This window comes from Nuphar pumila, chromosome 4 (genome assembly GCF_984573655.1).
Source record: "Nuphar pumila chromosome 4, dmNupPumi1.hap1.1, whole genome shotgun sequence".
NCBI lineage: Eukaryota > Viridiplantae > Streptophyta > Magnoliopsida > Nymphaeales > Nymphaeaceae > Nuphar > Nuphar pumila.
In genome coordinates this window covers 122,064,790-122,130,701 of record NC_143252.1, presented here as the reverse complement: position 1 = coordinate 122,130,701, position 65,912 = coordinate 122,064,790, and the positions used below count along the sequence as shown (strand labels likewise).

Below are 65,912 nucleotides of genomic sequence, written 5' to 3'. Positions count from 1 at the left end.
ACCAACAAATCAGTTTTTTTTTTTGAAATATATCAATTAGCTTTGGATGCATGTATGACAAGGTATCATGACCCAAGTTAAAATCGACAACCATGATTTTTATTAAATATCACATATTCTGACCTTGAAACAAGTCAATAGAAAAGTTCATACTAAAAAATGATCCGCTGGACCACCTGCATCTTAGATTTAGTTATACTTAAGACCGGGCGCAAATAAAGACCATTATGTATTTGACAAAAGTATACAAATCGTTCACAAGTTTTGATAGGTCCAATAAGCACAGTATATACCTAAACAACTATACCTTTATCATTTGTTCATAACGATTCACACATTGAAATATGAAATCATAAGTAAACGAATCATACTTAGAAAGATAAATAAAATCTAAGGCATGTATGGATATTGAACACATACTATATATAACTCAGATTTATGTGATCAATATCAAGATTTAACTCTCATTGACAATTCATTAATTTAGATCAAATGCCCACCAATGTGGCGTGAGCTTTGATGATCCATTAATGAAATTGAACAACACCCTTTCGAGGTGGGTCGTTGCATATGTAGAGATGCGTCCAACATGCTCCTACATGCTGGTTCATTCAAGTATCCTACATCTAACTAATATTATCTAATATATATACTTTATTTTCTTTAGAGAAATCTAATTTAATCAACCATACCAAAATCATTCTTTGATAAAAAAGAACCATATGCATAAGTTAAGATCTATATGCAACTATTAATTTTTGTTTGTTTGTACAGGCTGACGTTAATTGCACTTTATGTATTTCTTAGCAATCTTTGGTAATCAAACTACTAATAGCAAACACGCTGATCTAGCATTTTGCGCATATATAGTTATTATTATTATATTTATTTATTTTCATATGATACATGTCTATTAGCATGATATGGCTACTTGAGTTATGACTACGATCTCTCTATTAAAGGCTGATCGACACCCCATGACATGAGATCCAATCATCGCATATGCAAGTCTATTATTCACGGTACCGATGATTGATTAGATCTTACATTCGTCATAGCTATTTCACACGGCTAGATGTATGCATTTTCATACACATATTCGAAGGGTGTGCAACATACATGTGCTACAGGGCACCAAACACACACATAGAGATACAAGGATCCTTACCTCTATTGACGAACTGAACTCTGAGTGAAACTGATAAAGTTGGTTCTGAGATATCATCCGGCCCGGTGTTTCCTTCAACTCTGACTGAGTGTTTTCGATATGGTCGAATCTTCCTCCTCCTTCACTATCAATGGAGCCTCTCCAAGGTGTGGGGAAAAGGATGGAAGAGATGAAGGTAAAAAGAAAGAGAGGGTTGCAAATCTTTTAGAGAGAGACATGCGTGTAATAGATACAACATAATTTTTTTGAATATTTCATAATTAATTATGTGTTTCTTTTATTAGATTTTGAATCACTCAAAAGCAAGAAACATGTGGGGCTACTTCCTACTTACTAAATTTTTTATTACTTTCCTTGTTTTCTTTCCTTATTACCCAAGCTTTCATTTTCCAGCTATGCTTACATGGCAGCTACTAAAAAAATGTCTAGGCTATCTCTTAGCATTAAAATAATTATACGTGAGTTTCCTAATTTTTATAAAAATTTTAGTGTGGTTTTGAATGTAAGCTACTTATTTGTCTAAATGAAAAGTAGTATAAAATATGGTGAGTCAATACTTACCTTAATGTGATTTTGAATTCCCTTTTTCCTTCTTTCCTCATTGATTCTCTCATTATGATTTTTTTCTTTTCTTGACTTAAAATCAACTAAGGAAAACATGTAGGTCATTAGCATAGACCAAAAATTGTCTTAATGGAGAGTAAAATCACCTAAACACATAAAACATGTGCTATAAGGAGAAAAATTTTCCTATTTCTAAAACTGAGTTTTTGAATGTTAGAAACCCTAATTGTGTTATTAAATTTGAGACTTTTGACTAGTCTATATCTTGCATAAATAAAATGTGTAAACTTACCATTAAATTCTAGATTTTTGTAAAAAAGGAATCACAGTACACCAAAATAAAAAGCTATGTGTATAAGGGATTTGAACTCAGGTTACTCCCGAAAGAGGCAACAAACCTCTCCACAATAATATTATTCATTTCATTGCAAATTGAGTCTCTGTTAATTTATTTATATACATATAGGCATTATAGGTTTTTGTCAAAAAGAAATATAGCACCTTCTTACCAAAATCATGTATGTGTGATAGGATTTGAGCTCATGTCAATCCCCAAAGAGGCAACAAACTTCTCCACAACACCACTTCATTTTTTGTTGCAAATATGTTTTCATTAATTTATTTATATACATATATGCATTATAGTTTTTTTGTCAAAAAAGGATGTAACACCTTCTTACCCAAAACCGTGTGCATGTGTGGTGGGATTTGAATTCACGTCAATTCCCAAAGAGGCAATGAACCTAACCACAATATCACTTCACATTTCATTGCAAAATTTATCTACATTAATTTATTTATATACATATGAATTTTCTAATGGATTTCGGATTCGGGTTGGATCTTCATAATACTTTGGATCTTCTGAAACTTTTCAACTGAATTTCGGATCTTGGTTGGGTCACACAATATTTTGGATCTATTAAAACTAAAATCAAACTCTAGCTGAGATTCGAATCCATTCAAGATCCAAACCCACTTGCTATATTTGAATCCACATATTGGATTCAATATGACTCTATTCGGATCCAAGATCGATTTGGATCCAATTCATTAGAAATATCATATTATTCTATCTATTCTGAAAAAAATCTTTTATTTATTTCTAAAAATTCAAAATTTTCCAGGTTTTACAGACTCAACTTAAGGAGCACCCAAGAGTATCTCAAGGTACGTACTCAACTTAAGGAATAACCAAGAGTTCAACTTAAAGGTGTGTGTATGAGCATGTTTATTAAGTAGGTACTCACTAGCACCCATGATTCCGTCAAACCTGACTCGCATTCAAGCCCCATGTATTTATGCTTCACATGACTTAAACATACCACATGCCACATACCACACTATATGATGCATGAGACTCATTTCAATTTGGCACGAACCATGAATTTTATAAAAATAATACATGCATGCTTATGCACACTACATGACCCAATCATCATGCCTAAATCTCATGTTGTAACATTCTGTCTCATATGTCATCATGCACCGATATTCAAGATGCTTGCATACAACATATTCATGAAACATCATATATCAACATATACATGATTATCATCTCATATCACAAGCAAGCATATGATTTTAGTAAAACAAGTTCACAAGCCAAAATATTATTTAAAGATCAAGAACTATATAAAATCATTTTTTATGCTATTCACGGGTCTGACAGTCCATCAAAATGAATAAATATATCTCCATAAAAATTCACAATAATATTAGAGGCTTTCAAATCCAAGTGATAGATCGCAGAAAAAAGATTTTGTTTGCTTGTAGAAATTTGCAAACTCGAGACTGTTTTCCTTTCCTAACAGAACCTACCAAAAACTTGCCCCCCCAAAGAAGCAGTCACCAGACCCAATCCGATAGGGATTTCGTCTTCACAAATTTTTTGGTCAAGCGTATGCTTGTTAGCTTTCAGAATCATCTGAGTTTGCCAAAAAAATCTATCATATAAATTTTTGACATTTTTTGAACCAGACCTTGTCTGTGATAGTTCAAGATCCAGATTTTTTTGCAGAATCTTGAGTTTCACATGATTTGTACGAGTCCTCAAGATTTACAAAAAACAAAACAGATTTTTCTTTTATTTTTTTCAGATCTATTCATATAATGTACATAACATATCAAAAAATTAGCCATAAACTTGAAACCATTGATTTATTAGAATCACTCTTCACACAGGACAATTTTTTTATCTTGGGTTGCAACAGCCATAATCCTCACTTTCGTACCACTAATAAGGCCCATTTTTTTTCTAAGACACCTCCCAGATGTCTGGAAGGTCTTCACAAAACAGTTTGGCCATTGGTGATCCGATTTGATAGTTATATTTATTTCACTATAATGAGTCGGTCAATAAAATCAAGACATCATGGAAAATATAATATAAATTATGATAAAAATAAGAAAACTCAAGCATAAATGTAGAATATTTATTTTTAATTATGCATCAACACATGGACAATATCTAAACATCATTTACAGTCATAAAGATACGTCATCTGATCATGATACATGCTTTAGAATATAAACTATTAAAATAAATCATGATTTTTGCACAGAATGACTAGCTTAAGATGCTAGTATGCAAAACACCATAAAACACATGAAATAAATTTGCAGGAACATGTTTCTTACTGTAAACACATACAAGAAAGCAAACATACATACAATCATGCTGGAAACAAATATATAACCTTCTAAAATTAGATAGGAACACGAAACTATATATTTTGCATTACCTAATTTCTCAGTTTAGCCGTACAGGCACAGATTTACCAAAAATGATTTTGTAAATCCGTTTTAAAATATAATATTGAATTAAAAATACTTTTAAAACTCTTTTCAAACCTATTCAAGATCTGATCCACCATGGATCAAGCCGTAGAATTGGTAAGATGCACAGTTTATGCATTTGTAATCGATTTATGCTACGAGTATAATTAATCCTACCTGAAACATGTTCTCAGATGTACCAACACCTTCGTCTCCCATCGTAGCACCTTAGATCAACTTCAATGACTACTAAAAAAGCTCTAAGAAAGAAAAAGAATAGGAATAGGAAAGAAGAAGGTAAGAGAGAGACTTCTCTCTCTCTTTTTATTTTTATATTAAAACTCCACCAAGAGGAGCATCCCCTCCTTAGAGTCCTAATCCAGTTAAAAAACAAACCTAAACTGATCCCTAAGTGTCCTATTAAAAAAATTCTTTAACTACTTAATTAAATAAATAAATAAATAATTTAATTAACTAATAGTTTATCTTAATTAACTAACTAATTAACTTAATTGTTATGGGGTCCACTAGGCGGTGTCCCACCCTCTCTAGAGTCATCTAGAGTTTTAAAGACCCTCCTAGTGATGTCTCTAGAACTTGTAGTAGATCCCACTTGGGTTCATATCTAAAATGATTCAGATTCAAAAAACTTGATCCCGATCCAAAAGTCTGATCCAGATCCAGTCTTCATTTGAGTTGGATCTAAGAACTAAATAAAGAAATATAAATTCAAAATCAATTTAAATATCCATATCTAAACATGCAATCCAAATTCATATTGGATCCGAACCTAACTCATCCAAGATCTAATTAACCCTGAGTCACCCCTGAACCCCTGTGGGCTACCCTAACCACACCTAACACCCCACTGAGTTGAGCGTGACCCCTCTTAGCCTCTTCTGGAACCTGGTTTGAGTCCAAAACACAACTCGATCAACTTAGACTCTTGAATTTTGCGTAAGTATAAAAACTGGTTTTAACCAAAATTTAAAAGTTAAACTAAAACAAAATCTCAGGTGTTACACCAACCACTCGTTGGGGGGATCGCCAGCGTCATGGGGACATCCTCCCTATAGTCTTGTTCGGAGAGGACCAATGAGGAACCATGGATGCAGGGGTGCAATGACTTGTGGTGCAGGTTATAGTAGACCCCGCTATGGCCACAATGGGGCAGAACCGAGCAGCGCTATACCTGCCAATAGTGGTGGAAGGAGTCAGGAGCAGCAAAGAACAACCTATCACAAGGATGTTAGGATGATAATAGTGTGATAAAGCAGGAGCAAAAAAAGAAGGGAGTATTTAGAGAGGTAGAGTTCTACCTTTGGTAGAACTCCACTCTCTATGAGAGGCTATCTAGAGAAGACGTCACCCTCTAGATACGAAGATAATTAAAGAAGTAAATAAATAAAAGATAAAATAATAAGAGGATAACCTCTAGAAGAGATAGGTAGAACTCTACTCTCTAAAGGAGAGTCATCTAGAGGAGACGCCACCCTCTAGAGAGACCGCTTAAGATGAAATTTAAATTAAATAAAAATAAAGAAAAAAAAACAAAGAAATAACATTATAAAAGAGGAGGCTAAACGCCTCTCTCTCTCAAATCTTATTCTAGAGAGAGACCAACTCATGGGAGAGAGAGAAGAAAAGGAGAAGAAAGAAGAAAAAGAAAGAGAGGGAAAAGGAAGAAAAGAAAAGAAGAAGAAGAAAAAGAAGAAGAAAAAGAAGAAGAAGAAGAAGAAGAAGAAGAAGAAGAAGAAGAGGAAGGAGATAAAGAATTCATCTTTCTCACTAATCATCCATCATTTTTCAATCTTTTTTCACATCCGAATTAAGGTATGGGTTCCTCTCTAGATTCATACGGAAAGAAATAGTTTTAAATCAGGTTCATGTAAAATTTTAGATGGGAAAAGGGAAATCTGATTAAAAAACATGAATAAAAAATGCCTTGATTCACAATTTCATAAATTTTGACTTGTTATGAGCATGTCATTTATCTTTCATGTTTAAGCATGTATTGAACATGAATTTATTCTAGGAATTACATATCATGAGAAAAACATGTTGTCGATTTCTTGATTTAACCCTTTTATATTGAATATATATATATATATATATATATATATATATATATATATATATATATATATATATATATAGCCCTATCAATTTTGGGCACATGCTAACTTTTGGGTTCATGTTCAAGCATATCAATATACTTTGTTTGAATCAGACTTGATCCAAATCAGGTCACTGATTTCATCATATGGGCATCCTGATTAGATCTGCCTATATGCTTTCATGGGCACTCTAATCAGACTTGGCAACGGGCATACATGTTTTTTATGGTTGAATTAGTTTTATTTTCATGTTTTGATGCAAACAACGTGTTGCTGATAAATTTCTTTCAATGTTATCAAATCTGTGTTGTGCTAATATGTTAATCAGATGTTGTCTTGTATTTGTTGTGCAACCTAATCAGTTTGCTTATGCATATGTGCATGAGCAATCTGATCAGGTCAACACTTTTGGGTGTGGGTGCAGTCTGATCAGAATGGCCTACATGTCATGGCAGTGCAGGCTGATCATAACTACTATGGATAAATTTTCTTTATGATGTTATCAAAACTAATTTTCCTACGTGTTATTTTGATGGACAATTATAAAAAAATATGTTTTCAAGTGGTTATGTTAGTTGTGATTAAATAAGATTTTACATTATGTTTTTCTTGTTGCGATTAAATCGAAATACATGTGTTACCTGTTATCATATTTAGCAACATATCAGTTTGATGGCTGCCATCAAATTCATGAATATGCTTAATTTGTGATTGTTATAAAATCTATTTTTTCTGCTATAGTATGGATTGATATCAGATTTGATTACCTGTACTTTTATGGATTGTTATCAAATCTATTTTGATGTCGTTATGTTGATTGAAATCAACATTGTTTTGATGTTATGTTGATTGACATCATCACTATTTTGATGTTGTTATGTTGACGGTTATCAAATATGAACCTATGTTGTTATGTTGATTGTTATCAGAACTGTATATTCGTGTTCTATTGGCTGTCAATAAGACTGATTATTTTGTTAAAAGTGTGGATTGTTATCGACTTCATATGAATGTATTTTTTTAGGTTGTTTAGGGCAGCATTGCTACACATATATGTGTAGTATTACCACACTGTCAACAGCATGCTGTTGTGCACATTTTTGAGCAGCAACAACATGATGTTGACAACATGTTGCTGCTCACATTAGTGCAACAACGACATATTGTTGACAACATGTCGCTGGGGCACAATTATGCAGTGAAAATAAGTTTTTGCTGAGTAGGATGTTGTGTGCGATCTAACAAGAATTGGGCATTGTTTGTGCATATAAAATCTGATCAAATTTGACACCGACTGCATATGTGCAATCTGATTAAATTTGATAGAGTGTGTGCTTGTGCCTTCCGATCAGATTGGCCAGGGTCTTTTGCTGGTACAATTTAATCAATTTTGATAGCTTTGATGCATGTTTAATCTGGTCAGGCTACCAATGGATGTTACTTGATTGTGCATGTTTATGTATTCAAGCACTATGTTGCAAATGTGCATATCATGCACATAAAAATTCTGAGGTTTATTTTGATATTTGCATAAATACGATCATATGCATGGTTGGGTGTTTATGTATGAAATTGATTATAATAATATGTGTTGCAAGCATTTGTTCGTATGCGTATGTAATTGGCTTTATGTGCATTCATGTTGTGTAATTGAATGTGCATTGTGAACATATTTTAAAACAAGATATTTGTTGAATGTTCACTAAAATTTTATAAAAAGATGCATAAATCATTTTGAGATGCCTTTGTAGTCAGATGTAAACCACTGCGGGTCGTGTGGGCCAGAAGCATGTGTTTCTCCAATGTTGTTGATCTTATTTATGCATTACAAAATTTATTTCTGGAAATTATTAGTTTTCTTAAGTTAATTGTGTTGTTAAAATGTGGCAGGTTAGAGCTCAAAGTTGGTTTTGCATGTGGATTTGCAAAATGGTTCTTGTGTAAAGAACTTGAAATGATTTAAAATGGTAAAATAGACAAAAAAATCTAATTAATCTCTTCTTTGATGTCCCTTTCACAGTGTGGGAGTCTTGGATAGTGGTCATGGAGGATCGTGAGAATACTAAAACTCCGTGTGCGATTATGCTCTAAACTCGATATGGTGGTTCACTTTTCGACCGTGGTTTTAAGAAGATTTTAGCTACTTTTTCTGGGGGTATTGTTGACATAGCTGTAGTTTTGGTATACCAAGAAAGTGTCGTCAATGGTTGAAGATTTTCATTGATATCCTAACATTAGGTGAGGATTCTTAATGTTTCGATGGAATGTATGAATTTATGATATCGCTCGAGAAACAAGTATGAAACCCAATAATAAGATATACATTGTGTATTAAGCTACAACAAGAAACCTAATTTGGACTTCAGGAATTTGTGCCCATTTTGAGTATCTACGGGTTTAAGGAAAAGTAAAAGCTAAAATTGTGTGCATTTAATAGGGACATGCATATAAAAGCAACTCTGATAAATAATTTAATAAGTTATTCGTGCATGTGTATTGAATCATGCATATTTACTGTTCTGCATTAGTTCATGCATTGATGCATTTTTCTATTTCACATGATATTTATTGTTGCATGATACTTGTTTAAATGCTAGAACTGTAAGTTGATTATAGTGAACTGTTATTGTGATATTCCTCTAAAATTCTGCATGAATTTGGTTTATGCTATTTCTTTACTGTTTAATTTTTTAGAGAAATTTATACAAAGGACTTTGGTTCTTACCCGTTTTCAAACACCATTTTACAGGTCTAGGTGCTCAGTGATGGATTGACTTACAAGCTGGAGACTGCGACTCTTGTATAAGTAGTTTTGGGTTCTTGACAGAGTGGCTCCTTGACATAGATGATTTTTTATTTCAACCTATTTGACATTTATTCAATTGATTAATAAAGTTAATTATCGTTCGTTGATTCAGTGCACTATCTGTTGTGGTTTGGTATATATTAAATCTGTGAGACCCCAGATCCTTAGGTTTTGTTTATGCAATTATTTTAAAAAAAAAATCACTATTTTTATAAGGATTAGTTGGAGTCATTACAGAATCATCGCTATCTGATTCTGCATTATGCCTGTCATCGTTGCTAGCACAAAACGATTAATCAGCTACACAAAGTAAATCAAAACTTGTTGTTTCTATAACTTTCTTTGCTTTCAAAAATGCAATATTCCTACATTCTCAACTTTCAAGATTAACAAAAAACATAACACCTCTGGTTCATGCATAAATTAGAAAGATTGTCAAACTTTACCTATATTTGTAATATAACATCATGCAATAAAGATCATCGGTACTTGTTTGTCTAAGTAGTTTCACATCGTTTGCAGTGATCCTCTCATTATTAACTGTTGGGAATAATGATCTCAATAGCTGGCGGCAGAGATAGATGCACATTATCTACAAGATTTTCATCATTTTATTCTTATATATCACTTAAGGCTGTCACTTGATGTTTAACTATGCATCATCTAACTTCTTGTTTAATTATGCAAACATTGTCAATTCATATAGCTTTACTAGTAACTAAGTAAATGTTTTCCTCATATAACATTGATTGTACATTATCGCCATCCAAGAGATTATCCATATATTTTCACCATCTAATTTTAGAGTGCACTTATACCGGAGGACCATTAACTCTTACATTTATTCAATTTTACAAGACATTAATGCTACAAATTTCTTATAGTTGTTTTCAGAAACCATTATAGATCTTCAAAGGGGTTACTCGGTGTCACAATAAACTACAATACCCCCACAACGAATCACTATTCAATGCTTGTGCACAATCAACCCTAACCAATCAAACAAAAATAAATATTGACAAGCAATAGTAAAAAAATAAGTAACTATATAAAAAATCTCTCAAGATCGTAAACCTTAAATGACAAAAGAAAAAAATAAAAAGATATTGCAACCTTAATAGCTAACCGAAGAAGTGGAGGAGCAGGATATCACAACCTTGCATAAGGTGGTGCAAAAAAACTTTCACAGAAATCACTGAAAGAGTTGGGATTCTAGAGGGGGGAGGATTGGGGTAAACACTCATTCTAGATACAAACAAGAAAAAGAAAAAAAATTAAATGCACGACAGAATTTTGCAAGAAAAAAAAATCGCAATATAGGTAAGATGTAAATAAAAAATTTTGCAATATCAGACTTTCGCAAATGTTTTAGAATTTTGCAATACCTCATGTGATACTTGTCAACAATTTTTGGACTTCCACAAATTTTATGATTTTTGCACGTGATTGCAGGAAACTAGTCATGAGCTTTGCAAATTGTTTAAAATTTTGCAATCTTTTTTTAAAAAACTGCAATCTCATATGTGATTTTATGAATGAGCTCCTTGGGTGTTTTATTTTAGCGTCATGACAAGTAAAAATCAGAAATTCACAATTGTAAAAAATAAAAGCATCAAGAAAAAATTGAGAACCTACAATATTATCCATTCGATTGGTAAATTGCAATGCATTTTTGGAAATACATCATTTTTTTGTACAGATCATTTTTCATAAAATATATTTGTTACTAGTTAATGAACTTATACGATTGTTGGCTTGCTGAGACTATTTCATAAGTTCTTTATGAGCCAAACACAACCAGAGTCTCGAGCAGCTCCTCCCATATTCCAGCTCTAATTGGAAAAATCATCTTATAGATGTCATTAATCAAACTGCGTTGAATGGGACAAATTCTAATAGAAACTTCAAAATACAAAAAAAATTGCAAATTCTAAAAATAAAATTGCAAAACCCCACCTCTTGGCATGAAACTTTTACTCTAGGAATATAATCAGATTCAACAAAGCATATAAAAAACAAATACAAAATCACTTTGGAATTCCGTGGGTGCTTTTAGGTTCCTATTTTCTAAGAGCCTTAGGCCCTAACGTCTAAAAATCCTTCTGAAGATCCAATTATTGGGTGAGAATTAATTTTGAACCAAATTGAACATATCAATGAGCATTTGCATGATTTCACCATCTGTTCATGCTCAATTTCACAAATGATGCCTGGCCCATAAATCTATCCTTGACCATTGCCCTGCGTAACACCAATTTGTATAGTTTGCCTTTTTCCTCGTGGATTCCTTATCACAGTAATGCAACAATTTCCTTAATGAGTGGGAGTTGAATAGCATGGAGAAAAAAATGAGAAAATATTAGCCTTTTGGCTATAATATCTATAGACTGCACAAATCTCGCTAATGTATAGAATAAAATTAGTCAATTCATTGTCTTTTTCCAGACTTTTTGTCCACGTTACATGAAAACCAAGAAGATATGCACACACTAACAAAAAGAAGCTACTGGAAAAAATGTGAAAAAGAAGAAAATGAAACCGGATGATCCAAAGCCATATTAGCTGAACGGATGACAATGAATCATTAAAACTTTAATTTAGTTCTCCATGTGTTTCCTATGACCTTTCTGGGCGAAGGATCATCGGGCCCCCTGTCACGCTGCCCCGATGTAAAATATAACCAACCATCCCAATACCCAACAAGCGTAGTCTTATCTCTAAATGGCATTCTCCCAATCACTGACCATTCCTGCATGCAGAGTCAATGGAAATTTAGCTCACATCTTGCATCAAGATTGAGTGGGTAATGATACTAAACTGGTAATAATCGAACTTGCTTCATTTAATTAAAATATTGCAAATAAATTCGAAAGCAATGAACCCACTGTAAGCAATACAAGTCCAGCATAAAAATGGTTGCTCATTGTAGAAGCTAATACAATGCTCCAAGGCTTATTACAGTGGAAGGCAAAGCCTACCAATCTCAACTACACGGTTACAGTGGTAGTAATCATGCAAAATTCAGGATAAGCAATAAGAAACTCTCTTGATCACGAGAACATAATTGCTAAAAATAAAGTGTAGCAGAAAACCAACAAGCAACAGTAGTATAATGTCATCAGAATCAATTTAACTTGCAGATTAACACCATAAGAGAATTGAAGAAAACTGAGCAGCAGAAATTGAAGAGCACAAATCACAGTCAAAAGATTAGGTAATGCAACCAACTTGGTGCTATTTTGTTGGAGCACATAAACCAGACTAGCTGTATGATACACAAAATAAGAAGATGCACATAAGAATCTAGAGTGTTGCCTGGTTGTTAGTCTCGTGACAGATGAGTAAAAATTCCAGGAGAAGCCCTAAATCCTAATACAGGTAAGCCAAATTGTACCCGACCCATGGCCAACAAACTCAACCTATAGAATGAAGCATGAAACAAGGCCAATTGAAGATAACTTGAATATCTGACCATTAGACAAGATCCCAGGTCTCCTACAAGGTCCAATGCACAGAACCCCATGCAAACCTGATGGTTTTCAGTGCCAAACTATTACACAAAAAACAATGACTGTTTGAGAGCCTTTGGGATAGATCTAACGGCATCTATATCATTTTCCCAATTCTGTAAAGTTAAAGATTGTAGTAGAAAAGAGGCATTAAAACTGATTTTCATTTTGTTCATCTTTAGATCAAAGTATTCAAGTTGGTAACCATGTAATTTACTGTAAGGATTTTCTGTACATCAACACTACACATGGGATGATTAACAATTGGAAGACCACATCCAAGTGTTCGTCAGTAAAAGAATTCTTCCAAGAAACAGACGCAAGTTCCCAAGTCTTTAACTTTACAATTTGAGGTGTGGACTAAATAACCTAACCTAGGCACAATTGAATGACTCACATATCTTTCAAACTCCCAAAAGTTGTGTAGAAAGATAAATTTTTTCCATCATTAAACCTTTGATTAATAAGAAGATTAAATCATACCAATGTATCCAAACGAAATCGGAAGATTTCCCCAACAAGCATCATCCGCTTTGTCACTAGATGCTTCTCTGTTGTGCCTCCCACAATTATGATAGAATTGTTCAAAATTATCCATGCACACTCTATATGAGAATCAGGCTTTGGCATGGGAGGCCACTGGTTCCAATTTTTACCATCATCTGTCATGTAAACATCACCATATACTACCTGGAAACAGATCATAAGATGAACAAGTCAGTGCAGGGACAATTATTGGAAACAATATCCCTTGGCACTTAAACACCTACAAATTCTTTCGAGGAAAAACAAAAAATCCATGCACAAGGAGCCCAAGTGAACCAACATTCCCTTATAACGAACATGTACTACCAGAATGGAACACAAGGAATAGATACCTCATGCCTGCGGGAGCATTTGAAAATAGGTGATCCTGGTTTGGCCTGAAAATCACCCTCTTGACCCCCAATTACAATCAGACGATCATCGACAACAATACATGCCCTAACATCAAGAATTAAAAGTAAAAAACTTAGAATAAAATATCTCAGGAAAATAACAGGTTCAACAGAATAACAATGTCCGAGTACAATAGAGTACTTCTAGAGTAAAGTTGAACAAACAAATTATATTTTACATGATGAAAATTTCTCATTACCGCAAGTATCAAAATCTCCAACTTATTGATTATAATTATAACTGCAATCACATAGCTCGGTCAATTAACCAATTGAGCTTCTTTCTATAGATGGCAATGCCCAGACTAGTTGTATGAAGATCAAGACACTCAATCAGTTCAGTAAGCATTGCCTACTATTCATGCATTTCCCCGTCTGTAAGCCATTTGTCAGTAGATGCTAAATTGCTAATGACAACGCAGAGAAAATGACATGCCATATGGCAAGAAATGAGTCTTATAATAGTTGATAGGTACAACTGTCAGCTAAGGTTCAACGACAGAATTCTTGCATACCCATGCTAGGTTAAACGAAAGCATGATAATATCCTAAAGACAATGAAACACAGTAAAAAGATGCCAATTTCCTTCATCAGCTATTGAGAAACTGAGCAAATAGGCAAAAGGTAATCAGAAATTGTTATTTTGATCGCATGGAATGAGGGGGAGAACTTACTGCAATCCACTAAATAAAAAGCCCAGCTCATCTAAGTAGCACAGCTTAACCTCTCTCTCTCTCTCTCTCTATATATATATATATATGAATAGTGTTAGAAACTAAAATATTACCAAATGAGAGATATATTTGCAAGCCACCACAATTAGGGACATCTAAGAAGACCATGTCTACAGCATGGTGGCAATATTTCTGAAAAGGACACACTCCTATTTCTATGATTGAAAAGAACCTCACCTAGACACTGTGTGCTGCACATTGACCATAAGCCAATTGATATTCAGCACTTTGACTACAAGAGAGGCAGCAGAGGGCTCAAATGAGATGGATGGTCTAGTTACATTATCATAACCAAGATGTCTCAGATTTGAAGTCCATGGGGGGTTTATCCCCCCCCCCCACACACACACACAGAGAGAGAGAGAGACTGACAATTTTTATTTTGTATCAAAAGGTTGTCTTCAATCCAAACGTCAAATTCGGTTAGTTCCCAAGAATGAAAGATTTGAAAGAAAAAGGAAGATATGTGTTAACATTGCCAAATTTAGATAGGAAAACGAGACTTGGTTCTTTATGAAAGGTATGTACAACAAAAAAGACCTTGCAAGAAAAGACATAAGTGTCTGGGACTATTTTACTGTCTTGTCCCTTCTTTGGGATGAGTTAGCACTTTTTGAACTTATACGAGTAGCCACCGCAAACGTGGAACTTAAGCGTGAGCAAATAGAAAAAAACACAACTTTCAATTTTTACCAGGAATTCGAACAAGTGAGGTTTTCCCTTCTCCACAGACCCTCTGCTATGCCTCTTGAAGAGGTGTTTGCCAAAATATGTCAAAAGGAAACTCGTCTTTGAATGACTATAAAAGGAGGAGATAAAGTATTAGTCGAGGCTAAGCCCGGTAACTATATGAAAACATTCAAACCTCAACATTTTGGAAGACAAAATTATAATGAAGGATCACGAAAAATCATTTGCCACTATTGTAATGAATCAGATCATATCAAACCGACATGTCCAAAATAAAAGGTGGCTTTCATTGGAGAATCCACATCCAAGAAGAATGAAAAGACAAACAGAAGAGATCTTAAAATTTTCATTAGTCAACTAACAAACACACTCCAATAATTCTTCAAGACATCTTCTTTAACTTCGGGTGCCACTATTGCTTCATTATCTCCTCCAGGTATGTGCTTTTGAATTCTTGATTCAGGGGCCTCCTTTCAGATGACTCTGCATGAAAGTGTTCTTTAAGATGTATGCACTAACCGAAAATTGACTTGCGTTTCAACCACCTATGGGACATCTCTAAAAATCAACAATATTGAAACTTTGAACTTTCAAAAATTCTTTGTTACAAAAATTAGAGCTCCTAAATTGCATTTCAATATTTTTTCTATTTCACAAATTTCTGACGATGGATGTGAAATCTTCTTCTCAACTAAAGGGTTCACAGTGCAGGATCTCCAATCAAGAATGTAGATGGCATAAAAGACTTGGACATCCAAGCTTATCTAAGACGTTTCTTTTTCCTTTTGCAGAAAATTTTTTGAATAAAAAATATATTGTTTGCAAATATAGCATTCTTGAAAAATAAAATCAATTCATTTTCCAAATAGAATCTTTATTTCTAAAAAACAACCTTTTGAGTTAGTGTGTTCAAATGTAAGGGGCCCATCCTCGGTCATGTTAAAAGGTGGCTATTCATATTATGTTACATTTATTGATGATTTCACTAGATATGTATGGGTTTACTTCCTTAACTTCAAATCGAATGTTCTCATGTTTTAAGAAATCTCACATGATTATTAAAAATCAATTTCAAAGCAATATTTTTATACTTAGGTCCGATTTGGGTGGAAAATATATATCAAAATATTTTCAAAATTATTTAAAACAAAATAATTTTTTTCATCAAAGATCTTGTCCTAGGACTCAACAAAATGGATTGGTGGAAAAAATAGATATATCATAGAAATCGCTAGAACCATACTTATTTCTAAAGATATTCCTAAAAGTTTTTGGGTTGAAGCCGTCTTGACTTCAATTTATTTAATAAATAGAATGCCTTCATCCTCTCTGCAAAATATTTCTCCATTCGAAAAATTATTTAACATAACACACGGTTTCAAGCGATTACGAATTTTTGGTTGCAAATATTTTGTTCTTACTCATAAAAATGCCAAATTGTCTCCAAAATCCTTTGAAAGTGTTTTTGTTGGGTATGGTAAAACTCACAAAGGGTATAGGTGTTTTGATCTTAAAAGTAATAAACTATATGTTTCTAAAGATGTAACTTTCTTGGAAAGTGAAAATGGTTTTGATAAAAAAGATAACAAAAAGGAAGTAGACTATAGTTTTTTTTTTATCTTTTGCCAAAATAAGAGCATGGTTTCTATGAATCAAATGATTGTGAGATAAATCATGATAGCAATTCTATTTGTGACAACTCTTTAGATTAGATAATGATGTTGATGATAGACATCATCATGTTGATGATAATTTAGAGTCATCTCATAATAATGATAATGTGGTTGAAAATTCCTCTAATGATATGCATGTCTATACCCAACGTGAGCAAAGAGATCAACCATGTACTTATGAAAAGCATTCATAAGGTGTACCCATAGAAGAGTCAACCCTTAAGAGATCCAACTAAGTCTTTAATCCACCAAATAGGTTTTTGTCATATGACTTATTTTCTCTAAACTATAGAGTTTGTTTAATGGCACTCCACTCTTACCATGAACCATCACATTACAACGAAGCTAAAAACTATCCTCATTGGATTGAAGCCATGAACATAAAACTAGATTCCCTTCATAAGGCCAACACATGAAGTAGTTAGTCTACCATTAGGAAAGAAACTCATAAGACATAGATGAGCATTTAAGGTCAGAACTAAAAGTGTTGAAAATCTTTAAAGATACAAAACTAGGTTAGTTACCAAAAGGTATGCTCAAGAATATGAGATTGATTATAAGGAAACCTTTGCATCGGTAGCAAGAATAACTAGTGCAAGAACCCTGATAGTCGTTTCCTCTATCCAAAAGTGATCAATTTACCAGTTAGATGTCAAAAATATCTTTTTCAATTGAGGACTTAATGAAGAAGTTTATACGGATCCTCCGCCGGGGTTTGACATTGATAGAGGAAAAACTCTTAAACTTTTTGTATGGATTTAAACAAGCCACTAAGGCATGGTATGATAGATTCAGTGTTATGATCAGTTTAGGTTATCGCTCTTGTTATACTCACATTGTTCTTTTTGTCAAAAATACAAGTACTAACATTGTTATTCTATTGCTTTATGTATATGATATGATAATCATAAGAAATGACAAAAAGGGAGCTGATGAAATTAAAACTATCTTAAAGAAAAAAATTGATAAAAACTATCTTAAAGAAAAAAATGGATATGTCTAATCTGAGCTTTTTGAGATATTTTTAGGTATTGAAGTTGCTTACTCACTCATAAGGTATACCTTGTTTTAAATGAATCTTGTTGCAGATATTTGTGATAAGTCGGGAATTTCTGATGATAAGAAGGTGGGCACTCAAGAAGTTGTCAATGCGAAACTAAGGCTAGAAGATGAAACATTGCATGAAGATCTTACTGCTTACAAATAGTTGATTGGATCACTCACCTACTTGTCTATCACTTGACGAGATATAGCTCATGTTGGTCATGCAACAAATTAATTTAAGCATGCTCCAACTACTGTGCACATGAGTGTATTGTTAAGGATTGTCAGATACAATAAAAACTCCATCACTAAAGGGTTTTTCTTATCCTCATCTTTGTCTTTAGATTTACTTATATTGATGCAGATTGAAAAGGAAATCCTAATGATAGAATCTCAATAACTAGTATTTATGTTTTCTTAAGAAATTCTTTAATTTCTTGGAGATGCAAGAAGCAGCAAAAAGTTTCACTATCACCCATTGAAGCTAAGTATCGTGCAAAGACTGCAACAACCACGACACATGTATGGCTAAGAAATCTTCTTAGAGATATGGGTGTAAACATCTCCAACCCTTTGAAGATGTGTTGCAATAATAAAAGCTCAATTTACATTGCAAGCAATCACACCTTCCATGAGCGAACAAAACATATTGAGATAGATTGTCATTATGTACGAGATGAATACCTGAGATGGACTATCGAGTTACAGCATGTTACTTTTGAGTATCAACTTACAAACTTCTTCACTAAAGTTCTTCATGCACCTTGGTTCATCTTTCTCCTTAACAAACTTTCGGTAATCACACCGTAAGTTTAAGGGCGGGTGTAATATATATATATATATATATATATATATATATATATATATATATATATATATATATATATATATATATATATATATATATATTGATGTAATAGGCAATATCCATCAGGGGCATTTTGGTCTTTTAGCCTACGTAATAGGGTCTGTCCATTAGGGACATATTTGTTTTTTTCCTTTCTTATTTTCTTATTTTATTTTTATGTCTTTTATTCATTGTGTAGGGGTTCTATGGTCAAAAGACCATAGAGTTGTTGGGAGCAATCCCAATAACTATAATTCTAGTCGTTGACTCTATTGGGAGCTCCCCAAGGCCATCTAAGTGTATATATAGAGAGTGTTTCCCCCTCTTTTGTTAATGCTTTCCTTAAGCATTTGTTAGTCAATAAAAGCATTTTTTATGTTGTTTGTGTTCTCTTGATTGGCCATTAGTAGCCACCGTATGCACTTTTGTGCTTGTGTGTTCTTGTATTGGCTTTTGCCTTTTGTATTGCCCCTTAGTGGACTTGTATTTGTGCTTAAGCACTTTGTTTTTGCATTTCCACTTGTTTCATTACAAGAACAAGTGAAGCTAAATTCCTAAATAGTTCTTTTTTATTCACTTGATTTTAGTTTACCAGTTCATTTATGTAAAAGACATTTTTTCTTTAGCATTTCTAACAATTATTCTACAGCCAAACTTACATATCTGCCTTAAAAGAATCGACGAAAGATTGTAAGCAAAAACATGTATAATAATCATCTTCACGTTCAATATAATTAATGCCTGTAAAAACACTAGTAGAAAAGACTGAACCACTAAAGAATGGCTTGTTACACAACCAGAGGATGATTGAGTCAACCAAGGAAATGGCTTCACATATGTTACACATTGATGAGGCCATTAGGCCCCCAAATATTGATGGTCTGGCTTTGCAACAGAGAACAAAGATGTTTGTGCAACAAGAAAATTCAAGAGTCTCCATTTTGTTTCTTTTGAAATGGAACAAAAAACAAACAACAAACAAGACATTTCTGTTTTGTTACAAAAGAAGATGGGGAATATATTGCCGATATTTGGAAATAGTGCAATAATACAACAAATATAGGTTGCAGATATTAAAGGACATATACCACAATATCTTCAAAATATTGGTTATGTCAAAAATATTGCAATATTATTGCTATAATATCACAGCATTTTAGAAAAAACATTATTTTGTATACTTAAATATATCTTTTCTTGATTCTTTTTTTTTATGTTTTCATAAAAAGAATACTGCTAAAACATATAATATCACAGCAATTTAGAAGAAACCTTACTTTGTATACTTAAATATATCTTTTCCTGATTCTTTGTTTATTTTATTTTTAAAAACTTTGTTGATTTTTTTATGTTTTCATAAAAAGAGTAGGGATAAAACATATTATATCATATCCTTTTTAGTTTTTTTTTATTTGTACATATGTTAAAGGATCCAAGAGTTTTTTGAGAAAAACCACTTTTGGACCTTGCCGAGAAATTACCTTGAACAATATTTGTGGCTATGCTTTCATATCGTTCCATGGGCAAGGATAAATCTAAGTGACTTTTTCTCTTAAGAAAAATCAATATCAGGTGTGATTCCAAGTAACATAACCAGAGAAAACTTAAAAGGAAAATGTGTTGGCACTTCACATCAAAAGAAAAACAAGAGTAGCCATTCAGGCTTGGATTAATTATTTTATCATCTGACATCTAAAAATTACCAGAACAACCAACAAACCTGTGAGGCCCACCACGAGGTATAGGAGTCTCGGATCTCCACTTCTTTTCTAATGCTTTGCCATCATTTACAGCAATACTCCAGTGCTCCACCCCAGGTTCATGGCGATCCTCTTTGCTACCTCCCATTACATGGAGTCTACCTCTCCACAGTTGGGTAGCTGGTGCATACCTATAAGCTATCATGTTATAATTTTTTGAACTCCTCTTAAAAGCATGACGACTCTAGCTAGCAGCTCTTAAGTGCAAACGGCAAGAAAAATTCTGAATGGCTACCAGACTTCATCAAAGCAACAAGAATTTCAAATTTCAAAGGACCAAAAGCATGAAGCCTACATATTCTGCAAGAACATCTATCATGTGTGGTTCAGTTCACAAGCATGAATCATATTGTGCGTCTTCCTGGGACACAACTATTAATTATTCCATGAAAAGGCTGTGTTTATAATGGAAACAATGTATCATGGATGCTGCAAAACAAGAAAACTTGCTTTGACCAACTACACGAGAAGAGTAGGACATATAACATATTACACCAATGCTAAGGTAAATTTATCCAGGTGCTGCTTAATGATAAAGAAAGAAAATAAGAAATCTATAGACAGAAAAAGGACACATCATGTACTCATGCGACATTCATGTACTCCAGTTAGCTATATCCATAATTTCATTACAATGTCAAAAGTCAAAACTAATCTTACTTCCAGCAGATGACCACTGCAATCTCATGCAGATTGAAGAGGGTGGCCTGATCCTATCTTGGATAGGGAAGGATACCTCCTACTACAAACAGTTTTTTGCGAAAGCAAATCACCTAGAAGCAAGGTCTTAAAAAAGCTTGAAGTGGAAATGAAGCAGTTCTCAGACATTCTGAAATGAGGATTACGCCTGGAGGTGGTCTAAGGTGTAAGCCTTTACTTCAATTTTCCACTTTTTCTTTTAAAGTTAAGTTGGTTGGACTTCTAATCCAACCTAGTTTTTTTTTCATCAATGCGTACATCCAATTAATTCTTCAAAATATGATTAAACCATGGTCCAAACCCATCAAAGATGAGTGACAACAGTTGATGACTGATTGATGAAAACCATCGTTCAGTTCAGACCATATTAACCATTATCAATCTCGTGATGATATCATTAAGGGGTTTTCTCCAGACATTTAGAAAAATGACTCCCTCCATAATGTCTCAGGATTTTTAACTGAAACATAAAAACTTGAAGAATAGATCTGTTAAGAATATAACATGATAATGCTGCAAATATTTTCATTTTTTAAATTTCAAAGATATTTTTGGAGTTCTTATCAATTTGTGGAGCAAAAACTTTTAAATATGCAATAAAATTGAAAAATAACTTAACGATTGGTGTCTCTGGTTCCAAACCAATGGTAAGGATCTGAAAAAGTCCGTGCTCAGAAAACTGATTATTGCATGTGAATTGGTAATGAAGGCAACAAAGGTGGAACAATAAAATATTGTTTCCAAGCTAATGTTAGGGATGCAAATGATTTTTTGCCTTGCTTCAAGAATTTCTCCCTTTTAGACACAGACTAGAAGAACAATGGCTTTTCCCAGAAATCTAATGATAATGTTCCATCAAAAGTAAACGACCTTTTCTCCACTGTTGATTTCATTTCATTTGAAGATATATTTGTCGCACAAATAAGAATTTAACTATTCTATGGGCATTCTCTTACACAGATTTAAAGTGAGAAGAGAGGGAGACAAGGAGAAACAAGGTCTGGGTAAAAGTATAAAGAAAAACAATATTGATAACAATGTGACTCAGAGCACAATAGTAGCAAAAGGTAGACATCTCTTTTTTTTTTCAAATTTTGAGTACATAATGATGGATTGTCAAAAACTTATGAGGTTATCTGAAAGGATTAGGTGCTTAGTTTCACCAATTTTTGCTATCTTATTGCTTACCCATTTTTCCAGATTATGTCTAATATTGCAGAAAAGGAGGGCCATATTGTTAAGATTTGTGTGTGTGTGTGTGTGTGTGTGTGTGTGTGTGTGTGTGTGTGTGTGTGTGTGTGTGTGTGTGTGTGTGTGTGTATATATATATCACTGTAATAGGTAAATACCCATCAGGAGTATTTTTGTCTTTTCACATATGTAATAGGCTGTGCCCATTAGGGGCACTTTAGTTTTTTTTTTCCTTTCTTTCTTTTGTCTTTTTTGGATTGAGCTAAGGGCATTAAAGTCCTTAGCTCATAGATCCATTGGGGGTGGTCTCAAGGGCTCTTGAGCTCCCTTTTGTATATATAAAGGGGGTAATCCCCCTCTTGTAACTTAATGCTTCTCTTAAGCATTCATGCTCAATAATATGAATATCTTTTATGTTCTTGTGTTCCTCTTTTTAATTTTTTGATGTCTTGAATGCACTTAGTGCTTGTGTAGTGCCTTTGTGCTCTTATATTGTCCCTTAGTTGGACTTGTGTATGTGCATATGCATATGCATGTGCACTTTGTGTTTAGAATCTTGTAAGCCCTTAGAGGCCCTTGCTTATATTTATGCATATTTCATTACACGTATGTCAGCATTATCGGTACAAGCAGATAAGATTTTTCTGACATGTGATAATCAAATCTTAAAGAAGAGAAACAGTTATTTCTTGGGTTCCAAGATGAAGGAAATTAGAAAAAAAAAGAACATCAAAGATTCAGTTTTTCATCACTTGAGAGGAGATTTCATGACCATAAACAAGATTGCAACAAATGAACAAATTAGTGTTTTAAAGATAGATGTTATGTAATGTATGCACTAAAGAAAGCACCTGGGGAGAGGTAATGGAGGCAGCTCCCCCCACTGCTTTGTCTCTGTGTCCAGTACAAAGCATTTAGCTGTTGGCCCTCGGCATTGTGGTCCATACTGTCCAGTAACAAGATAAATATATCTGCCATCTGTTGCCACTCCTAAATGTGAATGTGCCATTTCTTTTGGTGTATCAAATCTTCCTCCCCACGTGTTATTACTAAAATTATAAATATCCACATGAGAATGAACCTGGAGCACAGTAAAATCAGAAATCAATAAAATGCTTAAAACTAGAAGGTTTCTTTCCTTGTTGAATTCATAATTTTATGTTAATAAGGAAAATCAAAAGATTCAGAAGACTTGTGTCTGAGAAACAAAATCTATGCATCACATTATAACATGATCCTTGATAGGCCACATACAAAAATTTTCATCCCACCACTTATAAATGTTCCATCAAAGGAAATGTATTATGTGTAGAACTGCACGTGCACATGTGTAGACACGGTGTATGTTTGAAATAGTAAGACATGAGTGGCTAAACCAATAATAAATGAACGAGAGACTAAAAGACAATAAAATACTTGCATTTCATTCAATAAGTTTTCTAAATGATCCACATAAAACCATCAAGATATGATTCCACACTTAATCATCGAGGTGCTAGACACTTAAAACAAAGTTAAGCTGATAAACAAATATATATATATATAGAGAGAGAGAGGAATGAAAACCTCCCCAATAAAAATGGTCCCAAACCTACCAAATGGAAAAAATTTGGTGTTTTTTTTCAAAATTCTGACAGTACTGATGTGTTCAGCATGATTGATTTACTAGAAATCAACTCTTGGATCATGAATTTTGGATAGAAAAAATGGTATTTGGAGCCTTGAAAATTTATGAAAATTGTACGCCATTGATTTTTGAAACTTATAAAAACCTATCCATGCAATGGAATCAAATGCTCCAAGAACTTATTCCTATAAAAACAAGCATATAGATCACATCTGTTCGGTTGGAATTTTGAAAAAAACACCAAAATCCAATAAAACGTCCAATTGGTAGGTTTGGGAGGGTTTTCCATTGGGGAGGTTTTCATTCCTCTCTCTCTCTCTCTCTCTCTATATATATATATATATATATATATATATATATATATATATATTCCATAAGTGCAGCCACTACATGTTAAACACTAATATCTCCAACAGTGTCCGATAATGGTGCTACCAAGCATTGGACGATGAGCTAGCTGGTAAGTGGTATCATAGGTAACGAGTATTCCCTCACAAAAAAAAAACATAGTTAACAAGTAGTAATGCAGCTTTCTTGAATTTCATGCACAGTTTTTCATCACATGTAGATGTTGTCCACTTGAAGTTTCAAAACCTAAATTATCAAAAATCAACACAGGAACAATAAAATCTCAGCAGCTTTGAGGAGGCACTGCTTCGCCCCATCTCTCCAAGTTTTAAGGCCAATCATGCATGTGATCTAGACCATCACCTCCAACTACTAATTGCTTGTGCCATGTACTGCACTACCAGGATAAGCCTTCTTAAATCAAATACTGGCTACTCATCCGTGCATCACTGCTACCCATGGTAAATTATATTTGGCATTCAAACTTCGTCAGGTGATTGTTTTATAAGATCACTTTCTTTCTATGATACAACAACAAAAGGAAATCCTTGATATACATCAAATATAGCTAGTACCACATAACTTGAACTTCCAAGATAGAAACTATCATTTGCAAATTGCAACATGTTTTTATATGATCTTATCCCTTAGTAAGTAAAAATGCAGCAGCACTGTGCATTATTAGCTACTTGAGCCACAATTGATTGGACACCCTTCTTTTCTTCCAAATCTGCACTTGAGTTATTCACCTGTTCACGCATCCTTGACCAGAAATGCAAGCAATCAAGATTTTAATACCAGATTATATATATTTTTTATATTGGAAAGAAAGAAGCAAAATGAGGAGGGAGAGCAACAAAGCCTAGAGTGCTACAGCATCTACTTCATGAAGATAGTTCTTGGCAAAAGACTGGGGCTTTTGATTAGTCCCACACCTATCTATCATCATGATAATGCAGTACTATATGTGCAACCATGGATAGGATTTTCCACGGAGAAACCTGGGCCTTATATCAATTAATTTAACCCACCTGAAAATAATTGTTTTCTCCATAATGCCTCAAACCAAACCTGGCCTTGTCCTCCTATTCTATTCTTTTCTTTTCCGTTTCTATAGCATAATCAGCAACAAAAAAATAAACAGGCAAACTGTTGAACTTTATTATTATTCTTTTATATGCAATTTATTATTACATATTTTCCTTTTGACAAAGTATGATTTTGAGTTATAAACAACAAGCAATCCGATCACTATGCACACCTGCAAAACCTAATCATTATAGCAAGACAATACAGAAAAATCACTATTCTTCTATGCTCTCTGCATATTTTCAAAATTCGTAGAGGTTCCCATACTCACGTAATTCACTGGTTTAATGTGGCTATCCATAACACCCATCAAATATGCTTTAGTTACATAATTCATCATGGAAAACAAGCATTTCTATCTCTGATCTTTTTAACTAAGGCTAATGAAACACTTTCACATTGATTGATGGTTTAAAAGCCAGAATATAGCCCCAAGAAATATGATTTATGTTTTAAAAAATCTTTATTATCTCTCTCTCTCTCTCTCTCTATATATATATATATATATATATATATAATATATGCCTACCACTTTTCTGACCTACCGCCAGCTTACCGGCCTTTTGAAGGTTTTTTTTTCATGTTTTCCTTAAATCTGACCACAGATGTGTTCTACATGCTTGATTTTACAGGAATCGACTCTTGGATCGTCTCATTCTGACATTCAGTTAGGTTTTTATTAGATTTAAAAATTGACGGTCTAAAATTTTCATAGATATTTAAGGCTTAAAAAATTTAATTTTTTTATCGAAAAAACATGATTCAAATGTTGTTTCCTAGCAAATTAACCATGCCGAACACATCTGCAGGGTCAGATTAGCGAAAAAACCCAGAAAACACCCGTTCACTCACAGTAAGCAGACACCACCTACTCTATATATATAATTTTCAGTTGTTTGTACATGAAATCTAGTAGACAACAGTATTTTTTCACTTTTCCCATTAATTTTTGCAGATCTAACCTTATAGATGTGATCAACATTGTTTATTTAGTAGAAAACAGGTTTTGGATCATGTTTTTGTAATATGTAAGTTGGTTTTCCAAGAGCTTCAAAAATCAATGGTCCATAATATACCAAAATTTCATCACACAAAAAAATCATATTTTTACATCAGAAAAAGATGATCCAAGTGTGAGGCAGGAGACATAATCAGCAGTAGATTTTGCAAGATTTCAAAGACCCAAAGTTGCTATGGATGAAAGAGTGAACGTTCAAGAGGAATCTAGAAGTGGTGGAGAATGGGAAGCTTCAGACCCATTAAATAACTGAAAGGTGTTTGGTTGTTAGAGATACTACACAAGGATGATGGTGGATAATCATGTTGCTGTTGGAATTTGGTCAAAGTACAAGGTAAGGTTTTCTCTATATATGTCAAAGGTCAAGCTCTCATAGCCATACATGTTTTGACTTCATAGAAACATAGAAAGCCATGGATTGGAAAGACAACCCATCCACCTCATTACACAGACAATGAATGACTGTAGCATCTACATGCTTAACAACTCAAGGACCTTAATCACCCATATAGAAAATAAAAACAAAAGGCATCAACTATTCCAATTAATCCAGGTTATAAGAGAACACAAAAGAGTACTAATATTGACTAGAAAACTATCAACATCTTAGCATGCAATATCTGACACACTGACAATTCTCTTTGTTCTAAGTCAAGGCTTACAACTGATTAAAAGGAAAAAAAATAAATTATCACAGAATGAGCTGCTACATCTGAAAAGATGACTGAACACTCACATGATCAAGGTTAGCATATCCAGAAAACACATACAAAAGATTCTTAAGCTGTACAGCATAACCATCTAGACGAGGCACAGGTGCTTCTTCCATCTCCTCCCACTCTAACTCAGGTGCAGGTAGATCAGCATAGGTTGCATTCAACTCCAATTTCTGAAAATTAGCAGGTGCTTTCTGGAGAAAACAAAAGAAGAGATCGTTAATGTCCTATTTGGTATAGTAAACCATATTAAAGACATTCACATCTATCTGGATACTTTTCTTAGTAATAATGTTAATATTTTCACTATCTTTTTTTTATAAGCAACTTGTTAAATTAATTATATATATATATATATATAACTGTATATATTTTTTTATTTATATAATATAGCATATATATAAATATAATATTTATTTAGTAACCTTGCACTTTCAAAAATGTCATTATTTTAAGAGTGTTTGTCATTTTAACACGGTTGAATCCATCTAATGTTAAACACAACTAGTTTAATGTTAGATTCACCCTCTTTCTCTCTCTCTATATATATATATATATCCCAAGTTGAAGGAAGAATCAAATATTCAGTGATAAAATCATTCACTCCAGAGTATGGCGCTGGGAGAGAAATGACTACATAAAAGCAGAAAAGCAAGCTAGTTCATTTACGCATAACAGACAATCCGGACGATGAAAGACAACAACGCATTGAATCATCCAAATCGATCAAAACTTCCAAATTCTTTTCACCAACTGAGCATATATTGTTTTCTTTACAGATTGATATTACGTTCACATTGCTACACAAAATTTCCTAACACCATAATAAGCTAAAGCGACGACATGCTCAAATAATAAACCTCGGAATCTTTATTAATTCTTTTCCCGCTGAAACCCCTTTCTAAAAAAAAGATAAAAGAAAAAAAAAGACCACTAACCATCAATACAACCATTGATTCAGCCACCCATAAAGAAACAAACACACCCTCACAACTGAAAATCCGAAATCAAAACGTTATTTCCAAACCATAAATCCCAAAAAACCCACCAATATCTCCCTAATCACGAATGGTGACCCAGAAAACCCCAAAAAAAACGGAAGAATCAGAAAACGAAGCAATGCGGGTCGATTTGGACAGACCTTCGTCTTGTGTTTCTCGACGGGAACGACGAGCCTCCGCACCCTGGAGATGGAAGAGAAGTAGGAGGAGGAGGAAGATGATGATAAGGCCCAGAGGAGGTTGAAGAGGAGGGCGGCCGCCAGAAGAGCGAAGCAGGCGAAGAGGACGACCTGTCTTAGAACGGGATGCTTCCCATTGATCCCTCTCACCATCTTCATCTCCTTCGACGACGCAGATAAGGTTTGCTGTACCAGCACGCTCTTCTACAGCATCGATCTCGTTGGGGAGAAAACGGAGAAGAAATAATGGCGGAGAGAGAGAGAGAGAGATGTCTGTGGGCGCTCTCTGTATTTCAATTCTTTGCCAGCGAGTTAATTGCGAAAGGAAAACATTGGGCTGAAATAAAAATTAAAAAACAAGTTATTTGAAGTTTTATTTGCCACGTATTTTATTTTTTGTCCAGGTTTCCAGATTTGCCTACTGTTTGGTGAAGGTGAAGGCATTTTGAAATGGACTTGATGGTTGCGTGAAATCTAGTGTCGCTACTTGGTGTTATGTTCTCTCTCTCTCTCTCTCTCTTTTCTTTTTAGTTTTCTTTTTTTTTTCGAACGATCCGCAAGCGGGTTTTTAGGCCCCAAGAAAACCCGTGGGACGGACAAGCCCACCGAATCCACCGACGCCAGTTGGTTGACGGCAGGGACCTCGAGGTGGATCGGATCCTAAAATATAGGACCCGGTGATGGTAACTAGTGGCACCGGTAAGTCCTCATTAGGTCAGGCTGAATCATTGGTCTAACCCTGTAATCCCGGGTCTATGGGCCCGGAATATCTTAATTTGTTAATTTAGCATCTGATCCTAGAACCACTAAGGATCCATATCAGCATCCGTATACTGGTAAGTACTTATTACACCTGGTATGGACCTTCACCGATAACAGATTCACTTAGGGATGCAAATGGGTCAGATGTGACCAATAATACCATATCCAATTAATTGAATGTTGGCTAAACGGATTTGAAAATCAATTCGGAACTGAATGATGAAAAGCTCATAGTCATACCAGATCCGATTTTTACATGTAAATGGATTCAGATATTCATCAAATTCTGATATTTGTCCCATTTGGTAGCAAAAATTCAAAACCATATCTGCATCCAATTATAATTGGATATGGTTTTGACTTACCAAATGCAACTAAACCGAATCGAATTTGGTTAGATATTGGATAAAATCTGATTCATTGACATCCTTCACCAGAAGCAAATCAGTGATGCATATAAAAACCTGGCCTGTTTTGTGTAACTTGGATTTGGAACCATATAAAAACCAAGGAACCGGTTTTGTTGGCAAGGACCCGTAATCTGCCTGAGTCTATGTAACTAGCTACTTGCTCCAAGTGGGTCGGGTCCATATGAATCTTGTGACAAGACCCTAGTGGGCCTTTCACATGGTATCCAACAATGTCCAACTTGGTCAATCCCAAGTTTTATAATTTGGATTGAAAGCCAAGTACATTCCTACAGATTGGGCATACAAGGGGCCCCTCTCTTCTTTTTTTAATTCTTGGAGTCATGTTAGGGTTACTCAAACTTATTTTATTGGAGTGTCAAGTTCATCACATGTAGATGTAGGGACGTCAACGGTCGGATTTGGGTCAAATATGTAACTGAGTGCAAATCCATTTAGCAAATTAAACAGATTCCAATTAAAAAACGGATTTGGGTTTGATATAAAGCTTTATATGTAAATCCAAATCTGAGCTTGAATTTGAATCCAAATCCAATGGATATCAGAATCAGCTTGTGGCAAAAAGCCTAAAACTATGTCGTGTTTAGCTATATCCAAGCTATTCAGATTTGGATTTGGTGCCATCCTTTTTCATCTCAATACTAACTTGATTCCAAATTAGATTGGATCAGATTCAATAACTTAATCGGACCCATTTATATCTAGAAAACCAAAACTGGAAAATCCACAATTGATGCCTCACCAAAAGCTATTTATGGACCCATATAGTGGGGCTGTGGTGGGAGACCCTCAGGTGGCATGGGCTCGTAAATAGTTTTGGTAGACCCCAGATCCTCTCAACCCTATATCATTGGGTCAACTTGACTCTCATTAACACACTGACACTTGCACACACAATAACCACATTTTATAAAAAACCCTTCGCTTAGGATCCCTTTGTTTCATTCAAATCTATGGAAAAAATGCTTATTTTTAATAAAAATTTTGAGGGTATGCATTTTTAATATGTTTTTATGAACCGAAAAAACTGGTATCTTCATAGCCATTGATTTTGGATCACCGAAAAAACCTGTTCCTGTGATCCAAAAACTGGTTTCCAATAAACAAAACATATAGATCACATCTACGGTATTAAATGTGAAAAAAATACTTAAAATTATGATTTTTGAAAGGGTTTAAAGGCTTAAGGAACACATTACTCATGAACATATTAGGCCACATTCTGCTGTATAGGTTTTAAGTGTTTTAATGATAGACATGAAGCATTAGATTTGTTTAGCGTGATGAATTTAGTGGGAATCAATTCTTGGATCATATTTTTTTGACTTAAAAATATGATTTTATTAGCCAAGAAAAATTGGTACCTTCCTAGCCATTGATTTTGGATTACCGGAAAAAACTATATACAAGTCATATTTCGGCAATCCAAAAGTTGGCACACACAAAACGAAACCTATAAAAAATACTTAAAACTATGATTTTTGAAGGAGCTTATGGAGACCTAACTAAAAAGGAGGCTTAAGGAATGCATTACTGAACATATAAAGTAATGTGTTCCTTAGGCTACCATTTCTGTTAGCTCTCGTTAGGCCCCTTCAAAAATCATATTTTTAAGTATTTTTTTTCTCACGTCTAACACTATAGATGTGATCTATAGGTTTTGTTTAGTGGGAACCGACTTTTGGATATCCAGAATCTGACCTGTATACAAGTTTTTCCGATAATCCAAAATCAATAGGTACAAAGGTACCAATTTTTCTTAGCTCAGAAAAACATATTTTTTGATTCAAGAATCATTTCCCACTAAATCGTGCATGCTAAACACATCTAAAACACTTAAAACCTATAGGGCAGAATGATAAATGGGGCTTAATATATTCAGTTCTCATGTAATGGGTTTTTAATAAATCCATTTGGTGCTAAACCGCGTGCTAAATGGGGTTTTTAGCTTCTCTGGTGCTTTTTATGCCGACCTTATAAATGTGTTGGACATGGTCAATTTACTAAGAATCCTGGATCATGTGTTTTTAATGAAAAAAGTGATGTTGGGAGCCTCAGAGATTTTGAATCATTGATTTTTTGAACTTTATAAACACCTACCCATGTGTTGGAATCAAAAGCTTAAGAGCTGATCCTTGTACATAGATCATATCTGTACGGTAAGAATTTAAAAATAAAATGAAAAAAGCCCAAAAAACTATTTAGTACAGGGTTTAGCACCAAATGGGTTTAACACATACCCACATATATATATATATATATATATATATATATATATATATATATATATATATATATATATAGTGCAATCTTTAGGTGCCCAGTTACCTGTGCACTCACATTGGCTGTCCATGGCAGCCTTAATGGGCGACCAATGAATTCTGTTTTTTTCTACTTTTTTAAGCCTTAGCGCTTTTAGAGCGGTGATAAAGGTCCCAATAGAATTAGGACCTTTAGCGGCACTCAAAAGCATCAGTAAAGCATTTAAAGAACAGGATCATCCTTTAAAAAGTGTTTTAATGATGCTTTTGAGTGTTGTGGACCTTTAGTGGCGCTTTGAAAGCACTGGTAGAGCCTAAAATAGTGGAAAAACTCAATTTTAGTGCTGGTTGTCCATCAAAGCGGCGATGTATGGCCAATATGAGTTTAATGATAGTTGTACACCTAAGGGTTGCACAACTATATATATATATATAGGTCGAACGAGTTTTCCTTCAAACACAGTGAAACGCCGCACAATCATTTTTTGAAAAAACAAGATTTAGTGGCAGTTTTCTACCGCCGCTAAATCCCTATTTTTTGCCCAACGATTTAGCACAGTCAAGACCGGCACTAAATCCTATGTGCGCCCAAAAAAAATGATGCAGCATCACGGTTTGATCATGTGCGATCTACGGCGATGCTTCTTCTAATATATTTCAAATACTTTATTTGTTTGAATATGCAGGTTTCTCTCTCTCTCTCTCTCTCTCTCTCTATATATATATATATATATATATATATATATATATATATATATATATATATATGAGGTAGCTGCATAATCCATAAGTGCGCAACTCCCAATGCAGTTTTGTTGAGTGTTCATCGTGGAGTGATGGACTCTCAGCCTTTTCCCGCAAAAAAAGCTGAAACAACTTTCAGTGGCATTTCTGAAATGCTCAAAGACCTTTAGCGACTGCTAATTTTTTTTTATTAAAATACTAGGCACGCCTCTTAGGGGACGTTAGCGATGGTTTGGATCGTCGCTAAAGGCAAAAATGCATTTTTCAGTATTTTTCGTGTTGTTTTCGCGTGCTAGCCGTCTATCACTCACGCTGATGGACAGTAAGCGTGATTCCGCTTGGGTTGCGCACGTAAAGCTTGCTCAGCTACGATTTTTTTTCTATATATGTATACACACACATGCACTCATGCATGCTCTTACATAAAAGAGCAAAAAAACTTTTATTATTAAGTAATACTAATCGTTTGACTAAATGTTTGTCATCCAATAGTGATACAAACAACCCTAGAATATGACACCTAAGAAGACGGTGAGCATTTTGTGTCCATTGAGACTTGACATGGTCTTCACTTACTGATGGTTAAGCATTAGAAAGAAAAAAATTAAGAGTCATTTCTTCTTGAAAGAGGTGGACTGAGCGGAAATTGAGCTCTCTCTATTGGTTAGTCACCACTAAATATACTAAGCAGCCATAGAATAAAGGATCTCCATAGCCCCATGAAAGATAAGATATACCCAAACTCATAAATCCTCAATGTGCAATCCTTGCAATATAATTTAAGATAAATAAACGGCAAACTAAGGGTACGTTGGGCTGCTCCTTCACAAAAAACATGATTAGGAATCACTTTCTAATTTGCTTGAGATTCAGAATCACATGGGGTCTCATGTGATATGTGATTCTGACTCTCAAGCAAATAAGAAAGTGACTCTCATTTGCTGCAAATGATATTCACTTTCTCACACCTTAACTTTTCACGTTCGGCTGCTTATACAAATCAGATTCACTTTCTCATTCAAATGAGAAAGTAAATCAAAATGATCCAACCAAATGTGCCCTAAGGGTACCTTCAAGTGCCTCAACTCGATGGAATTTGGAATCAGAATGATGTGGATGCCGTGATTTTGAATCAGAATGATTCAAAACCAAAGGCTGTTGAACATGAGATTTCAAGCTTTTAGAATCGCTTTCTCAACGATTCTGTGGGAATGAACTGAACGTCCCCTAAGAAAGTCGATATGCATTGTTAATGAGAAAGGATCATACTCTATAAAATGGTTGAGTGACCTTTTCCTAAAACAAAAATTCTAAAGTTCATCCACTTTGATACACATGATACAGGTGCACTTGTACCCTCTTTTAGCTTAAAGCAGTGGCGAAGCCAGGGGTGGGCATGGGTGGGCGGTCGCCCACCCCAGAATTAGAAACTGAGTCAAGAAAAAAAATTGGACATGTGTCGGGCATGTGTCAGACACGTGTCGAGGGTGCTCCCTTAAGTCGGACCCGGATCGGATCCAAGCCAGACCCGGGCTCGACGGTAAAACCCTTGCCACTTCCCCTCTCTCCTCTGCTCCGCCCCTCCGTTTCCCATCTGTCACCGACGACCACATTCGTCGGTGCTCCTCCCCCGTGCTCTGCAACCACCAGCAACTACGCCGTCGGCCTCCCTTCGGTGAACCCGCGGTGCCCCCCTCCGAGCATCTCCCACTCTCCTGCAAACTCCGACGACGTGAGTCGCCGGTGTCAGACCTTCCTCCTCCTTCGTCATCTTCCTTTCGCCGATGACCATCGCCAGCGGCTGGTCGTCGCAGGTAACCTCCCCACTCCCTCTCTCTTGCTTTTCTAGTCGATCGGCAGGGGCAGAAGCCCCTGCCTGTCGCTCCATTTTTCGGCAAGGCGCGACCTATCGGCGGGTGTGGTCGGCAGGAGCTTTGGGGGGCCCTACCTCTTGATGTTGTTTGGCAGGGGGCTTCGCTCCCCCTGCCTTGTGTTGTTTCTCGACAAGGGGCTCCGCTCCCTGTCCCCTTGTTTCCCGGCGGGGGCCGAGCTCCCCCCCCCCCCCCCCCCCCCTCCCTCTTATGTTTTTCTGCAGAGGGCTCTGCCCCCTGCCTCCTTGATGTTTTTCTAGCAAGAGGGTGAAGCCTCCCTTGCCCTCTTCCTGGTTCTCGATTGGGGGTGACCCCCTCCTCTTCTGCTATTTTCCGGCAGGGGGCCGCCCCCTGTCTCTGCTGGTGTTTCCGGCAGAGGGCTTCAACCCCCTTGCCTCTGCGAGCCCTTCCCAATCGGGGGATTTGCCCCCCCTGTCCATCGATTGTCGACAGGGGCTCTGCTTCCCCTGCCTCCTCTGATTGCCGACAAGGGGCTTCGCCCCCTGCCTTGTTCTTGTTCTTGTTGCCAGCAGAAGTGGAGCCCCTACCTTTCTCCTTTCCAACGGGGGAGGGGGGTTGCGCCCCCCTGTTCTATTGTGGCAGGCTCGACAGGGAGTCCATTCTCCCTCCCCTGCCTTCCTTGTCCTGGCAAGCAGGGAGCCCTTGCTTCCTGTCTCTGCTGCTCTTTGCCAGGCAGGGGTGAGGCCCCTGGCACCCTTGCAGGTATGGTGTGATGTCTCTGCCCCTGCCTCTGCAGCTTGCAAGCATGGAGCCTCTGCTGCCTGCAAGCGGGGAACCGATCTTCTTCGTATGATCATACGATGATGGGTTAAGACTCAGTTTATGCTTGTATGTTTATTCTTTTAGCAACATATTACTAATGTTTTAAGCATAGCGGCATATTACTAGCCTCATAGAAGATTATCATTTTCATTTTGCTTAATCCTTTTTTGCAATGAGATTTGGCTCATATTGTGTTATTTTTTTCGTTGCATAGGAATGAATAAGTTTATAATGAAAAGGCCAATCTTTGATAAATCTTCTGTAACAAGAGAAGAAGAACCAAGTCAGAAAATAAGCAAAACAAAAATTGATAAATCAGAGTTACCTGCAGACCCTGCACTTCGTCCTTCTATTTTTAGTTATCATCCTAATATCCAAGATAATGTTCGTAGAGCATATATGATCTGAGGTCCTTGTTAATCTCGAGATTGTATATTTCAACTAAACCATAAAAAATGAAGGTTCATTCCAGCTTGGTATGATGCGTATAAGGATTGGTTGGAGTATAGTACAAGTAAGCATAAAGTATATTGTTTGCAGTGTTATCTTTTCAGGCCAAAAAGCACAGAAAAGATTAGTGCAGAGAGATTCATATTTAAAGGATTTGATAACTGAAAAGACAGGAAGAGGTTTGATAAACATGTTGGAAGCTCTAGCAATTTTCATAATTGAGCACGAATGAAGTGTCAAAATTTGATGCAACAAAAACAACATATTGATGTTATATTTTATAAACAAAGTGTTCGACAGAAAGATGAATATAGACTTCGCCTTTGGGCAACTGTTAATGTAATCAGATACTTGTTAAGTCAAGAATTGGCATTTTGAGGGCATGATGAAGCTGAAAAATCTCTTAATAGAGGAAATTTTATTGAGTTGTTGAAGATATTTGCAAAGATCAATGATGACATAAATAAAGTTGTATTGAAAAGTGCTCCAGAAAATAACAAATTGATCTCCTGATATACAAAAGGATATTGTCAAGGTTGCTTCTATACAAACCAGAAATGCTATTATCATGGAACTTGGAGATATTTTTTTTTCTATTTTACTTAATGATTCTCGTGATGTATCAACTAAAGAACAAATGACTATTGTTTTACGGTTTGTTAATTAAAAAGGTCGAGTGATTGAGTGATTTCTTACTCTTGTGCATGTTCTTAAAACAAGTTCTATGTCACTCAAACAAACAGTTGAAGAAGCGTTTTGTAAGAATAAATTAAGCATATCAAGTTTGTGTGGACAAGGTTATGATGGAGCAAGTAATATGAGAGGGGAGTTTAATGGATTGAAAAGTCTTATATTACATGAAAATGCATCTGCATATTATAGTCATTGTTTTGCACATCAACTTCAATTGGCATTAGTTGGTGTTGCTAAAAAAAATTCATTGCTTGATGTGTTTTTCAATATATTAGGCAGGTTGTCAACTTTTTTCTCCACTTCATGCAAGAGATCTAAGCTTATTCGAGAAGCAGAATTTATGTGAATTGTTGAAGCACTTGCATTCAGTGAACTTGAAACAAAACGAGGATTAAATCAAGAAATAAGTTTCAAACGACCTGGTGATATTCGATGGGGTTCTCGTTATGATGTTTTGGTTAATTTATTCAGTATGTATTCTTTTGTTATTCAAGTGTTAGATTTCATTGCAGAAGATATATATTCAGGAAAAAGTTTAGATGCAATTATTTTATATCATCAGTTGTAAGATTTTGAATTTGTTTTTTGCTTACATTTGATGCGTAAAGTTTTGAGAATAACTGATGACCTTTCACAAGCACTTCAACAAAAAGATCAAGACATTGTGAATGCTTTGAGTTTAGTCACTACATCAAAACAGTGCCTTCAAGGTCTGAGAGACAATGGATGGGACTCTCTCATAAACAAAGTGTCCATATTTTGTAAGAGATTTGATATTCTGATTCCTGGTCTAGGAGACTCATATACACCTCAAGGACGAACAAGAAGTAAGGTTGAAAAGATCACCACATTGCATCATTACCGTATTGATGTGTTTTATGCTATTATTGATTTGCAATTTCAAGAGTTGAATGATCGTTTCACTGAAGCAAATACAAAGCTCCTCCTTTCAATGGCATGCTTGAGTCCAAAAAATGCTTTTCTGTTTTGATAAAGATAAGTTGATCCGTCTTGCTGAGCTTTACCCTAAGGACTTTTCTAGAGTAAACATAATTAGACTTGAAAATCAATTGAATATATATATTGCAGAAATGTGAAACAGTGATTAGTTTTCAAGTTTAAAATCTTTAACAGAGCTAGCAGAGATGATGGTAGCAAATCAAAAGCACATTGTATTTTCTCATGTGTATCTATTGATTAAGTTGACATTAACTTTGCCAGTTGCAACAACAAGTGTTGAAAGAGCATTTTCAACTATGAACAATATCAAAAGTCATCCACGTAATAGAATGGGAGATGAATGGATCAATGATGCTTTGGTTACTTACATAGAGAAGGAGACATTTGATACCATCAGTGATGATGCAATTATGAATTGTTTTCAAAATATGAAAAATAAAAGATGCCAATTGTAAAAAAATTTATGAATTTAGTTGTTTGTATTTCTTAAGTGAAAGATCTTTATTTTAGTTTAAAAGTACAATTTAAGGTTTTAGCTTATTATGTTCATAAATTTAGTTGTTTGTTTTTGTAACAATTGTTATTTTAATTCAAAGGCTTATTTCAGTTTTATCTTTCCATGAACGATTGTTCCTCCAGCAAAAAAATTCTGGCTCCATCACTGGTCTGAATAAATGGATCGTCCTTCAAGACCATAACATTGTCCTCGAGACCCGAAGTCTGCCCACCCAACGAAAAACTTTTGGCTCCGCCACTGGCTTACGAGACTTTCTTCTCAAAAAAGATAGCTCTTACTAACTTCGCCATCCGAAAGTCAAAGGTCGGTATCCCCAAATTTGTAACCTCAATAGTCTTCATGAGCAACTTCTTATTGAGTTGCCACTATCAACCAAAAAACAGACAGAGAACGAGGGGAAAATAAAGAACAAAAAATGACTATATTGTTCTTATAAAAATGACATATTTTTTAAAATGCCTCTCAATTTGCCAAAATATTGATTCTCAATTTTTAGGACATTTTTGTCTTTTGGTCGTTGCAAACAATTTTTGCAAATGTCATCCAAAATGTGTGAAACCCTTTTAACTATATATTCATGATGTACGTTCGCAAATATAGTACAACTTTCCCAAATAATGTTTGTAAATATTCCCAAAATATGTAAACCTCCTTTAACTAAACACTCCCGATATACATTTTCAAATATAATATGACCTTCGTAAATCATGTTTACGAATGTTCTCAAAATATGTGAACTTCCTTTAACTATTTCATGAAGTACATTCACAAATACAATACAACCTTTGCAAATCATTTTTGTGAATGTTCTCAAAATGTGTGAACCTCTTTTAACTAAACACTTTTAGAGTATATCTGTAAATACACTACGACCTTCACAAATAATTGGTGTTAATGTTCCCAAACTGTGTGGACCCCTTTTAATTATATTTTCTGACATACATCCACAAATATATTGAGACTTTCACAAATCATGTATGTGAGTGTGAACCTCCTTTAACTAAATACTCCCCTGCATATACAGTATGACATTCACAAATCATTCTCAATGTCATTTTGCGAATGTTCTTACATTCACATATTTTATGATTCATATATAAGGTCATTGTGGTTCTTTTTTCTATTTTTTTTCTCATTAAAACCCTAACCATTTTCTCTTTATAACCCAATCCCGTTTTTCTCTCCCATTTGTGGCGATTTCTATAAAATTCATCTTGCAATATTCTGGCAAGGTTATGACAACCTTTCTATCAACTTTTCTATCTTCTAATTAGGTGAAAAGGTGAGTTATATATATATATATTATTTTGTTGCATTCTTATGTTTTTTTTGTAGATATATATTTAATAGCATTGTAGTATTTGTGTTTGATTTATGTATGTTTGTCTATGTTTTATTTAATATTTGACACCAGATTTTTTGTTTAGGGTTTTTCTTATATATAATATTGGTGTTGTATATGTTTGTTCGTTTGTCTTTTATTTAATATTTGCGGAGCTTCCTTAGCCATACCAGGTACTACAACAAGTTTATACAGAAATGTACAGACCACCCAACTCCTTAATACTCTGTTGAAGGACTTTTGTTGGAACAAAGAGACTGTCAGGGCCTTTCAGTCCTTGAAGGATGCCATGACACAGGCCCCTGTATTGACCGTACCAGATTTTATAAAGACTTTTGTGGTGGAGACAGACACGATGATTGTGCAGGAAGAAAACCCATTAACCTATTTTAGTAGGGTGACTGTAGAGGGAAAGTACAAACTCTCCACATATGAGAAGGAGTTCTTGGCCATTATACTCATTATAAACAAGTGGCAACTGTATTTGATTGGTCGGCATTTCGTGGTACGAATAGACCATCAAAGCCTCATGTACATGCTCGAGCAAAGGGTGAGTACCCCTACCCAGCAGAAGTGGATCTCGAAGCTCCTCGACTATAACTTTGAGATCCAGTATCACAAGAGCACTAGCAATTGGGTGGCAGATGCGCTCTCGCGACACAAACATAAGGATGAGCTATCGTGCTTCATCATGACAATGATGATGTTCTAGTTCTTAAACGACCTTTGACAGGAATACCAAGTGCATGAGTTCCTCACTACTATCTGCACACAGATCCAGAGAGGGGAGGCTCCTGGATTCAAGATTCAGGAAAACTTGGTGATGCACGGCGGGCGAATAGCAGTCCCTCTCGAATCAGATCTTATAGGGTTTGATAGAGCAGTATCACACCACCCATTAGTAAGACACAATGGGGTTCAACAGATGCATTGACAATTGAGTACGTAGTTCACGTGGATGGGTACGAAAAATCAAGTACAATAGGTAGTGGGACAATGTGATGTGTGTCAGAGGGTTAAGTATGAAGCAACCTCATCCGTAGGGTTACTGCAGCCTCTGTCGATACCAGGAAGACATCTTGTTGGACTTCATCAATGGACTTTTGTCCATCCAAGTGAAGTCCATGATTTTGGTGGTAGTAGACCTTTTGTCTAAGTATGGGCACTTCCTCACTGTGTCTCATCTCTACACCGCCAAGTTCATAGCTGAGTTATTCATACAAAAAGTATTTTGGTCTGCATAGTATGCCTCACACTATAGTCAGTGATCATGATCCTTTTTTCATTAGCATGTTTTGAGTAGAGCTTTTTTATTTATAGGGGACAAAGCTGGCAATAAATATTGCATACAATCCCCAGACAAAGGTGCTAAATCATTGCTTGATGGACTAACTTCGTGTATTTGTGGGTGAATGACCCAGGGCCTGGGTGGGTCTCTTGCCCTAGGCAGAGTGGTCATATAACATGACCTATCATTCATCGATACAAGCGACTCTATTTCAGACTGTGTATGGTAGGTCTCCTCCCACCATTGTGAAATACATTAGAGGCACTACACTTGCAAATGTCATGGAGGCATCGTTGCTCGAGAGAGATCAGTTGTTGCGGTTACTACGACACAACATGACTACAACCCAATAGCAAATGAGATATGACATAAAGCATGACCCGTGATAGTTTCAGGTGGGTGACTATGTGCTCCTTTAATTGCCACCCCACTAGCAAGGCACAATTCGACGACTCCCACACCACAATCTGGCACATCGATTTTATGGACACTTTCTCATTCTGGAGTGGATCATTATAGTGACATATCGCTTGGACCTTCTTCTAAGAGTTGAGGTTCACCTCGTGTTTCATGTTTCACATTTGAAACCCTATAAGGGAGAGCCACCATATAAGCTTCTTGTCTTGCTCAACCTGGGAGAAACATCGTAGACATAACCAACTCACATATTGGGCAAACGATGATGCAAATAGAACGATTGCCTTATCACCGAGGTACTAGTGTAGTGGAGCGAGAGCAGAGTAGATGAGGTGACCTGAGAAGAAGATAATTGAATCTTGACTTACTTTTTAGAGTTTTCACCTTGGGGATCAGGCCAGTTTGAGAGGGGTGGATTGTTACGGACCACTCTAGTCCATCCAAAGGAGCGACTCGATTGTCATGATCCGAATTCAGATCCGCCCAGGAGTCCCAACCAAATAGGGAGTGTAGAACATCCCACCTTTCTGGATTCCTACTTCTTGGATTCTCGTTCTCTTTTGGACTCTATATTTTCTTAGGACTCTTGATTCTTATGAACTATGAGGTATATTATATATAGGTGTTTGTTCTTGATTTATTCTTTAATGAAGTTTATTGAGTGAATCTATATTCTTCATTTTTGTTCATGATTTTCAACTCCCAGTGATCGATATTCTCCCTCTACACGCCCCTACCATCTTCCTTGCATAGGATGCTGAACAAGAGGGAATGCTTTTCTCTCTCCTCCCCTTTGACATCTCCTTTTAGGACTTATGCCCAGGCCTTCCCCATGGCTAGATTTGCCAAAATGCCCCCCCCCCCCCCCCGGGTCTGACACCCTGATTAATGGTTATGTTCCTAATTCTAGAGATGGTCTAAAGAAGCTGGTACTCATGCATCTCAATACCTAGTGTTTCCCCATTGTTTCTGCTTATATGTGTTCTAGGCAATTGATAATATTTTAGTAATGGGGCTTCTGTTGTCTGGCATATAGGGTTAATGAACAGGATCCATCACTTGAAACTACATGAAGGTATATCCAATGTTTTACTTGTGCTTAATTCGCTTCAAGTTGCATTGATTCATATTTGGCATGCAAGCCATAATGACATAAGTTAGTAAAGTTAAGTAAATTCCATCTTCATAAGAATTATTGATAATTCTTATCTTAAAAAAAAGTATTATCCAACTTATAATATTGTTTTGATTCAATATTCCTGCTTGTGAAAAACAAGTTGTCAGAAGTCATTTTTTTGTGAATATTGAAGAATAGGCAAAGTGGTAAACCACGAAAGAAGAGATTGTTAAATCACTGATTAATGACTTAGTAGTGGTGTTCATATGAGTGGTACGGGTTGACTGAAACCGGCTCACAAAATGAAGTACTAGGTCAATATTATTTGTCAGGCATAGTTAAACTTGCAAGTATCCAAGTCCTTTGTCTGCCGGCTATAATCAAAGTTCTCCAATCAAAAAGTAATGTGCTTTCAAAGAAAAGATAAAAAAAAGAGGGAAGATGCAATTCAAGTAATATAGAAGAAAAAAAAACTAAAAAAACAATTAAAATATTTATTTTTTTCATATATAACTAAACATTCACATAGAACACAGAAGAAAAGCAATTAGAATGTATCATTTTTTCATATACAGTAAAGCTAATTAAAATTTAATATAGGAGCACGAGAGAAAGAGATGAACTTATATAAAAATCTGAAACAAAAAATGAAGACTGAACTTAATCCAATTCCTAGACCCCTTAGATCAAACTATAGAGGGCGATTCTACCAAAGTAACCAAAAAAAGAGAAAAAAAAATCAAAACGAGTACAAAATCCCTAAAGAATTAAAGAAAACAAGAAGAAAATATTGTTGATCATGCAACTATCAGCAACTCATGGTGCATTTCTAGAAACAGAAAAGGGAAAACACTTCTAACCATGCTATTTAAAGGATTTCTAGACATTCTTAGTTATAAAAAGGAAAAAAAATTGCTTGAATTTCACAAAATGATAATGAATCACACAACAACGAAGAGGAATGACAGAAAATGGTTATCTCAAGAGATCTATGCTCTCAAAAGACTTACCACCAATCTCTCTCTCTCTCTCTCTCTCATATACACACCCATGGGACCAACGCCTCTGCATAGTTGCAAAATCCTCTTTCACCACTTTCCTTCTTCCAAAACCGATATCGACAACAATCCACCCTCGCCAACATCCCAATCTCCTACCACAAGCAACACAATACCACCCTACCCATGGCCCAAAGCATCACCACTAAGAAGAAGAAGAAGAAGAAGAAGAAGAAGAAGCGTCTTCTCCTCCTATCTCCCTAAACTGAGGGCGGCGTTGACGTCCAGCCTCCATGCGAGCAACTCGCCTGCTACCCTCCACACGTCAGCCGGCACCGTCACCTTCCCTCCCCTCCACTCCACCTTCACCATGCATGCCAACACCTTCCCTTCCTCCTCCTCCCCCACCTCTACCTTCCCTCCCGTCCACAGCACCACCGCCCCTCCCCACCACACACCATCTTCCGATACGCGTCGTTGGTCCACCCCACCGACCCGTCTGGTCCCGATACGAATCCGGTCATCGGGTCCGACTCCATCGTCCTCCTCACCTCTCCCTCCGTGCGCCCCGAGACGCTGGCGCCTCCGGTACGCACTCCACCGTCACGCACGATCCCACGAACAAAATCGGCGGAGGCGACGACACCGTCGGGGGCCGTGGGAGCGTGCATCGGCCGAGCGTCAGGTCCAGAGATGGAGACGCCGCCGCTGCGCCCCTCTGGCGGCACCTCTTCCTTGCCCTCGGCCGGTTTGGGCACGATAGGCCGGAAGGACCTTCGGCCCGAATCGGTCGACGCAGCACGAACCGGGCGCCCTCCGCTTCATCATCGAAACCCTAACACCGTCATTGCCCCCGCTGTCCTTTTCTACCCGAACACGCACTTTCACCTTCGTCCTAGCTGGTCGACAAGTGAGGGCACTCAAAGAGACGCACATCGATCCGCCGCGTGGAATAAAGCTCGTTTCTCATTGGTAGAATGGTTCTCGGTGGGCCCCGATCGCTCCGTGGCAGGAAACGTGGCGTGATCTTTGGTTGATGTGACCTGGAACTTTGTTGACAATGTGGACTAATGGGAGGACCTTGTTGAGGGATTGAGGTGCTCCCCGTTTCGCTACACCATTTTACTGAGAGATCTGCGTCGTACACGTGGCCACCTAAGTTGGTTTCGACCGGACGGCAGCAAAAACGATGTTAGATCTTGGCCAGATCCCTGACGTAAGTACGACTTCACCACTTGATGCGGATCTCGCGGGTTGCCCGTCTCTTTTTCATAAATGACATCTATGTTCCTCTAATTATCCAAATGGCTGACGTACGACGAGGGCCAGGTTCGCTTTGTATCGAGTGGGGCTCGCCACACCGACTCGGACCAGGGCTAGGCTGGGTCTGTCACCTTGAACCGAGCTCTTTTGTTGTCCAAACTAAACCAACTTGGTTGGCTGACTCCGGGGGCAATTTTCAGTTTGGAAGTATATGATTTGTGTGTATGCCCGCGCTGGGGTTAGGCAGACCCCTATCAGAACAACAACCGCCCCATGTGGCAGAGGGATTCGATCCTGGACCTTCAGCTTGACATAGGACCTCACTTACCACATGGGATACCACCTCGGTGGTAGATGACATAGAAGTTACAAGAATGAAAAATGAATAATTGGAACTAAGTTGCTGAATGATGCACAACCCCAAAAGATCTATAGTTTGGGGGAAATATTGCTTACACTCTTTGGTTGAACTCGTAAGAGGAGGCCATTTTATCCCAAATCTATGTGAGGGCCATGGTGGGCACGTGCCCTCCTCGACTCCAACTCATCTCTCTCTCTCAAACGCTGCTCTCCTCTCTCTGACTCGATCCTCTTGCAGCGTTGTTGTGCTACTGTCCACTAGAGCAGCACTAGTAGTGCCAGTGGCCCTACGTCCACCATCCAGTAGCCTCCTTGGCGGCACATGATCCAGTAACCATTCCCCCCCACCCACTCTCTCTCTCTCATGAACAGATCTTCTTCCTCTTCTTCTTCTATTTCTTTTCAATCTATTTTTCAAATTAATCATTTTCATAAATGAATGCTTGATAAGGTTTTGATTTTATAAGTTTTTTTTTTCAATTAGCATAATGTATGATGTTTTTTAGGGTTTAGGGTTTTGATTTATTTATTTTTTTAAATAGCATGAATGTTTAATTAGAGTTTTTGGGTTGTGTGTGTGTTTTTCAATTAGCATTAGGCATGACTCCATAAATAATGAATGCTTGATTTTTTGTTGGAATATTAAGTTTTTTTTTTTTGCTTTTTTAATTAACATAAATCTATGATTTTTTAAGGATTAGGGTATTTATTTGGATTTTCCCCAAATCGCATGAATGTGGTTTTAGGTTTTTTTTTTGTGTTTTTAAATTTTCAATTAGCATTAAGCATGATTCAACAATGAGTGTTTGATTTTGGTTATTGAACCCCTGCATCTCTCTTTTTATTGAGTTTAAGTTTTTTATTTTGGCTTCTCAAATGACATGAATTTGATTATACTTTCTAGGTATTTTTTTATTTTTTGTTCATCAACATTAAACATGAATGCCGTGCTTTGTTTTGGTTAGCATTTTAGGATTTTTTTTTAATTAGCTTGTCCATGAGTGATGTTTGTTAGGATTCAGTGTTTTGATTTATTTTTTTCTTAATGACACAAATTTGTAATTATGGTTTTAAGATTTTTTATGTATATATTTTTTTTTCAATTACAATTAGGAATGAATTCATGAACAACAAATGCTTGATTTTGATTAAAATATTAGGGCTTTTTTTATCAATTGTCATAATCTTTGATGTTTGTAGGAATCAGGGCTTTGATTTATTTTTTTTAAATGACATTATGGTTTTACCCTGTAGCCGGCTGGGTTGCTCTGGGGGTCTGGCCGAGACTATGGTTTGTGTTGTGAAGGCTTTACTAAAATGCCAAGCCACACCCTATCTCGGTCACATGGTTTTACCTGCTGGCCCGGGCTTCCACCGCATCAAGCTTGCCCTTGTGGACGGTTTTTATTTTTTTAAATGACAGCATGAATAGATGAATAATGAATGCTCAATTGTGGTTAGAATATTATATTTTTTTTATCAATTAACATAAAAGAGAGATCTATGATTTTTAATTGGATTTAATGTTCTTGATTTGCATTGTTTCAAATGACATGAATGTTTAATTATGGTTTTGGGTATTTTGTGTTTTTAGCTTTTCAATTAGCATTTTATTAACAATAATCATGATTCTATATGTGATTTCTATTAGGACTTTAAGGATTCTTTGTGTTTTCAGTTAGCAATAATTATGACTCCATGTTTGATTTCTGTTATAATTTTAAGGTTTTTTGTGATTTTTTTAAAGATTTGTTTTAGGCTTTCATATAGCTGTACTTTTATGGAGGTAGTTTGACCATTCAATTATTTTTACATTATAGACATCAAATTGATATCGCAGACTTGGAACTTCATTTATCGAAAGGTTCTAGAGAGACTATATCAATGAGGCTCATCATTAATATGTTTACAAACTTCATTATTTTTACATCACACATATTTAATGTTTGAATTTAAGGTTATTTACAAAAAACATGCTCATTTTTCACTGATAATTCAGATTAATACCCCAGAAAGCTAGCAATTCAAATACATGCTTCACTAATTTGATGGTTAACCAAAACCATACCTTTAGTTTCTTAGACTGACGGTTCACATTCTCATTTCAAATTTTCACTTTATCCTTATTAAAGAAATTAGCTTTTTCCTTCCATGTTTGCTTCTTTATCTTATCTCTTTTCTAATTCATACTTGTAAAATACCATGTTTGCCCCATCTTCTCCATTTACGCATACATGAGTCTCCATCTTCCACAAGCAATGTAAAACCTAATTTTTTCAGAGAAAAAAAAACTTTTGCACTCGGGGCGGATCCGACCCGGACCCGTAACCCATTAGGGTTATAAACCGTTATCGTGAGGGTTTTAAACCCTCGCCTTTTTTTTTCTTTTCTCCCCCCCTTAGCTGCTCTGTTTCCGTCCTCTCCTTTCTCCATGGAAAAGGAAACCCCGCTGGGGTTTCTCGATTCATGCCTCCCCTTGGGCCCTTTAAGAGGCCGTGCAGAGGGGAAAGAGGGCACATGCGCTTCTTTCCTCCTCTCCCTCCCGATCGCCCTTTTCTCTCTATCTCGCTCTCCCTCGATTCCTCGGAGCTAGCCCAAGTCGCCCTCCCATTCGGCGTTCCCTGAACACCAACGACTCCTTGTGGGCGGCTACGACCCCAACGCCATCCCCTCCCTCTTCTCCCAACCGTTGTTGCCTCTGCCATTGCCGTGACCTCACATGTAAAAGCTCCCCTTGATTTCTTTTTTCTTTCCTCTCCCTCTCCTCTGTTACCGGCCAGAGGGTCGACAGGCGGCCGGTGACCCTGTTGTGCCTTCCCCCCCCCCTCTCTGGTTGTCGTAGAGTCGACAGAGGGCTGACGACCCCTGTCGGACCGGCCATTCCTCTCTGTGGTTGTCGGAGGACCGACAACCTCTGTCGTGCCCTCCCCCTCTCTTGTTTGTTGGTCAGAGAGCCGGTAGGAGGTCGACAACCCCCTCTCACGCTCTCTCCCTCTAGATCCCGACAGGTATGGGTTCACCCCCTGCAGCCTCTAGGAGTCTGGCTGACAGAGGCATGGCCCCTGTCGCCTCTCGTATCCGGTAGACAGGGGTGAGGCCCCTGTCACGTCCCTGTTCTGGCCGGCAGGAAGAGGCAATGCCCCTTCTTGATTCCCCATGCGAGTGGGACCAAACAGATCTCCTCGGGTCTTGTTTGGTAAGAGTTATTAGTTCACGTTACCCTGTGTTGGGACGTTGTATGTCCAAAGCCCTATGGTGTCGAATCACGAGTTGGGGGCGACCCCTAACTCGGTCAATGCTTGCAGTATGTTAATAATCATGTTCGTTTGTTTGCAGTTTGTATGACGAACCCCGCTTTGGCTTCGTGGCCTGAGCCTTGCATCATCTACGCTCGTAGACACTCGTAGCGATGCAACCTCCCAAGGTAGGGTGAAGTCGCGCAAAAAGGGCAGCAAATGAACCAAATTAAGTTGAAATAATTAAAATGGCCATGGTAGATATGCTTAGATTTATTTTTAGTTTTTCTATACTTATTTTGTGTTGCGTATTTACTTGTCTGCATGTTTATGGGTCGAGGTATAGTTTCGTTCCTCATGCATTATTTGCATATTTGCTAACTTGCACAGATATGTAGCCGAGGTGTGGTTTCGTACCTCATGCATTATTTGCGTATTTACTTGCCTGCACGTTCATTTGGATGAGGTACAATTTCATACCTCGTGCATTACTTGTGCCCTTATTTGCTTGCCTGTACATTTGGCCGAGGTACAATTTCATACCTCATGCATTACCTACATATTTATTTGGACGAGGTACGGTTTCATACCTTGTGCATTGCTTATTCACTTTACGCTTGATATGTGGCTTTGCAAATTGAGTGTTGCTTTGTACTTGCCCCCATGCTATAATGTGCATATGCTCACATTTGTGGTAAAGATGTACTTACATGAATGCAGCTTTGTTCATATCCTATTTTCACACATTTTCAAAATAATGGAAGTTGTGTTGTGCACTATAGTTCTTTAAAAAAAATGATTCCTTACATGAATCCAGTTTTCTTCAAAATGCGTGATATGTTGACATTGAGGTAAAATGGGATGCAAGATCCATAGTGATCTCATATGTGGGAATGACACAATATTGTACTATGGTTTTAAAAGATAAAACGTGTTGAATGAGCACTTTGGTATTCCTTGAATCTTTGTGAGATTTTGCATTGGGGTTCATCTGAGAAACCTATACCTCTTCGTCGTAACATACTTGTCGACATGCACAGTATGGTAGTACTACGATGATCGGATGAGAGATCCGAGGCGATCTCGTATTGTGCAATATGCCATTGTTATTAATATAATTTAAAAGACTTGATCTAGTCAAACTGAGTAATTATTATATATATATTTTTTATGAAAGATAAGTGTTAGGGTATCTTTTGAGAAATCGTTTCTCTTTTTATCGTAGTCGTACCTTTGGACATGTACGTTATGTTGGAGTTACGATGAACGGATGAGAGGTCTGTGAAAACCTCAAAATGTATTTTGGTACATTATTGTAATCATATAATGTTGTTATTCGCCTAACAGGCAAGAGGCTTGTAAGGGTCTAAAAGACCAGAGCATGACAAGTTTTAACTTGAATGGCTACACTATGTATTATTGGCAAAGCAATGTTGTGAGGATTCCCTTTGAAAAATTGATATCCCTCTCATTGTAGTTGTACTTTTGAATAGGTATGTTGCGTACTACGATGAGTAGGATGAGAGGTCTATGTCTACCTTGAACGTGCAATGACATATGTTTGAGACCACAAAATGATAACGTTTTTACTATCATAATAAGTTGACCCCTCTCATCGTGGTTGTACTTTTGAACATGTATGTTACGTACTGCGATGAGTAGGATGAGCGGTGTGTAGTTGCCTCGAACGTGCACTGGCACGTATGAATCACCTAATGGTGATGGTTTCACCTTTACAAGCAAGATGCTCGAGTGGGTCTAACAAATCAGAACATGCGGAATGGGGGCAGTGGTTAAGAAAGAGAACATGATGGTATAAAACTGTTGACTCCCTCCAAGAGAGAGAACATGATGGTATAAAACTTTGATGGACATGCCATTAATGGTTATTTCAGGCAAAAGACTCAGCTTTACCAGTCATCAGAGTTAGGGAAAATGAGCTACAAAGATAGCTTTCAGACCACTTCTGCAGAAGTTTGGATGCATCCACGGGCCACCTATGTCTTTGGTGATTTACTCTCTTGGTCACTGGTCGTCCCCTTAGGAGTGAGCTCAGTCAGCCATCCGAGTTATCTAAAATAAAATAAACCCCCAGACTGGTCTCGGCTGTTTCTATATTTCGTGCCTTGCGCATACCCGCCTGACCAACTAATATTAAAACATAAGTTAACCAATTCACATTATTTGAGATGTGTGGGCTGTGACATGACTTGCTTGTTTACTCAATAGTTCAATATACTACTCATTGAATTATGCATGCCTGTTATAGCGTTACACTAGTTCTTTGCTAGTGATAACTAGCTGCTTGAACTAGTTAAATGCTTATGATAATAGCATTTTGCTAGTTGCAATATGATGCATGTGACTTGCTTTACTACTTGGTTAAACTATTCGTGCTTGTTGTAATGTAGCACTTATTGGCTTGAGTCTCTTATGACTAATGTGAATGCTTACAACTCGTAATCTATGAACTATTCATATTTTATGGCCAATGCAATTGCTTGATTGTGCAATTGCTTATAGTTTGTAATTTGCACACAACCTATACCTTATGATTGGTAGAATTGCTTGCAATGTAATGACTTACAAATCGTAATCTACAAATTGTTTACAACTAGGACTAATGTATCTGCTTACAGTCTGTGATTAATATAACTGCTGTCATGCGATTGCCTACCACATATAACTTATAAACTGCTTGTGGTGCAATTACTTATAGCTTATGATTTACGGACTGCCTGCGCCTTGTATTAATAGAACTGTTTGTTGTGTAATTGCTTGCACCTCATGATTAATGTATTTGATTGTCGTAAAATTGTGTATGTCTTGTGTAAAATGAACTCTTACCCTGTGATAGTTGATAGCTCACTTGATTTTATAGTAAATTGCTCACATTGAAAACCTTTATTTGTTTGCATACTCAATTTTTCATGTTAGAAATACTTATTCATTTGTATAGTCTATTATATAACTCATCGTTTGTTCTAAATTGCTTATTTAAGTTATATATTACCTCACTTGTGCACTTATCATTTTTTTGTAAAACTGACTCATTTTATGGGCATGTAATGTTTTCAGACTGTGATGGCACAATGGCGTGATGAGATCAAGATGAGACTATTTCCCTAATGTTTCGCTTTTGAGAATATTTTGGTAAGTTTGCATAAAAGTTTTCTTGAAATCTCTTCTTTGCACAAGTCTTAAACTATTAAAAAATATATTTTTATAATCTATTTGATTTCTTAAATGTACGGTGTTGCAAATCCGTTGTGCAAAAGAAAGTTTGCGCTGTAATGCACCCAAGGTCCAATGACTAGCCATTTTAAACACCATTTTTCGCTGAATTATTATTTAAAAACTCTAATAAATAAATGATTACAAAGCTTTCCACATTTTTATAAAAAGTTTCAAGTCCCGAATTTTTGGGGCATTACAACCAAGCTTAGAACTTCATAGAAGATATGGATTCACGAAAGACAACAGCCATGTGTGAGTGGGTCTCTTCAAACCTCCATGTCACTTTTTGAATTAGCCATTCTTTTGATGATTTTGTGTTGTAGAGGGGCTTCAGATCTAGTTGAAAATAGGTGAAAAAAAGAAGAAAATAGAGGAAAGCCTGCAAATTTCTTTAGGTTGAGCAATCACCCACTTGAAAATGGCGATTTTGATCGATCAATACTATAGATAGGACCAAGACTTCCAAGCAGAGAGAGAGAGAGTAATGACATTACTTAATTAGGATAAAATTGGTAGTTATTAACTATGGTTAAAATGAGGGTAGTTACATAAACTTAAGTATGCATTTGAATTATAAGTGTTTTTAAGTATGAATTTGAATTTAAAAATAAACTGGGTATGTTTTTGCAAATAACCTGTGAATTTTACTCAAGTTCTCTTTTATTAATTAAATGCTTATTTACCATTAGTATATATCTTTAGGTGGATTTTGAAAAACATTGGTTGGTTGATAACTTGATTAGAGAAATAGACTAATAGTCAAATCGATTTCATTTAACTATGTTATTATACAAACACAGTTTATTAGTAATTATTTTTTCATTTTTACTGTACTCTTGTGCCCACCCTAATTTACAGTGTTGGCTCCATCCGAATATACATAAACACTTTTTTTACTCGTGGAGTGTGACCAACATTTTTCCCTATAATTGGTTATGTCATATGCTAAATATAACAACAAAGAAAAAAAAAGGGAGACAAGGGAAACATAGACTATTGCAGCAGCAGGGCTGGTTTCTGGTTTGAATCATATCAAAGGCTACCCCTAGGTTGCCTATGAAAAGCCCAAAAACATAAAGGAAACAACTCATGGAAAATGAATAGAAGATCAAACTTTGATGACTAGGGACTTCAATATCTTTTACTCACTTCATCCTCAATGCTATATTTTTCTCATGAGGATGATACTTTTTTCTAATGAAAAACTTTTCATATGAAAATAAAATGGTAGGAAGAACTTGACATCATGCTTGTTTCATTGATCCGGAAACTTTATATTAGAAAGATATGAGAAAATCTAAAACCACCATGTGAAGTGGGTGGTAGAACAATGTTCGGGTCTCTTCTTCATATACCCAAACCACATAATTTGAGTATGGTTATTAGTCAGGTCCATCCAGGATGTAGGCCCAGGTCCGAAATATCTGTGCCTACAAGATATGTTCTATTTGATTTTGCATCCCTAGGAAGGGGCGGTCTTTTGTTTTGAGAGAAATTTTCACCAGGACAGCAGTCATATTGTTTAAAGATTCTACCCACACTTTGTTGAATACAAATTTGAAATTAAGTTGAAATAAGGAATAGTGTCATCCAAGTGAATCAAGTCTTATTTCATGCAAAGATGGTAATTTATCTTGATCTTGAAGAATTCAGATTCAAATTGGATGACATAAAACATAATTATAGTATCTGTTGGTTACAGTTGGATGTATGTGAACCATATTCCAAATTTTTAGAGTTTCTTTTTCCTTATGTAGGGGTTAGCAAAACTTTTCGACCCTGAATTAGGCCAAAAAATTTGGGCGGCATTTGAAAATTTCCCTAAACTTAAGTATGCATTTGAATTATAAAAATAAACTAGATATGTTTTTTTTTAAATAACCCTTGAATTCTCTTTCATTATTTAAATGCTTATTTACCATTAATATATATCTTTAGGAGGATTTTCAATGCTTGGTAACTTGATTAGAAAAATAGACTAATTGTTAAATCTATTTCATTTAACTATGTTATTATACAAACATATTGTTTACATGTTTATTAGTAATTTTTTTCATTTTTATTGTGTGCTTGTGTCCACCCTAGTTTAGATTCGGCTCCATCCTAATATATATATAAACACTTTTTCATTAGTGGATTTAGAATCCACGAGTGTGACCAACATTTTCCCTATAATTGGTCATGGGTCATATGCCAAATGATGACAGCAAGGAAAAAAGAAAAAGAGAAACAAGGGAAACATAGGTTACTGGGAAGCAGATCAGGTCATGCTGAACATGAGCATTTTTGCTCATGCCGACCACAGCATGGTAGGAGGTAGGGGTGGAAAAATCGGACACGACCCGCCAACCAGCTTCTTAGGCGGGTTAGGGTTTGGCTTAAATGGGTTCATGTCATAAACGGGTCGACCCACCTAACCCATTTATTAAACAGGTCGGGTTCGTGTTAGGGGTATGCCGACCCGGCTGACCCGTTTAATAAACGGGTTAGGCAGGCGGGTCAACCTGTTTAGCCAAACCCGACCCACCAACCCGTTTACCCGACCTCTTTATTGAATGGGTTAACTGTGTCATGTCGGGTTACTCGTTTAATAAACGGGTCGGGTTCGTGTTGAGGTATGTTGACCCGCCAACCCGCCGACACGACCAACCCGACCCGATTGCCACCCCTACATAAAACGTGATATGATGCACCCATCTTGGATGAAACCCCAATCGCAAGAGGGAGCTCTCCAGGAACTGACACGAAACTTTATCATAAGCTTTCAATAAGTCCAACTTCAAACAAAGAGTTGAGATCTTACTCTTATCAATAGAATAAAAAACTTTATGAGCAAGCAAAATACTCTCGTGAATATCTTTACCCTTTAGGAACACTCCATGATTCACAGAAATCATTCTCTACAGAATCGATCTCATCTGATTCACCATCACTTTAGATATAATCTTATATAAGAAGTTGTCGAGTGCAATAGGGAAAAAATCCTTTAAGTTATTGTGCACCAAGGAATTTAGGATTAAGAGAAACCAACGTAGAATTAACATTCTTAACAATCTTACCCTTTGCAAAGAAGTCTTTGATGGCTGCAATAATATCTTCACTCACAATATTCCGATAATTTTGAAAGAATTAATAGCCCAGGAAAGCCATCCAGTCATGGGGCCTTCTCCCCCATTAGCTTGAAAAACAACAAATTTAATCTCCTCACTCGGAACATGGGCAGTGACGTAGATGATCTTAGCTTTTATTGAAAATAATTGCTAATTGCAAGTTAGATAATATAACATGGCCAATTTACTGTTCACTCGACACTTTTTTCTTTTGTCGTCTGAGTTTTCGGGCGACAACCGACATGATGCCTGGTTTTTCTAGGCGACAACTTACATGGCACCTGATTTTTCTAGTTGACACATATATAGACAAAATGATTTAAAGAAGGTGCCTACTTTTGTAGGGGACAAGAGGGCAAAGGTGTTAAGTAAATAGTAAATTGGCCATGTTTGTTATATTTTAAGTAGTAAATTAGCCATGTTTGTTATATTTTTTGAAGTTGCAGTCAAAACTCAAATTTGTGCCAAAAGTGAGTACCATCTACATCATTTTCGGTAGAAGTTATTATGGTTAACTATGGTAATTGTAAATTTGTAAAATGTTGTGGTAATTATAAAAGTTTACTATTTTACTAGTTCTAGTCTGGGTTTGATACTTTTATGGTATCCAGTATGACCCAGGTACAGTTTTGCTTATGGTAGGTCCAGTCAGACATGAACCTAGATCTAGCGTCGGCACTGAGTCAGTTATGGGTCTAGACCCACTAGATCAGTGAAGGCCTGATCGGCTAGCGACCTTGAAATCCATGGCATCTTATGTTGTTACACTACAAGAAAAACGTTAATTAGCGACGGCAATTTGCGATAGATTATTTTCGTCGCAAATTTGCAGCGGATTAGCTAGAGAAAACTAGTTATCCCTAAAATTGGAATTAGCTACGAAATTAGCGACGGAAAATTTCTGTCTCAAAATCCGTCGCTAATTAGCGACAGAAACATTTCATCGCAAACTCCGTTGCAACTTCGCGACGGATGAGCGACAAAATTTTTTTCATCGCTAATTAGCGACGAATTTTAAGACAAAAAATTTCTATCACTAATCCTTCACTATTTTTTTATTTAAAACTGCCCATTTAGGGTGCAAAATTCTCATCTCTCTTTCCCCAAATATCGCCACCTCCGAGCCCTTTAAGAGCATCACTGGAGGTGAGGGTGGGCTCTCAGCGCCGCGCCACTCTCCTCCTCCCCTGCTTTCCTCCCTCTCCTCTGCGCCACATGACCCATCTCCCCTTCTGTGCCGACGACCTCCCCCTGCCACCGATCCTCGCAGCATCGCCGGAGCCCCAACGCCGTAGTCATTCAGGTAACCCCCTAGATCCCTCTCTTTCTCATGCTCTCTGTCTCTCCCTGCGCCCCGTCTCCCTATCTATGTGCTCGCTCTCCTCCCCTGCTCGCCCCTCTCCGGCTTCTATTGTTCCCCTTGTGGCCGCCGACGACCTCCCCATTGTCATCTCTCTGTCTCTGTCGCCTTTCTTCCTCATCTCCCTACATGTGTCGGCGATGCCTGGCATCCTCTTGTCACCTTGATCGCTGCTGTCGTTGCTCAGGAAGCTTTGCCGGTGCCTCCTCGCCGGGCGACCGACCCCTGTCCGACCACCTTTGGTGAGATCCCCCTTTGTGTAACCGCTGGCCACTTCCGATCTCCTCTTTGCATCCCGTCTTATTCCTCTTCTAAGCAGTCGCCGACAATCGAAGCCGTCGGCGACCTCCGTGCACCTCTGACGACCTCGGTACCCCTCGACCCCTGCCATGCACCCCCTTCCGGCAGAGGGCTTTGCCCTTGCCACTCGCTCTCTGGCAGATCGGCAGGGGCTGAGCCCCTGCCGACTGAGTTCTTTTGGTGGGTCGACAGGGGCTGAGCATTTTCCTGAGAATTTTCTGGCAGTTCAAAATTTAAAACTTATGATATTTTCCTGAGAATTTTCTGAGATTTTTTTTGAAAAAAAAAATCTTTCAAGAAAAACCTTGTCGAGAGTGACATTGGCGACTATAATTTTAAAAGTATTGGATGATGAAAACAATGCATTCAGTAATAATTCTGTTGTTGCATGTCGTACGTCAATTGGTTGCTTCAATTAACTAGGTGTTTTCTATAATATGAGAATTTGAAGTATACTGCTATATTGTGTAGTGGCAAGTAACAAAGAAATTATTAGATATATAATTTGTGGTAGAAATGCATACGTGAAGATAGATGTCTGAGTTGCACCTTGACAATTTGTCCAATTTATTTTGATACAAAGTTTTCTTTGCTTTTCAAAATGAAAAAGTGAAGAAGAGGGAGATAATCAAGAAATGTTGTCTGAGATGGTTTGTGCAGGTCACTTTTAGACCTTGAACAATAATGATAAAAAAAGGAGGACATAGTACATGATGGAGAAAGTATGAAAAGGAGACCAGCAAAGACTTTTTTTTCTGTATATTAATTGCTATTATTGATTTGGGGTCTCTGCCCTCCTTTCGTCGTGCTTTTGCATTTGCTTATTTCCTTAAGCATACATTTTTACCATCAGATTGTTTGACTATTATCTTCATTATTGCTTGTAATCACCAAACCTGACTTTTATAGATTCTTTAACATTGTTTGGTTTCTTGACCATACAAGAATAACCATTAAGGTTATAATTCAATTGCCATTTGAAAACTCATCTCCTTTAAACCCATACAATTAGTTGGTGTGCTATCGATCCTAATGGTTCTTTCCATTGTGAGAAACACTTGAAAAATAGGGAACTATCCTTTTCCATATTATTGTTTATCTGCCTATCCTGAAGTGTCCCGTTAGATTGTTTCTCTTCAAAACTGATGAGTATGCTTTCCTTAAATTGATTTTTTTACTTCTCTTTCTTTGCTATGTACAGAGGGGCTTGACAGCTACAAATGTTTTTGCTGTAAAGTGGATAGAGACTGGTGTAATACACTTTAGCATGACTGTTTCATATTATGGGTTTGTTAGTGATGGTAATTCATTAACCGTGCTTTGTTTGCTAGTGAACATTTGATTGCTGTTAAATAAATATTGGATGCTTCTAAAGCCCTTCTATTGCTTTGTTTTGTTGCACATGGTTCTCTATTGGCACATAAAAGAGTAGATGTTAGCTTGATTCTCCTCTTGACATGGGTCATATTTGCTTTCTGCATTTCGTAGATGTAATAGACTTAAAATTGCCAACTTAGGTGGTCTTGTCACTAATGCAAGTATCTAAGAAATAAAACATGAACATTCATTAAATAAAAAATTAACATTAACAACGAAATGCATATTAGCATTAACAATATCATGTCATAATTAGAAAATGTATTTTAGCATTAACAACCAAATGCTAATATATATATATATATATATATATATATATATATATATATATATATATATATATATAGAAAATACATGTTTTCATTTTATCAAATCTGGGTATAGTTTTTCTTATAAAAATCCAGTTAAACCTGAATCTTGATCTGATACCTACATTACTTAGTCGGATTTAGGTTTGGATCCACTCATTTTAACATAGGTCCAACTGATGAGTTGTGGAGCCTGATTCAGAGTTTTTGCCCTTGCAGTAAGGGGGGTCCGGGGGCTCCCCCCCCCGACGCGGGTCCCGGTTTGAGGACTTTGACCCTCATTTGACTAAAAAATTCAAGGTGTGTACTCCTTGGCTTGAGGCACGACTTGCCTCGAGGCGTGCACCTTAAGGCGTATGAGGCGCACGCCTCAGAGCTGTTGCGCTTTGTACATGCGCCTCAAGGCATAAAGCCCCTCGCCTTGAGAAGAGGCATGCTTTTTGCGCCTTGAGGCATATTTTAATAACACTAACAAACAACATTTCAGGTCAGTTTGAGTTTATTTTTTTCTTTTTTTAAAATTTTTGCGACGAATTAGCGATGAATATTATCTGTCACTAATATTTAGCGATGAATTTTTGATGTTTTGAGATAGATTATATTCCATCGCTATTTTAGCGACGGAATATAATTCGTCGCAAAACCAAATCAGTGCTTATTTAGCGACGAACTCGCAATGGAATATGTCATTCGCTAATCCATCACAAATTAGCGACAAAAGTAGCAACATATAAGTTCTGTCGCTAATCAGCAACCAGGAAATTATGACGGACGATATCCGACGCTAATCCGTCGCTAAAATATTTAGCGACAGATTGGCGACAGATATCGTTCGTCACCAATCCACGTTTTTCTTATAGTGTTATTTGGCTTAAAATATAACCTTTTGAAACCAAGTTTTTTTGGCAAAATAACCCTTTCTTATTACTAGTTGTTTGAGAAAGTCTTTTGGAGGGAAAAGCCCATTTTATGAAAAATGTTTTGTCCTGTATTGATCATTATTGAAAAACTTTATAAGTTTATAATGAAAAAAGTTGCCTTAGAAGGCAAGGTCCTCAAGGGAATTAGATATTGGGCTTGTTAAATGCTTGTCCAATGAACTTTAAATATTAATATTAATATTAATATTTAGATTTGGATCCAGACCCAAACCCAAACCCAAACCCAGACCTGGTCTTGGCCCTGGGTTTGGCTTTGACCTTGACTTTGACCTTTAAAAGTTTTTAAAAGGTCCTTTATGACTTTTTTGGAAGGCAACACTTATCCTTTTTTGATAGCTTCTATGTGTAAGCACGTTGAAAGGTCAGTGTCATGTGACGTCCATGTTGGGATGGTGGCCGCCCATGATGTGACACTAGTGACACATGACATCCATGTTGGGATGGTGGTCGCCCATGATGGGACTCTAGTAACATGTGGCATTCATGTTGGGATAGTGGCCGCCAATGATGGGACGCTAGTGTTACGTGGCACCCACGTTGGGTCGGTGGCCGCCAAGGATAAGCGAGTTACCTTGTACCACTTGGTTTGGTATACCCGAACTACCTAATATGGAAAAAGATTTTCAAAAAATGAGTTAACTTCTTTCAATTTTTTGCTTTTTTCTAAGTCTCTCTACTACTCTCTCTACCTGTGAAGTTGTTTAGGGTAATTGTGTCATGATGAATAACCTAGCCAGTGCCAGAAGAGGTTAGTATTGCACGAGAGGTGCAGACTTGGTTGTATCTTGAAAGTGATGTTGTGTTTAACTCTAATGCATCTGGGCTAAGTCCTGGTGGGGCAACTATCGCTTTCAAGATAGTGCCTTTATTGCAGGCCTCCAAGCTTCAATCTCAACGATATGAGAAGATTTCTACCATATATCCAATAATTTCAAAGTGACATGTCTAGCTTCATGGCGTCTACTGTGAAGATCAAGAACCAGGAGATTCTCAAACTGTCTCAGTTCGATGAGACTAATTTCAAACGTTGGCAGAACAAGATCATGATCTTCTTGATCATGGCCAAGGTGGGGTACATGCTCACTGAACCATGTCATCCTAAATGAGAAGAGACCATTGTTGAAAACAAGAAGTGCCAGAAGTGGATGGAAGATGACTATATGTGCCGAGGGCACATTATGAATGCGTTGTCTGACCCCCTGTTTGATCTCTACTCTGAAGTAGTCTGCAAAAAAAATATGGGAAGCTCTTCAGAGCAAATACAATACAGAGGATGAAAGTAGCCGCAAGTTTCTAGTTAGTAAATATATGGATTTCATATTTATTGATAACAAACCACTTATACCCCAAACTGATGAAATGCAATTGTTGGTTCATTAGCATAGGGTTGAAGGTATGAATCTTTTCAAGTGGCAACTATAATTGAAAAATTACCTAATTCATAAAAAAGCTATTGTAATATGTTAAAACATAAAAAAAAGACTTCACTTTGGAACAACTTCTTTCACATCTTCGTATTGAAGAAGAAACATGTCATAGAGACAAAAAAAAAAGTCAAAGAAGTTGGCATCAAAAGTAAATATGATGGATCATAAGCCAAGATTCAAGACTGGTTTGAAATCTAAAAACAAGAAACTCAAACATTTTAAGAAATCTAAACGTGAAATTATTTCCTACTATGTATATGGCAAACCGAGGCACTATACGAGAGAGTGTCGTCATCGTAAGAGACAAGGCACAAGCTTCCAAAGAGAACCTAGTAGTTGAAGTAAGTTCTGTTTTCATGGTTCAAATGAATTATAAGTCTACAATTTATACTTGTAATAATCAGAGTATGTTTAAAACATACGATGTCATGAGGGAAGACAATCAAGTCTACATGGTAGACTCCCATCCTACAAAGGTTGAAGGAAAAGGGATTGTGGAATAAAAATTCACATATGAAAAATGTCTTATCCTTACAAATGTGTACCATGGACCCGTTGTGACTAAGAACCTTGTATCAGATTTCCAACTTATCACACATGGTTTTAAGCTTGTCTTTGAATCTGGCAATATAATATTATTGAATAATCATGTATTTGTTGAAAAATGTTTTGTTTTTTATGGATTGTTCAAACTGAATATGATCAATGATAATATCTATGTTTTTGTTTACTTGCGTGACTCTCTTGATGTATGGCATGCTAGACTTGGTTACGTGCATTTTGAATCCATTGAAAAAATGGGTAACTTAGAATTAATTTCTATTTGCAAGAAGCATGATCATTATAATATATGTGGCATGTGCATTCAAGCAGAGTTCTGTAATAAACCTTTTTATGGAGTGAAAATAAATTCTAAAATTCTTGAACTCATACATAATGATGTTTGTGATTTGAAAAACACTCCAACTCGTGGAGGTAATATGTATTTCATAACTTTCATAGATGATTTGTCAAAATTTGCTTATGTTTATCTTATGAAAAGTAAAGATGAGTCATTCAAGAAATTTAAGATTATTAAGGCTGAAATTGAAAATTTTCACAATGGCAAAATTGTTTCATTTACGTCTGACAGAAGTAGATAATATTTATCTCATGAATTTATTAAATTTTGTGAAGAACATGACATACATAGACAGAACATTGCACCTTATACTCCCGAGCATAATGGTGTTGCAGAACGAAAAAACAAAACTTTAATTGACATGATAAATGCAATGTTAATTAGTTATGAACTTAATTTTAATTTATGGGAAGAAGCCCTACTCAATGCATGTCATATTTTGAATTGTGTGTCATATTCAAAATTACATGTTACTTTATATAAATTATAAAAAAATAGAAAATCAAATTTAAGCTATCTTAAAGTTTGGGGTTGTGTAGCTTATGTTAAATTAAATGAACCCAAACAAACAAAATTAGGAGCTAAAACTAATACATGTGTTTTTATTGGTTATTCTTAAAATAGTAAGGCATATAGATTTATGAACTTAGAAACTAAAGTTATTCCTAAATCTATACAAGCTAACACTATAAAAAAAATGTTAATTAGCGACGAAAATAATCCGTCGCAAATTTGTGACGGATTAACTAGAGAAAACTAGTCGTCCCTAAAATTGAAATTAGTTACGGTATTTGCGACGAAAAAATTCCGTCTCAAAATCTATCGCTAATTAGCGACGAAAACATTCCATCTCAAACTCTGTCGCAACTTCGCGACAAATTTTTTTTGTCGCTAATTTGCGACGGTGTTTGAGACAAAATGTTTTCGTCGCTACTTTTCGATATAAAATGGCCCATCTAGGGTGCAAAATTCTCTCCTCCCTCTACTCTCTCTCTCCCCTCTTCCGCTGATTGCCCCCGCATTGCTCATCTTCTCCGCCCCCGCTCTCCGGTGACCCACCATCCGACAGCTCCCTCCCCCTCTGATGTAGCTCTCCCCCTCCCTTTGTGATTGCTCCCCGCTTGTTCGACCTATGAGCTTCGGCCTGCAGCTCGTCGAAGACCTCGCCGGCCACCTTCCTTTCTCCTCCCTCGCTTGTTCCCCCTCTGTCGCCTCTTTCCCTCGGGTGAGTCCTCTCTCTCGCTCACCGTATTCTGGCCACCCAACGCTGGCAACCCCCACTCCCTATCTGGCCCTCTTAGGTGATCTCTTCCCCTCTCTCTGTTGTCTTCTTCATCTTCTTTCTTCTTGTCTCTCTTCTCCTTCTCTGATTGTTTATGGCAAAGGGGAGGGCGCTGCTGCCCTCCCCCTCACTTGCTCTGGGTCAGGCTCAGACAAGCCCACCCCCCTCGCTTGCTCTGGGTCGGGCTCAGGACCCTCACGAGCATCTGCACCCTGCCACCTCTTTTGCTTTTGGGTTTCTGCTGGGCGCCCTACTAGCGCAACCACTCGTTCCTTCTTTTCGCTGAGAACCTTAGTGGAAGGAGGCCACCCATAGACCCCTCTTCTGCTGCTTCTTCTTCCTCCACCTGATTTTTGCCAAGAACCACCACTATGGCCCTCGCCGAAGGCCACACCGCTCTATGCCACTGTGCCCCCTCTTCCCTGTTAACTCTCGATCGACGCTACCGCCGATATCATTGAACCAGCCCCTCTCTATGTCTCTTCCCTGACGCCTCTCTCTCTGCTCTGGTTTTCTGCTGGACTCCATCAAACCGTCTGTTGGTTGGGGCTAGGTCTTCTTATTCTTATTCTTGTTTCCAGTCTTCTTTTTTTAATATTACATGAATTGATAGGGTTTTGATTTTAGTTTTTTTTTTCAATTAGCATAATCTATGACATGATGTTTATTATCTAGTTTTTTGTGTGTGTTGTGTATACTCAACTAATAAAAAAAAACGTGTTTAATGAACATGCTTAGCTTTTACTTTTTCTCCTCTAATGGATCTTTCTTTTTCTCCTCTCATCTTATTCTAAGTATTGTCATATACTTTGTGATGAACATGCTTAGCTTTTACAAAAACAATTAAAAGAAAAATGGTTATTATAATGGCTATAAGGGATTCATGAACAGAAAAACAAGGTGATTATTGACACAACCATCATAACTATGCTAGCGGATTCAAAAAAGGCAATGCAATTTCGCTATGGTTTAACTCTTTCCTAGAACTCTTATATCATTTGTGTTGTTTTGCCATAATGTGTAAGCTTGCATTCAAAAAGTCCATGTGCTTTTCATTTAACTAAACCAAAAAAAATATATTGACATTGAAGGGAAAATGCTTTCAGCTAGGTTGTGCAGGTGATGCACATTCCATCTTAATGGATTATTGTATGTATCATTTGGGCTAATATTGACTGTATTGATCCTATATTCTTAACATGATGCACAATAGATGAGACTCTAAACATAAAGTTCATCCATAATTGAAAGTTTGCTGAAGGTGGACTTAGATCATGCCCCTTTACATATTAGGTTTAATTTGAAATCAGTTCTTCTTTAACTTGTGCAAGCTTTATCACTTAAACTTGCTAAGGAGAACGTCTTTTAATGTACTTTCTTATCTTCATGCAGAGAATTCTTGATGGTGGAAAGGAAACTCCTAGCAGGCTTTATAAGTTTATTGGCCTTATGTCTCTATTTAACAGCCTAAGAATGATAGTGCAGGAACCATTTGGAGGGCACTCAATCTTGGTGCTAATGTTCGGTTTTATTTGACAGATATATTTTGTTGTTTTAGCCTTCACCATGGGTCTGTTATCATGTATTTATTTTTAATTCAAAATACTTATCAAGGTCTATGAAGATGTCCAATAATAAAAATAATGCAAGACTTGTATGTAGGCTACATGCATGTTTATTAAAATTATAAAAAACGATTGAAAAATAGTTAAATTTAAAGTTGTAGGCAGGATAGTCATTATTCACATATAAGCATCATCTTAGTGAAAGCATAGGCCAAATTGATTCATGTTAAATTCCATGCATACTTAGCATGTACATGCATAGTTATAAAACTGATTCATTTAGGACCTTTAAATCTTTACATTTCATGCATATGTCATATCCATGCATGTCATGCTAAGATCAAGAGTTATGTAAATGATCCAAATAATATTTTTATTCATTAGAATATAGTTCATGGAGGTCGCAGTGGTCGAGCACCCAGTGGTCGAGGACCAAGTGGAGGCCATGGGACAACATTAGGAAGATGTCTTTGTGTTATATTTAAATATAGGCATTCATTATGTTTTTGCTTATATGTTGATATAAAAATTGTTACTTGTTAATCTTCTTTATAGGATCCCAGCTCAGTAATCGTCAGTCTCAGCCTTCGTCTTCACGTACAACTTCGATAGGTATATCATTTTAATAATTATATACTTGATTAGTTTAAATGTGTATTGCGTGGATTTCTAACTCATTGTTTTATAGATGATGTTTCGCTTGCACATGACCCACCTACATCAGCTACTCATACACATCATGAGTCAATGCCGGTTGGTATGTATAATTCCATAATGGTTAAAGTTACTTACTCAACATGTAGATAGAATGTGTATATGGATTTTCTTATTTTTGTACAACAGTCCAAAAGAGTGGTACAGATGCTGGGTCTTCTCAGTCTGACACACGATGACTCATTGAAATAGTGTATATCGATAGTCGATCATAAGTATTTCATTGTCACTTGTCCAATACTTATCTTATAAATAGTGTATCTCGATAATCGATTGTTAATGTGTACCAATTCATATGCAGCGCGAGGTTCGAGCTACAAGAAGTGATTCGAGAAATTAGGAAGTCACTAGTTCAGTATCTTTCAGGACCGGTCACTCAATGAAAATAGTACCTGAAGGAGGTGTTGGACAGATTATAGTCCTCATCATGTTATACAATCGTTTATCATAGCTAATGTATTTCATATTTAATTTTTTGTTATAGTCATGTATACTAACTTTCTGAAATTAATTGTAGGCTTCAAATCGCTTCACGACTGCGAAGGAGGAGTAGGATGCGAGGCTAGTGTGGAAGAAGGTGACTGTCAGTTGATTTGCCGACATGCTTCACAATATAAAGACTGCAGCAATAAAAACAGCTGGTGGGATAGTTGATCCACTGCAGTGGAAGAGCCATGACCCTTCTACTATCAGGACAGATTATTGGGATGCAATGTGCAACAAGTGGGCGAGCTATACATTTCAAAACCGTTCAGCAAAGACTACACAGAACCGAGCGAAGATGCCTGATGTCCATCTGCACACAGGTGGTTTTAGGACTTTTGGGAGCCACTAGAAGAAAATGGTAACTAATCAATATATATATATATATATATATATATATATATATTGTCAAATTTATAAGTATTTTTGCATACTTTCTAATTGATTTTTTTATCATTTAACCTTGCAGGAAGCCGAAAAAGAAGGCCTTGTGCCTTACAAGGATGTGTTTATTGAAACACATAAACGTAAGAGCACAGGAGAGTTCATATCAGAGAAGGCGAGAACGACAATGATATGTATTTATTGTATTAATAAACATTATAATATACAAGTTACCATAAATTACATTATCATAAACATTGTAATTCTTAATTATTAATTCATACTGTAATCATTACTTTGTAGGAGTCATATGAGTAACAGATGGTAGAGTGATATGGCAGTGACTCTACTCAGCATCCGCCTTTTGATCATACAGCATGAGTGACTGCAATCGGTGAACCCAAAAAGGGTCGTGTGTTCGGGTTTGGGAGTAATATGAACACCACAACAGCCGTTGCCTCCTCCAGCCAGGGCTCTCAGAGTTCTCCTACCTGCATCAACTATCAGCGTCCGATTGAACCTGCTATTTCTTGGGA

The 65,912-nt window shown here is 36.5% G+C and overlaps 1 protein-coding gene across 1 annotated transcript; it reads right to left on the bottom strand.

The window, feature by feature from the left end:
- Positions 1-11,829: 11,829 nt before the first annotated feature.
- On the bottom strand, positions 11,830-28,713 carry LOC149840862 (kelch repeat-containing protein At3g27220-like). The gene is made up of 7 exons (XM_090004569.1): positions 28,459-28,713; positions 27,338-27,511; positions 23,371-23,600; positions 20,590-20,760; positions 13,821-13,926; positions 13,426-13,632; positions 11,830-12,182 (listed from the first exon to the last, which is right to left on the bottom strand). The coding sequence occupies exons 1-7, from the start codon at positions 28,654-28,656 to the stop codon at positions 12,018-12,020; spliced, it is 1,251 nt and encodes a 416-aa protein (XP_089860695.1). The 5' UTR covers positions 28,657-28,713; the 3' UTR covers positions 11,830-12,017.
- Positions 28,714-65,912: the final 37,199 nt, after the last annotated feature.

What these genes read in the sequence shown, in the direction of transcription:
- LOC149840862 (XM_090004569.1), bottom strand. Translation starts at nt 28,656, where the DNA reads ATGAAGATGGTGAGAGGGATCAATGGGAAGCATCCCGTTCTAAGACAG. An exon ending in TCGAGAAACACAAGACGAAG is followed by an intron (nt 27,512 to 28,458) that starts GTCTGTCCAAAT and finishes TGTTTTCTCCAG; the next exon opens with AAAGCACCTGCTAATTTTCA. An exon ending in CCTCGTGGTGGGCCTCACAG is followed by an intron (nt 13,927 to 20,589) that starts GTTTGTTGGTTG and finishes TCTTGATGTTAG; the next exon opens with GGCATGTATTGTTGTCGATG.